This window comes from Rosa chinensis, chromosome 4 (genome assembly GCF_002994745.2).
Source record: "Rosa chinensis cultivar Old Blush chromosome 4, RchiOBHm-V2, whole genome shotgun sequence".
NCBI lineage: Eukaryota > Viridiplantae > Streptophyta > Magnoliopsida > Rosales > Rosaceae > Rosa > Rosa chinensis.
Genome location: NC_037091.1, coordinates 45,755,821 through 45,818,569, shown reverse-complemented (window position 1 = coordinate 45,818,569; position 62,749 = coordinate 45,755,821). Strand labels below are relative to the sequence as shown.

General features: G+C 40.3%; 6 protein-coding genes across 11 annotated transcripts; 1 reads left to right on the top strand and 5 right to left on the bottom strand.

The window, feature by feature from the left end:
• Positions 1-7,088: 7,088 nt before the first annotated feature.
• LOC112199410 (putative disease resistance protein RGA3) lies at positions 7,089-10,088 on the bottom strand. Its single transcript, XM_024340433.1, has one exon. The coding sequence runs from the start codon at positions 10,086-10,088 to the stop codon at positions 7,089-7,091; it is 3,000 nt and encodes a 999-aa protein (XP_024196201.1).
• Positions 10,089-10,828: 740 nt separating this feature from the next.
• LOC112195847 lies at positions 10,829-16,174 on the bottom strand. The gene is made up of 4 exons (XM_024336065.2): positions 16,123-16,174; positions 14,173-15,594; positions 12,059-13,331; positions 10,829-11,412 (listed from the first exon to the last, which is right to left on the bottom strand). The coding sequence occupies exons 1-3, from the start codon at positions 16,172-16,174 to the stop codon at positions 12,496-12,498; spliced, it is 2,310 nt and encodes a 769-aa protein (XP_024191833.2). The 3' UTR covers positions 10,829-11,412; positions 12,059-12,495.
• Positions 16,175-29,299: 13,125 nt separating this feature from the next.
• Positions 29,300-31,981, bottom strand: LOC121052493. Its single transcript, XM_040517677.1, has 5 exons — positions 30,784-31,981; positions 30,582-30,713; positions 30,436-30,510; positions 29,983-30,354; positions 29,300-29,910 (listed from the first exon to the last, which is right to left on the bottom strand). The coding sequence occupies exons 1-3, from the start codon at positions 31,081-31,083 to the stop codon at positions 30,439-30,441; spliced, it is 504 nt and encodes a 167-aa protein (XP_040373611.1). The 5' UTR covers positions 31,084-31,981; the 3' UTR covers positions 29,300-29,910; positions 29,983-30,354; positions 30,436-30,438.
• Positions 31,982-33,432: 1,451 nt separating this feature from the next.
• Positions 33,433-39,802, bottom strand: LOC112200482 (pyruvate, phosphate dikinase 2). 5 transcript variants are annotated; one of them, XM_024341518.2, is made up of 21 exons: positions 39,672-39,802; positions 38,999-39,300; positions 38,758-38,814; positions 38,396-38,629; positions 38,078-38,215; positions 37,813-37,975; positions 37,464-37,699; positions 37,231-37,359; positions 36,961-37,140; positions 36,674-36,811; positions 36,247-36,411; positions 35,990-36,151; positions 35,818-35,907; positions 35,536-35,674; positions 35,192-35,369; positions 34,781-34,910; positions 34,462-34,590; positions 34,205-34,342; positions 34,023-34,100; positions 33,843-33,934; positions 33,433-33,658 (listed from the first exon to the last, which is right to left on the bottom strand). In XM_024341518.2, the coding sequence occupies exons 1-21, from the start codon at positions 39,742-39,744 to the stop codon at positions 33,616-33,618; spliced, it is 2,994 nt and encodes a 997-aa protein (XP_024197286.1). In that variant the 5' UTR covers positions 39,745-39,802; the 3' UTR covers positions 33,433-33,615. The 5 variants fall into 5 exon arrangements, with proteins under 5 accessions (XP_024197286.1, XP_024197287.1, XP_040373341.1 ...); XM_024341519.2 differs by having other exon boundaries at positions 33,616-33,658; positions 38,999-39,342; positions 39,672-39,783; XM_040517407.1 differs by having other exon boundaries at positions 33,616-33,658; positions 38,999-39,330; positions 39,672-39,783.
• A 1,696-nt stretch (positions 39,803-41,498) lies between these two features.
• Positions 41,499-45,893, bottom strand: LOC112197049 (putative E3 ubiquitin-protein ligase RF298). 2 transcript variants are annotated; one of them, XM_024337575.2, is made up of 3 exons: positions 45,736-45,893; positions 43,037-45,163; positions 41,499-42,266 (listed from the first exon to the last, which is right to left on the bottom strand). In XM_024337575.2, the coding sequence occupies exons 2-3, from the start codon at positions 45,158-45,160 to the stop codon at positions 41,730-41,732; spliced, it is 2,661 nt and encodes an 886-aa protein (XP_024193343.1). In that variant the 5' UTR covers positions 45,161-45,163; positions 45,736-45,893; the 3' UTR covers positions 41,499-41,729. The 2 variants fall into 2 exon arrangements, with proteins under 2 accessions (XP_024193343.1, XP_024193344.1); XM_024337576.2 differs by having other exon boundaries at positions 42,191-42,327.
• A 10,407-nt stretch (positions 45,894-56,300) lies between these two features.
• On the top strand, positions 56,301-57,005 carry LOC112200880 (cytochrome c oxidase assembly factor 4 homolog, mitochondrial). The gene is made up of 3 exons (XM_024341888.2): positions 56,301-56,497; positions 56,590-56,635; positions 56,739-57,005. Exons 1-3 carry the CDS (start codon positions 56,327-56,329, stop codon positions 56,798-56,800), a joined length of 279 nt encoding a protein of 92 aa, XP_024197656.1. The 5' UTR covers positions 56,301-56,326; the 3' UTR covers positions 56,801-57,005.
• Positions 57,006-62,749: the final 5,744 nt, after the last annotated feature.

Genomic DNA, 62,749 nt, shown 5'->3' with positions numbered 1-62,749 from the left:
ATGTCGATTTGGTGTTAAACCAATACGTATGAAATGAAACACATTTAGAACAAAATCTTCTACAAAGGTAAACTTAGGGACATGAGGTACACCCCAAACACAAAATTGGCTAAAAGGGTCAAATATATGGACTCTCCATGCACATTACTCAACAACAAAGAACCAGATTGATTAATAAATAGAGATATTTTGATCCAAGTCCTTTTTGTTATATAAAAGTTGGATGTAGTCCGTACATATTTTCTTGTTAATTGCGGTCCATTTATTTTTTTTAATAGTCAATTTTACCCTTAGAACCAAATAAGGTAAATAATTCTAAATTCACTAATTGAATCACAATTTCAGCTCAATGTTAAATTTCAAATTCAAATTCCATAATCTACAATTCATCAATGAATAATTTTCAGATATACACTAAATACATTTCTATGACATTCAATATACCTAAGATGTAGGTATAGAAATATCGAATACTTATATACCTATACTATAGGATGAAAAACATCAGAACAAAAATTCAAACATTATTGCTTCAATTGTATCTGTATAGTAGGTATTTAAAGTTGTATGAGATTTGACCTACCTAGACATACGAAGCAGAATATATATATATATATATATATATATATATATATATATATATAGAATATATTACCAATCTAAGCAAAAGGTACAAATATGTGCATATAGAACCTATACCTAATTAAAAGATAAAAAGTGTGAAAGAGAAAGTGGGAGATAATGAGAGGATCTTAGATATAGAGATATTGAGAAACTTGTGAATTTTTACCTATACATAAGGCATGTAAATGAGAAACAAAAATGTCTAATCAAATTCTAGGACAAATCTTACCTATAACACCATAATTGATTCTATATCAAAAGTAAGCAAAAAATTCTGATCAAGTTTATAATAAAGGTAATTGCGAATTGAAGAAGTCACGTTAATAAGACTTGAAAAAATGAACTAAGAAGGAAGAAGCCAGACAAAAAATATAGATTCGAGCTAGAGAAAAAAAATGAGAATTGTGTGTTGGAAAGAAGATGCATGACAGAAGGAGAGGAAAAAAGAGATGATTAGTAGAAGAAGAAGAACTACCTATATATGAGGTATACTGAAATGATGAACTTTTGAGCTTTTAATACATCTACTACAAAAAATTGCATAATATTTACCTTAGAATAAGGTAACAATAGTGGTTAATCAACCAACAAAATACACACACACACACATGTTCCTTTCTAGGTTAAAGGTAAGTTAAGAAAGAAATGTTAAAAAAAAAAATGAAGAAGAAAAAGAAGAATAGCTACCATCCATGGAATGATTTACATGAAAAGGATCACAATCGTATAGGGCCGATAAGAAAATAGCTTGACCAAGAAAGCTTAATGTTAAAGAAAGAGAACGACGTTCATATAAAACTTGACATTATGAACAAGAGCCATAACCAGAGAAGCTTTGGTGTTGAAGAAAAACATTATCAAAAAATTGCTTTAGAAAAGATTCTTAACTTATAGAAGACATCTTTTAAATTAGAATAATTTTAGGATGATTTACAATAAATATAGTATTCAATGTCATATCAATTCCATGATTTTATACCGGATCAATAAGAATAATTTAAGAAAGATACACATCAAATATGATATTATATTACTAATCAGATTGCTAATTTTAATATGATTAATTCTTTCATTTTATGTGCAAAGACATTCAATATGGGCATATTAGTCATGCAAAAAAAAAATTAATGAGGATTGAGTCAGCAAGATGGAAAAGGAAATAAATCCGAGGTGGCAACTGAGTCATTGGACCGCCATTAACAAGAAAAATCGATGCGGATTACAATTAATATGAGGTCTAAATTTTGGACTTTAATCTAATTAGATATTTTGCTCCAAGTCCTTTTTGTTATATAAAAGTTGGATGTAGTCCGTACATATTTTCTTGTTAATTGCGGTCCATTTATTTTTTTTAATAGTCAATTTTACCCTTAGAACCAAATAAGGTAAATAATTCTAAATTCACTAATTGAATCACAATTTCAGCTCAATGTTAAATTTCAAATTCAAATTCCATAATCTACAATTCATCAATGAATAATTTTCAGATATACACTAAATACATTTCTATGACATTCAATATACCTAAGATGTAGGTATAGAAATATCGAATACTTATATACCTAAGATGTAGGTATTAATATGAGGTCTAAATTTTGGACTTTAATCTAATTAACTCTAATAATAAACACATGGATCTAGGGGTCATCATTTGGCCCTTCGGCCCTAAACCTGCCCTAAGCCCGCCTAGCCCGTAGGGCTAAAGCCTGACTCGGTCCTAGCTTTAAGGCGGGTTAACCCGACTCTTTCTCAAATAGGGTAGGGTATGGGTCATGCAAATGAAACCTGGCTCGGCCCTTTGGCCCGGCCAGTTTGAGCTTGTTAGGGCCAAGCCCTATCTGACCCTATAAACCCGCCCAATTAAGCCCTAATTATTTTCTATTTTTTAAATATATTTCTCTTTTTTCTATAACATGCAACTTATCTCTTTCTTTGTAATTGATTAAAGCTTAGGAATTTTCTTTAGTTTTTTTTTCTTTTGTTAAACAACAATTAATTTTGGGAGATAGTTTTTTTTTTTTGGCCGTGACCACTTACCCAATTTTAGTCTAAAAATTGCCCATTACTCCACTAAGAGTTTTTTTAACCCCATTGACCCAATCTAATATCTATTGACAATATTGTTCTCTCTCTCTCTCTCTCTGAACCACCTTCTGCCGGTCCTTCTCGTCCTCCACCGTCAACTCGCGCCGCTCACACTTCCGCGACTCCGGGGAGGGGCTGCGGTGGTGGTGGCGGCGGTGGATGCGATCGGTGTCGGGGTTGGACCGACTGCGTTCTCTTCACCGGATTCGGATCAGGTCATGGTTGCATCGTCTTCTTCAGCCACCGGTGGTTCTTCTTCTTCTCCGATCTGTGGTTGCGTGTTCTCTTCTTCTGATACGGCTTGGATAGTTGCTATGTCGGATTCGGTTTGGAATGCCTTTTCTTCTTCTGATTCGGGTCGGATCAGGGATGCGTCCTCCTCTTCTTCTTCCCACGGTGGTTGCACGGTTGTTGCCTTATGTTCTTCTTCCATCTGTGGTGGTGTTGTTGCGGCGGTCTCGTCTTCTGTCATTAATGGTTTGCAGGGGGTTGGTCGGCGAACTGGCCAAAGAATGAGAGAAAAAGGGGAAATGATTAGGGTTTTGAAATGGTGGGAAGTAGTCCTCTTTAAGTTTCGTATAGACGACAATGCATTTGGAGAGATGTATTTTTTTGGCTTTGGGTGTTTATACAATTCACTTGAGGGAAATAATATGATTATTAGAGGGTAATAATATGATTATTGGGGGCAATAATATAATTATGAGGAGGCAATAATATGATTATTGGGGGGCAATAATATGGTTACTGGGTATTATTAGGGGGCAATAAATTCAGACACCAGAATCCGATCACCAGTTCGGTAGCCGGATTCGAGATTTTGGTAACCGGTCGCCGGAGTCGGCAGCAGGCCACTGGTCACCGGAGTCCGGCAAGGTCTCCGATGACTTCTCTCTCTAAGTGAGAAAGAAGGAGAGGGCAAAAAAGTCCCAAAAATAATAAAAAATAATTAAAAAAAGAATTAATTAGGTATTAGGGAAATAATCTCTTAAAGTGTTTGAGTAAGTGGACAATCTTTTAGAGTGTTTGAGCAAGTGGGGTTAATTAACTCCAAAATTGGGTAAATGATCATTTCCCTTTTTTTTTTCTTTTTTTTTTTGAGAGAAGGACGTCAAGCCTTTTAATAATCAAAAGTAGGTAATTACAATTCATGACCTGCCCGTAAGGGCCATGTCAAAATCAAGCCATGCTAGGCTACCATACAGCAACCTAAATGTAAATACCCTAGGAATACGTGCTAGTAACCAAAGTAACCAAGACAATATTAGGAGTAAAGAAGAAATCCATCCTAACATATCTAGAGAGTAACCAGAACCCCCCTGCGGAGAGAGGACTCCCCCATGATCCCAAAAGCGAGCCCAATGGTAAATGGGCCTAATAATCACAGCCCGCAACAAGACCATTAGAGACAAAGCAAAGGCCCAAATCACAGTGATCCAAGCCCGGCATAATCTATTCTGGGCACCCAAACCAGTAGGCACCCAAACACGCTGCAACTTGCCGCCACCCATTACTCCGCGGCGCCACATCCTCCAGCATCCAACCACTCGGATCCGCCATTCCACCTCTGTAGGGCATCGCTGCCCCGCCGACTGGAAGTCCTAGTGTTGGAAAGAGAAGAGAACCATCGTGATAGGCCTAAAAACTGCATCATTGCCCATTACAGTCACACCTTAGCCGCGTCCCCGCTCTGCCAAACTGCAACCCCGCGCCGCCGACATAGCATGGCAGATTCTCGATCGGGAATCCCACCGCCAAAGGATCTGATCGTGTTACCTCCAACAAAACCCTACATAGTCCAAACACTGTGCCTTTGCCTCTATCCATCAGAAGCTAAAACGTGGATGCCAGGAAGGGTCTGACCGTTCCATACATCGCCAGAACAACTCAGAGGCAATCTCGCTGCAACCCAAATCTCTTTGCCGACCCAAAGATTGTTGTGGAGTCTACCCCACGGATCCGGGATCCCAAAGTCGATTTGGATCCACCAATACATGAAGTAGCAGCCTCCTTCTGCGACCTGCCGGAGTACAAGCCACATCACGCCAATTAGTGGTGATGAAAACCCATCGATGGATCGACGAGATCTGGTGCAACAACCAAGAGGTTGGACAGAGGAGATCCACGAGTTCGGAGAACTCGACAGCCAGGTACCATGAGCACCATCATTGATCGAAAGACACAACCCTGGGGTTGGCAGCCACCGTAGAGAAGAGAGAGCGAGAGCTCTCATGCTTTTTAACAATAGTAGAAATCTTAATTTTCCTTCCCAATGGAAATACCATTTGTTGCTAATCTATAGAAGCTTTGGTGTTGAAGAAGAAAAGCATTATTTTGGGACATAGTTAATTGAATATAACCATCTTAATTAATATTTATAAATGTTATAAGTTAATTCTAAAATTATATATATATATATATATATATATATATATATATATTGGAATTAACTTATAACATTGAGCTTTGTATATCAACAAAAGAACAATGAGTTTTGTATTACCTATATAACCATTGAGCTACATTTTGAGGAAAAAAAAATAATGTATTTCTTTTTGTTAAACAAAAGGGTTAAATACTATTTTCTCCGTGAACCTTCAGGGAAAAAACAATTCAGTCCCTCCCTTTTTAATTTCAGTATTTCACACGTTTACTCCCTCATCTCTCAATTTTAGACCAATAGGTCTATTCCGTTACCCTCCGTCCAAAAACTCCATTATATTGCTGACGTGGCGATTATTTTGCATCAAAAAGTTTATCATATCCTCGGTTCATCTTTTTTCTTTTTCTTAATTAATATATATATATATATATATATATTTTTTTTTCCCTATTGTTTACCTCTTCTTCCAACTCTCTCTCTCTCTCTCTCTCTCTCTCGAACACAAGTTATCCCTCATCACTCTCCTTCACTTGCTCAATCTTCATCACCTCCTCCCACAAACCCCTCTCCGCCACCCTCAGACCCAATTCCCTCAAATCCCCCAAACCCCTAACCATAAATGTCGACCTCGCCACCCTCCCCGTCTTCTCCTTCACCGGCAATAAGCTCAGCAAATCAGCGATGGTTTTGGCGGCCATGAACAGCTGGTACACCACGGGGCGCAGGTGACCCGGCCCAGGAGCTTGGCGGAGTTGAGGCCGCAGCTAGCGGTGTAGATCGAGATGGAGAGGCTAGGGCGCTTGGAGGCTGGGTTTCGATTTGGGGTTTGGTGAGGTTGAAGCAGGCGTTGAGGGAGTGGGAGTGGGAGCTGGTGGTGTCGTGGTCGATGATGAGAGGGACAGCGGAGAACTGGTGGGGGGATCGAGTTGGTGAGCTTGATTTTGCATAAGCAGGGAGAGGAGGTTTTGAGTTTTTCAAATTTGGGGATTTGGAGAGAGAGAGAGAGAGAGAGAGAGAGAGAGAGAGAGAGATCGCTGGCCACAGGGCTCGAGCCAGGGGAGGGCGAGCACGAAGGCTTCTCCAACGTTCTTTTTTACCTGGGTTTTGCCAAGCTCGCAGTGTTTTTCTATAACGTTCTGTTTTTGTATCTTGGAGTTTTGATATGTTCTTGGATGTGCAGAAATTGTGTGTAGAGGGAGAGTACCTTTGTTGGGGGAAAGGAGAGAAGAGAAGCATAGATTGGGGTTGAAGTGAAGTGGCGGTGGCAGTGGCGAGGATGGGGTTGAAGTGCTGTGGCGATAGGGAGGGGAGGGGAGGAGATAAACAGAAGAAAAAAAAAAAAAGATAAAGAATAAATAAAAACAAAAAAAGAATAAATTGAAAAAAAAAAGAAAAAAAAAAAAAGGTAAGTGAGGGTAGAATAGACATTTTACTGTAGAAGGACTGCCACGTCAGCAATTTAACAGAATTTTTGGACGGAGAATAACGGAATGGACCTATTGGTCCAAAATTGAGAAATGAGGGAGTAAACATGTGAAATTGAAAATTGATGGACTGAACTGTTTTTTCCCTGAAAGTTTAGAGAGTAAACAATATTTAACCCTAAACAAAATAAGGCCATTTTCGGCCCTCTTTCGCCCTATTCAGAAGGCCGACCGACCCAACCCTAGCGGCTCGGCCCTTTCGGACAGGTAAAGGTTAGCATATTGGGTTAGCATATTTAAGCCCCGGTCCGACCCTACCGGCCCTAAGTTTTGTTGACTTTAACTAGGGCCGACCCGACCCTAGCCCAGCCCATGATGACCCTTGCATGGATCTAACCCTCCAGTGTAGTTTTCTTGTCTCCCCGTTTCTATGTTCCCAGAATTCCATTTAAGATTAACTAGGCGGGGTTGTGTTCGTGGCTTTTCGCTTTAGTTTTTCTTTTCTTGTATCAGGATGAAAAAAAAAAGAACTAGGCCGGAGAGAGTTGTAATACAAGCAAAATAATAATACCTTAATTACTAAGTACGTATTCACAGTGCAGATTATGTGGTAGGGATGTGAAGTTTCCACAATCTATAATCTTTAGGAGCTCAAGAGAAGTGAGGTTATTTATCCTATCTTCAGGGAAAGAGACCAGATCATTGCATGATTTGATGATCAGAAATTTCAATCTAGCAAGGGAGGAAGAGCTTGTTTGGCTTTCTGAGGCTGCTGTCATCAACATGGACTGCAACAACTTCTCAGAGACGGTGTCCATAAGCAATTCTTCAACTAGTGGAAGCATCGGCATGGACATTAAGTTAGGGGCGTCCACGATAGTCAATTTGGTGAGGGAAGGAAATGAAAGCTGCTGCTGCTTTGGCATTGTTGTTGTCCCATCTTGATCACTGCAGGTTTGCCACTCCTTCAAGAGTGGCAAGTCATAAAGTGTGAGCTCTTTCAATGATGGAAAAAACAAAGGCTCTCTTCCTCCCCCAACCAAACTACAAGAGGGAGATGAGTAACTGTTGTTAATGTGCTCGAGGCAACTTAGAGAATATAGTTTGAGAAACTTAAGAGAAGGCAGTTGATCCAGTGGTGGAAGATGCTGGCATCTGAGACAGCCCTCAATGGTGAGCTCAACTAGACTTGGAAGAGACGATGCAGCGTTGTTCATCAGCCAGTTGGGGAATTGAACACCGCAATACCCAGCTATATGCAGTACTTTCAAATTTTGATGGGGCTGAAGGCCTTCCAACACCATGTGATCTTCATTACTTTCACTGTCGTCATCTCTGGACCAAATTAGTTTTAAGGATTCAAGATATTGCTTGCTGCTCAAATTTGAACTCCTTGAATCTATTGTGACATTGTCAACATGTTCAAGATGGGCAACATGAAGCACTCCTTTAAGACAGTTCAAGCCACTCAACTCATCTATTCCACCACTCACACCGGAAAAGAGAGCTTTCCTGCCCAAGATGAATAACGGTAATGTCTGAAGAGATACCAACTTTCCCAGCCCAGGTGGCATGTGATTCAATTTGCGGCACCCAGTGATCTCAAGATGTCTAAGGCTGATCATCTTTCCAATATCTCTAGGTAGTTGTTCAAGTCTGTAGCACCTGTTGAGTTTAAGCGTCTGTAGATTCTGCAGATTGCTTATAGAAGCAGGGAGTGCTGTCATACTAACATTACCAGAGAGGTCAAGGTACCTAAGATGGGTCAACTTGCCTATGGAATTTGAAAGCTCATCAATTCTTAGGTTATGCAGATCTAACACACGTAAGCGCCTCAAGTTTGAAATGATTGTATTGTGACTGGAAATTCTATATGCTTGATCCTGAAGTGGTAGAATAAATGTCCTAGTCTTCTTTGCCTTGAGCAACGCTATCGGAACTTCCCATGAAGAAGGCAGATAACAACTAAATGAAACATGATGAACTCTTTCAGATATATCTCCAACATCAACACTGCAAATTGAGCATTCAGATCCTGCAACTGCCCGTGAAAGATCGTGTATAAGATCATGCATATGACAACTAATTACATTTCCATTGGCATCTTTCTTGACCTCTTGAAATAATGATCTCTCTATCAATTCCTTGAAATACAGGTCACCAATTTCTTCTAAGTTCCTCTCTTTACCAGGAAGGTGAATGTAACCCTGAGCTATCCAAAGTTCGACCAACATTTTTTTCTCAACTTCATTTCCCTTGGGGAACAATGCGCAGTAGGAGAAGCATTGTTTCAAATAAATTGGCATGTGATCATAGCTTAACTTCAGTATCTTCAAAACATCATTCTCCTCTTTTGGTAACTCCCAGATCTCTGTATTTTGAATCGAAATCCACTCTCTTTCATTAGGTTTGTATCTCATCATGCTTCCTAGAGTCCTTATTGCAAGAGGAACACCTCGGCATTTCTTCACAATTCTTCTTCCTATTGGCACCAACTCCGGATGCTCCTCCTCCCTTCCATCTTTAAAAGCCAGTTGCTTAAACAATGTCCAACTCTCTTCCTCAGATAGATCTTGCAACACAAAAGGGGAATCAACATCCATAAGCGCGGTAACTTTCGTGCTACGAGTTGTCACAACAATCTTACTCCCCTTGGCACCACCTTTCAACAAATCATTCAGCTGAAGCCAACTTTCGCGCTTCACATTCCACACATCATCCAGAACAAGGAGGTAGCGCTTCCCATCCAATTTCTTCCGAAGCAGAATCTGCAACTCCTCCATAAGAAACTGTTTCTGCAGCACAATACGCTGGTAATAAAACTCCGAATCTTCTAGTTCATTCGTAGCAATAGATCTCAAAATTTTCTCCGCAACTGAATATAAATCAAAACTTCCATACGCCCACACCCACATCTTAATCTCAAAATAGTTCACTACCCTATCATCATTATACAACATTTTAGCAAGGGTGGTCTTCCCAAGTCCCCCAATACCAACAATGGCAGTCACAGACACATTTTCTTGAGTACTTGGTGGGAATATCAAAAACTTAACCATTTCCTCCTTCTCTCTCTTTCTTCCAATTACAGCCGACTCCACCATAAACGAATGCGTCTCTTCTCTCTTATTATTCATCTCAATCCCAATATCTGAGATTGTCAAAGACCTATCCCTGAAGTTGAACTTTGAAATATCCCCTGCAATCTCATCCAATCTCTCTCTAGTTTCTCTCAGTTTTCGACCCATCTTGTATCTAAAAGCAAGTGTCTTTGAAAAGAACTCACGCACCTGATGATTCTCATGCTGCCTAGCTTTGGTTTCGAATGCATCCAACAAATCATCGGCCTCGTACACAACCTCGCTGAGCTTCCTGATCCAGTCCTGCACCAGATGGCTCTTCTCTTGCTTCTCCTCTGCGTCTAAGAGAACAGCTTTGATGGTGGAGAGAGTGTTCTCAAGCTTCTTCATTTCCTTGTTGACGCCGTAGACGAGCCCGAGCTCCCGGAAAGTGGAAGACCCGAGCTTGATGAGTATGTCAGCTGCAGTGCCAAATGGAACTGCTTCAACCATGTTTCAGATGATTGGAGAATGAAGAGAAGTCAAGTAGAGTTGGGAACAATGATGAGTTTCTTTTCAAGAGCAAATTTAGAGGAGTTTCAGAACTCACTGTTCAGGTGAGGTGGGTTGGTCACAGGTGCCGGTTTTAGTAGTTTTACTGCGAGTCTGGGTGTTTGAGAATTGAGACTTTTGGAGTTTTGGTCAAAGATGAGGAGCTAGAGTGGAGTTAAGAGTCATTAATCAGCTTATAAAAGACCGTATAAGAAAAAACAAAGAATTATTTTTTAAAAAATTATGTGTTTCGGGGTTTCAATGTACTTGAGAATTAAAAGTTATTAGATCGTAAATTATGTGTGTTGTGTCTTTTCAGTGAGATAATTTTAGAGTTTTTCCCCTCAGACGGGTCAAAACTTTCATGAACCGGACAGAATGATACCCAATCTTTCAAAGTAACCAAAATGGTACCTGAAGTTTCAAAATGTGACCATATGGATACCTCCGTTAAATTTTCGTCACTTTACCGTTAGTGTAGCCCATGTGACTGAAAATTAAGGTAAAAAGACCATAATACCCCTAAATTTATGATCTGATATATTTCCACCCTCTCTCATAGTCTACCTCTAATTTTCCCTCCAAATATTCCCGCCAAACATATATCTTTTTTTTTTTTCCTCTTCTTCTTCCCTTTTTCCTGAGAATAATCATGTACCTATTTTCTATACAACTGAACATGTTTTATGCAAATAATCAGGTTACGATCAATCAAAGATCAATGTTTCATAATATGATATGAAAGTCTCAAAATTTGTTCAAATGCCATGTGCTTAATCCAAACATTCCGATCACATAATACCTTCTGCTAAAATACTATATCGTAGTTCCATATCCCCAAAAGCATAACATAGTTTAATAAGTACTAAATACCAAATAATATCCAAACATAATTAAGCAAGGCATAATTGTCTGCCACAATAAACATAACAAAATACATTTCAATATGCTGACAACAAAACCAAAAATTAAGCATAAAATGTTTGCTTAATGTCAGCCAACATTAAAACATCAATTCACATAAATTTCATCATCTTCAAACGCTTGCCCATTCTGAGGAAGTTTGACTATGCTCCATAAATTGTGAACTTGGCTGCTGCACATTCTGTGATGATGTACAAGAGGCAATCTCTGTTGCTCGATGCTCTCTTTGTGAAGATGAAGCTTGGGCAATCCTAGTTGACTTGGTTTCCCCAGCTTCTTTCCTCTTCTTCCATGCCCTCCTTGATGTGATAATTTGTTTTAGGACATTCCTAGGTCCTTTTGGAGCAGTCGTTCTCTTTGCCTACATGTGAGCACCACAAAGCATATATACACATGAATTAACTATCTGATGGATAGATACACATGTAATTGATAAGAGTCAATTAATAAACACACATGTATAATACATATATATATATATATATATATATCCAAAATTCAACACTACCAAAGTACCAAGGCTAGATTAATTGACTGTGACGAATTCATCAGTGAAACAGACATATACAGAGCAACCCACTAAAATACACAATCTGAAAATCACAACCCACCAAACCAAAGATGCAAAAGCACACAAAGATCATCAGTTTCACTGTAAAGAACATGACCCATATCAAATAGTGAACATAAAAGGCAGAATACTAAACCAAATGAAGGAAAGATTAGATTTTGAAGTGGTGGGTGCCGTGCGTACCAAAAACATCAGACAAGAACAATGGTAAGCTCAGTTGTACAAAGGGTATATATATATATATATATATATATAAATGTATAAATGTGTGTGTGTGTGTGTATACAAAGGGCAAACATGCTGCTTCTTTGGTGCTTTGTTGCCCTTAGAGCTTCCTTCACCCTGTTGCTGCATATATACAATCAACATAAATTATATATAATTCGTATACTTTAGGTATAGATTTTGAAATTGGAAATAAAACGATTATACTTACAGATTGATTCTTAATGGTTGGGAAACTTCTCTTGTTGTGTCCCTTCTGCTTACATATCATACAAGTCATCTTTGTTCCATAAAGGTTTCTAGACATCTTGCTTGCATCAGGGGCAGGTGGTGCTTTTCCCTCTCCAGGTTCTTTGATTCTCTTCATTTTAGGCCTCCCTGCTTGTTTCTTGTATGGTGGAGGAGCAATTGGGTAGTCCACCGGCTCCCAATCATCATCTCCAGCAATAGGGTAGATGATAGGATTATATGCATCAAGATAAGTAGAGGGTAACAAATAATTGTCCACAAACAGGCTAGGTTCCAGTTTCTTTGCAAATATAGCACATGTTGCATGGACACAAGGAATTCCACTTAATTGCCACCTCCTGCATGTGCATGTGTGCATGCCTAAGTCAACAGCATGCTTGTTCCCATACATGCCTCCAGTCACTTGGTACAAAAATCCCCAGACATGTGTGCTCTATATTCATGAGTTCTTTTGCCAATCTTCTCAATAATTTTTGCAATTCGAGGGCCAACCATATTGGTCCATCTTGTGCTTGCAACCCTTCTGTTAGCCATTCTTGTCATGGAATCCATCCTCATCCCTTCCATCACGGTCAAAATCGGTTTATCCCTATGCCTAACTAGAGAAGCATTCCACGATTCACACAAATTGTTTAGGAGGATATCACATTTAGAAGTGGTTCTAAAATGTGACCTACTCCACTGTTCTGGTGGCTTGTCTTCAAACCATTTCCTAGCCCCATCTGATTGCTTCTCCATTGCTTCCATGTTTCTATTGAACCATATATGTGTGGTGGACCTTGCTGCATTCCATAAAGTCTGCTTGAGTCCTTCACCAGGATGCTTGCACTTGAAATTTTTGTACAAATGTCTAACGCAATGTCTATGCTCTGCTCCCAGCATCAAATCAGCTATGGCAATCCCTAGGCCCTTTTGTTTATCCGTGATAAAAGTATATGACATGGGATTTTCCATCTTCAAATCCCATATGAGATACTCCAAGAACCATTTCCAAGTTTCAGTGTTTTCAACCTCAACCACTGAATAAGCAATCGGAAAAATTCCATTATTTGCATCTATGCCCACTGCACAAAGTATCTGCCCTGGATGTTGGCCTTTGATATGACAGCCATCCAACCCTATTAGAGGCCTACAACCCTTGATCCATCCCTCCTTGCAAGCAGCTAGGCATACGTACATTCTATGAAATCTTCTAACCTCACCATCCATTTGTGTCTTGATTTCAACAGTTGACCCTAGTGTCACGTTGTAAATAAGATTATTTAAAATTATTACTTGTATTAAAGAATAGAAGCATAAATGAAATACAAGAACGTAAAAGTCTGCTGCATTCAGAAAATCATGCAGCAGATCTGTCACTTTGAAAAATTATAACTGGTTCTATAAAAATCATTTTCTGAAGATTCCAACTCTGGAATACCACTTGATATGTCCTCTACATATTCCCAGAAGAAAGCAACTTCAAATTCTGTACAGAAAATGGAAATAAAAAAACGTAAAAGCAATGCTGTACATGATTTCAGAAAATCCTGCAGCAGACATGCAACTTTGAAAAATTATAACTGTTTCTATAAAAATCATTTTCAGAAGATTCCAACTCTGGAATACCACTTGAGATGTCCTCTACATATTCTCAGAAGAAAGCAACTTCAAATTCTGTACAGAAAATAGAAATAAAAAAACGTAAAAGCGATGCTGTACATGATTTTAGAAAATCCTGCAGCAGACATGCAACTTTGAAAAATTATAACTGTTTCTATAAAAATCATTTTCAGAAGATTCCAACTCTGGAATACCACTTGAGATGTCCTCTACATATTCTCAGAAGAAAGCAACTTCAAATTCTGTACAGAAGATGGAAATAAAAAAATGTAAAAGCGATGCTGTACATGTTTTCAGAAAATCCTGCAGCAGACATGCAACTTTGAAAAATTATAACTGTTTCTATAAAAATCATTTTCAGAAGATTCCAACTTTGAAATATCATTTGAGATGATCTCTGCAATTTCTTAGAAGAAAACAACTTCAAATTCTGTACAGAAAAAAGGAAATATAATTTCAGTAATGATGCCATACCTGGATTGCTCCTCAGCAATTCTTTCCTGTACGATGCAAGCTTATTGTATTGCTGCAAGTAGTGGCCTTCATTCATTCTTTTGGCTGCCAGTTTCCCTCTATATATAGTTTTCACAGAGACATCTAGCTTGTACTTCTTCTGAATTCTGTTTTGAATACCGGTCCTTGACCATTCGGTATCAACCATGAGATCTTCTTGAACTTCTCTAGCAACCCTGTTGCAGTTTAGATGATGGCTTTTTTGAATTACATGACACTTATGAGCTTGCCTCAGAGTCTTAATGTACATGGTGGGATCCTCCTTGTTGATTCTTGAAGCATAAAGCCAAAAAGGACACCCCCACTGACATCGTACCTCAATCTTAATCTTGCTGTTCTTTTGGAACCACAATCCTCTCTGATAAACAATACAATACTCTCTCACAGCTTCCTTCAAGACTTCTGAATTCGTAAAAGCTTGTCCGACACAGAAATTTGGAGTATCTAGATCAACAGCTCTATTCCAGGCCTTGGTTTTTGGATTCTTAGATGATATCTTGGGAAGAGGATTACCATCTTCACCCTCTTCTGTTTCAGATCCATCCCAACTAGCAAACTCATCACTATTGTCTTCATCATCAGAGCATACTCCCATAAATCCCATCTCCTCATATTCCTCAATTGTGCTTGGATTTGTGACATTTTCATCAAAATCTATGTCATCGTCACCTTTAGTCTGCTCATAGTCACTATCAATATAGAAATCAGAGTCACCAGAGCTTGAATCATCAACCTTCTCATAGGACTTATGCTCTTTGGTTATGGTATTGTAGGTTTTACCTTGAGGTTTTCTCCCCCTCTTCTTGGTACATTTATGCTCTTTTGGTTCTTCAACGAGCACTGCTTTTCCCTTTTCTTTATAGGTTGCTTTGATGTTTTTAGTAACCCTTTTCTGGAGCATAGAGCTATTAATTCGGTTACCAATCAGATGGGCTGCCTCAACAACAGTTTCTTCATCTCTCGGCCCCACATCATTCAAGGGATTACACCAGTTAGATGACCTTGGGCATTCATCATCCATTTCAGCTTCTTTCTTTTTCCTTTTTCCACCACCAGTGATGTAAATGCTAATTTGTCTCTTTTTTCTTGGAATCATTTTTGTCATCTCAACAGCATCAGCATCATTTTTTATAGGAACCCAACCCTCACAACTTAATGTTCCTGGAAGCTTGTAATGGTATGAGATAGGCTTCTCTCTATAACCTAATTCCCAAGCAATATTATTGAATTCTACCAATGCCAATTCATCAGCATCCAAGCCATCTAAGTAGCATACTCCACCCAATTTGTTCAACCGTGCTATCTTGTATTTCTTTGTCCCATCAGGCATTGAATCAAAGTAACCTCCATGATGAATCTCCATAGTGAAAGACTCATGTTGATCTGCAAATCACAAGCAAATCCAACCAATTTTAGGTTTGTATTCAATGCTCTCACTACTAAAAAAATATTTAAAAAATATAAACCCTTTTGTCTTTAGGCTACGAACTCTAAGGCTGCTGTGATGGTTTTTGCAGTATGTAACTCCAGCCTATATATACTATGGCACATGGTTGCAATTTTTTGTTATTAAATTCCCAGCTTTCTTTAAAAAACAAGAACAAAGAACCTATGATCAATTAATATTCATATCAAGCCATATGTGAGCATTGGAAAGCAGACATCATCCCCACATAAGAATACAAAAATCCCAGTAAACAAACAATTATAGCTATACATGGTGAACCAACTATAATTCAATTACAAAACCAATTTAATAAACCCTAGGACCACTCGATAAATTCAAAAACAAAAACCACTTGATAAACCCTAAAACCACCTCACAAGAAACAATTCTAAAAGCCTCATCCCAAATACATTTGTAGACACCCCATGTGCATTGAAGAAAGTAGAATGGTACACGAGACTTACCCTGAGGAGGTCTTGGTCCAGATTCCCTAAAGAACCTCCACATATTCGCCATCCTTGACAATTTTGAAGACGAATCTACTTCCTTTTCAGTAAAGACAACGAATCTAGTCAGGTTGTGAAGCTTTTTAAGAAAAAAAAAATCCTTGGCTTGGGACCCTTCTTGATCTCACTCTCTGTTTGCGGCTAATGCGTTGTAAAGGGATTGATGCTAATGCGTTGTAATGGGATTGATCACAATGACTAGCATTTTAGGTTACTGATAGATAAAAAGACAAAATAGCCCTCAATTTTAAGTCATGTGTGCGGCACGTGTATGAAAATAACGGTAAAGTGATGAAAATTTAACGGAGGTATCCATTTGGCCACATTTTGAAAGTTCAGGTACCATTTTGGTCACTTTGAAAGATTGGGTATCATTCTGTCCGGTTCATGAAAGTTTTGACCCGTCTGAGGGGAAAAACTCGATAATTTTAATACCTTCAAATTTTGGAATTTCACTTCTCCGAACAAAAATGGAATGCTCCATACTTGTAAAAACAAGAATGAAACACTTTTTACTTGTAAAAGTTATTCCACTTGTGTCGTGTAGATGTAGAACCACACCAATGATTGTGGATTGGCCAATTCACTAGACCAAAAGTTCATGTTGTTGTTACCAACACCCACCAGCACCATCACTAGTTCACCACCATCACCATACTAGCTTTTGAACCCTTCAAACTTGTGGGCAGGCTAAAGCCTTAACCACAAACCTAAAGGGAAAGCCCGAATTTAATATGAATGTTAAACAATATTGTTTGAGCCCAAAATTATTCTTGGCAAGATCCCTTTAAGGGGTTAAGCATAGCGGGCCGATATCTGTAGCCTAAAAATAAGCCTATTTGGATTTGGGTTACAGCTTCATTCATTCCGAAATTCATGAGGAAAACGAGTCCTTATTGGAATCAAGTAGCGGAGATTGAATAGGAAACTTCAATCAATAATCCTTCTATGGTAAGGAACAGTCGAAACCCTAAGATATAAATACCAAGTTTAAAGGGCGAAAAAAGAACAACTCCTCAATCAATCGCACAGATTATCAAAGCCTCTCCGGAGCAAACCTACTTGCAACCTAGTTGCAACCTAGTGAAGCAAGGGTAACGCCCTCGCAACCCAGCGAAGCTAAAGATACGCTTTTGCAAACCCGTGCTTTCTCCAAACTTCCTAGTGATTGCTCTGCTCAACCTACAACGTTGAGTATCGATTCAGTGACGCGAAGAGATCATAACACAAGTTCTTACCAGTAAGGCAAGAAGTCCTTTTCTGGAAGGCAGAGAAAAGAACCTGGTGACGAGGTTGGTGCTCTCCTCGTCCACAGCGTTTGAGAAGAAGTCAAGTCAAGGGATTCCCCGACGACTGCACCCCACGGTGCTGGCACGCCTGCGCACTCAAAAGAGACAGTTTGCACCCAGACTGGTTTTGGAGCCAAACATTTTGGCACGCCTAGTGGGACTTTACATAGCGACGCGATCGCAACCATTGGGAAGTCAAGCGCAAACCCTTACCAAAAGGTTTACGTAAACTGCCCTAAACATAAGACCTCCAGTTACAAGCCGCACTCACGTGCAGACTATCGTGGTCTTTCAGACGAACAGGTGACTGAAAGGTTCTCACTCAATCCGCAATCATCCGACATGTCAACTGAACAAGGCGGAACTCCCCAGCCCGCTACTGAGGGTGATAAAACCCCTGTCGTCCAGCCTAATGAGGCTGGCAACACGTCCAACACCACCCAAGTAGTCGGGGGCGCGGAGATGATTGAGCCCTATGTGCCTATTCTTGTCCCAGAGAATGCTAGCATAGAGGAACGGCTTGCTATCTTTCAGCAGAATTCTACTTCATACAACGAAAGGACAAGAAAGGTCTTGGCGGCACAACAAAAGAACATGGATGAGCTTTAGAAATCAGTCCAACAAGAATCACAGCAGACCCGGGAGCAGTTGGCCGACATGACCAAGCAGAACCAAGAAAACCACAAGGTGCTCGTGGATATGATTAACGATCATAACAAACACATCTCTGCTGACATCGCGACCCAAGCCAAGCATATTACGTCAGAATTGGCGGTTCTTCGCAACGAGGGATCTAATCTCGCGACCCAGGTCGCCATGCAAAGAGCTGAATTGGACCAGGCTAAAGAGGTTCTGAACAAGGCTTTAGGAGATCCTGGTGCCATCCTTGGCTCGCTTGGTCAACCCTCAGGCTCTGGTAAATATATACCACGTAATGCCCGTGAGAAGGCTAGCAGCAGCACCGTTACGCCATCTGCAACGGTCACTGCCTCGTCCACTAAAAACAGGGAAAAAGCTCTGGTGATTGGTGGTAAAGAGAAGTCTACACCTCCGGCAACGCAGAAAAGAAAAACTTTGAAATTAGGCGAAGGCACTCCTGCCGATCCTGTCGTGTTTGCTCAATATGACAGCGATGGGGCAGAGAATGTTTACCAGGAACTTCCAGGAAATTATTGTGGCATTGACCAGGCATGCAATCCAATCAAGATAACTGCTCTAGTAAAGGATGTGCCCACATCGGCGGTGACTCTTCAACAATCTGCTATTCCCCAGACCATTTGTCTGGAGGAAGGAACAGCGACCGCTAGCTAGGCCGCACCTCTCCATACTGCTCGCCAGACTATGGCGATTCCTCCGCCTCCTAGCCCAGATTATGTGAGACGCAAAGAGGTTGAGGAGATGATCAGATTGGCTAACCCTAGGGCCCACCTTGATGGAGTTTATGAGGGGCCTTTTCCGCCGCATATAATGCTCGCTCCTTTCCCCAGAGGCTATAAAAATATCATATTTTCTACTTTTTCAGCAGAGGATACTGAGAATGCGGCAACTCATCTGGTCAGGTTTAGGGTGCAATGTGGCTAGTATCAAAATGATGACATCCTCAAATGCAGGATCTTTGGTACTTCTCTTTCTGGAGCTGCTTTTAGATGGTTTTCTAAGCTCCGACCAAGATCAGTGGCAGATTGCCCAGCAATGGAAAAGCTCTTCCGAGAAACTTTTGGAGCTATCGAGCCTGAGGTTGACTTGGCTTTTCTCACTCAGATGGCCCAACAGCCCACCGAGTCTACTGTTGCTTATCTCCAAAGCTTTCAGATTCAAAAGGCCAAACTAAGTATGATATTGCCTGAGAAAGAACTAGTTAAGTTGGCGATCAAAGGTCTGGAACCACGCCAGCAAAAGAAGCAACATGGCAGCATGATCCAATCAATGGGAGAGCTTATCACAGAGGTGGGAAGCTTTGAGCATAGCCTCAGAGAAACCGACGCGAGAAAGAATGCGTCCAAAGGTACCTACGTGCCCGGAAAACACAGTGGCCCCCCTGAACTGTCAACCGGCCACCTATGATCCCTATTATCAAGGTGAAGAGGTTTTCCAGGATGAAGATGATGAAGAGGACACTGAAGTCTCCGAATTTGAGCTGTGATACGCTCAAAGCAAGCGCATAATTTAACCCTGAAAATGTCATCGTTAGTATATGATAAATAGGGATCGATCTAATCCGGGGATTGAGGGTACACCTGTCAATGTAGGATAATTAAACAATTAATAAAGACACAAAGTATATTATTTACAAAAATAAAATAAAGTATATACATAATTACGAAATTAAAGGGGGATTTAGGTTCTGGTTTTCGGAAATAAATTAAGCAAAGAAAACAAAGAAAACTATACAAACACAAATACAAGGATGAAATGAGAGAAACAAAGACCAAAACCAAAATTATAATCAAATTTGATTCAACCCTAATATTGTTCATCTAAGTCATGAGAAGGGAGTTGATCATGTGAAATATTCAAAGCAAATAATTTCCCATATTTTACTTTTCAATGCTAATTAACCTAAGTGAAAGCACAAAGACTAATCCTATCAAACATGCATTCAAGCTCTAGAAAGCTAGACAATCATAACATGTTTAACGCATGAAACACATAGAAAGGCTATCAACCCAAGTGTGCAACTTAGTATGAAAAAGTCCACCTAATTGCAATCCTCTTCAATTAAATTCGATTTTTGCCCAAAACCTTTACTAGCTTTCGATTCAAGTTACACAAAGCAAAAAGTTGATTCATGTTCTTAAATCTAGCATCATTCATATAAAAACCCTAAGTGTTTCGAACCACATAAGATTAAAATACGAAAGATATCAATTAAGCAAATTTAATCAAACAATTCTCACAAAAGCAACTACGAATTACAATATAGGAGTCGAAATTCTCATTCAATTTTATAAATTTCAGAATTAAAAACCTTGCTCAAACATCAATGTCAACTAAAACAAAACCAACGAAATTCAAACAAAGGTTACAAAGTAGAGGTCGAAGTACACCGTGGATGGAAGATGAGAATGGATGATTTTCGTTGGGATCCTTGAAGCTTGAAAGCAAGTCTTCAATGGTGGATGGTGGAGGAATAGGTCACGGCTCCTTCTTCTCCCTTCGGCCTTGCTTGAATTCCCTGGCTTGCTCTAGAGGATGGGGAGAGGATGAGAGAAGCTCACGGCAACAATGTGTATTTTCTGAATTTTTCTAAAGTGTTTGGAACCCTTCTCAACGTCAAAGAGGGGAGTATATATAGGAGCACGGCTAGGGTTCACAAAGCAATCAGAAATTTCCACATAGCTTCCACCAATGAAAATTCGCCAAGTAAGCTTTGTGACGTAGTCCAACCAATCGTAGAATGCCAAGTAAGCCTTGTGATGTGGTCCAACCAATCAAAACTCTCTAAAATACCTCCCTAATATTTAATTGCCGAAATTCCTTGAAATTATTCTGATTTTCACGTTGGCATCACACAAAATTAACTCTCCAAGAATATTTTCCTTCCTTAAAAGTCTCCCTAGAAAATCTCATGGCTTTGTCTTTTATTTTCCATCACAATTTCCACGTAGCTTTCCTTCTTTTCCTCTTGGATTTCACGGCAACAACTCTTAAGTCTCCCACAAATATCTCCTTTGATTTATTCCACTTGAAATTCTCAATCAATCACCTTAATTCCCAAGTTGTCACCTTGTTTTCCTCTAGGTATTTCACGGCAAATTTAATCCCCAAGGAAAATGTATTTTCCTTTTTTAAAAACTCTTCCTTGAATCTCTCCTTGCTTTGGACAGCAAAATACAATAGGCATCCGAAAATATCACAAAACCCTAGCTTCTTTGGGCCTTCATCCATTTTTGCCGAAAATCCAATTTATTCTAGAGAGTTCTTGGGCTTCTTTCGTCACCTTCTTGCCATGTCATCTTCTAGAGTCTTCATGAAGCTTCTCTCATGCCATGACACTTCATTATTTCGATTTCCATTCTTGGTTGGCTCAAGAGTCCTGTTTTGGCAGGGTTTCCTTTTCTGGATAGGGTTTCCTGGTTGAAACAGGAAAGCCTCATTTCTACTCATTTATGCAGCCCTTTGTATCTCATCTTGTCTCCCTCCCACGTTGACTAGCTCATCTTTCCATTTATGAGCTCATTTCAGCTCATTTATTCCAAGGACCTGAAAATAGAAGCTTTCTAAAATAAGAAATGGAAACTTTCCTAAACTAAAATGGAAACTTTCTAAAAATGGAAAATAGAAACTACAAAACGGAAACTTTCTACAATTAGGAACTTTCCCAATCAAAGAATGGAAACTTCCCTAAACAGAGTTTTATTAAGGAAATAATGCAGAAAATATAGGGAAATAACAGTTAAAACGTCGCATTAAAATGCTCCTATCAAGCTGACGGGGAGGAAGAACTTAGCCTTGAAGCAGTTGAAAATATCTAAGGAACTTGTTAAGCTCAAATCTGTAGCCTTCACCAAACCTGAGTTTGCGGCATATACATATGATGCCAATAAGGCACATGAAATTTTAGATGAGATGATTGCCGCGAAGATGGTGAAGACGGATTTTGGACCCTTCCCTCGTCCAGATCAGCTGAAAGGAAAAAAGTACTGCAAATTCCACAACCTGTAGAATCATAACACGGCTGACTGTGTAAAACTGAAGGATTAGATTCAGGTATGGCTCAATAATGGTAGTCTGCAAGTGGAAACTCCGTCAACAGCGGTAGCGCTAGTAGACTTGAACCATTTTCCCGACACCGGGGTCAATATGGTTGATGTGAATTGGACCAAGAAGAACCAGAGGAAACCAACCCTAGATTTGACTACAAGGGGTCTAGAAGAAGACAAGGATGGGGTCCCAGCAAAGAAGAAGGCTAGACCTGTCGGCAAGGCCTCACCGGTGGTCTAATGTTCACGATGCAAAGAGGAATGTGGCATCCAAGTGTCACATGAAGAGGCTGAACAGATATTTCGTTTTGGCTCTTTCCCGCCAATCAAGTGGGGTTTGCCATCGCAAAATTATCAACCCTCTAGTCCAAGAGCAAGCGACAAGATGGAATCACCACCATCCCTAAAGGATTCCAACTTGTTCAAGAAATTGAAAGCGGCCGCGGCCGAATAGAGCCAAGAGGGAAAGGCTAGGGACAAGCACAAAGATATCCTGACCAAGCCATACATTCCGCCTTCTTCGACCTCCTCCATCAAGGAGGGCAAATGGTACACCAGGGAGAAGGGGAAGGCGGTAGAGATCAGCCCTTCTAAGAAAAGGAAGCTACAGCGCAGGTTTGGGGAGGCCAAACGAACACTAGAGGCTCTGGATCAAGGACTGATCAAGCCTTCGTAATTGGTCAAATCCCCTTAACAATATCAGAAGGAGATGGAGGCGCTAGCGGCTAAGCCACTGATGGCTCCCCACAGCTTTCAAAAGCAAGTAAACTCAGAGACAGGGACACCTAAGCCCAGTGTTTTCTGTAGGATCACTAAGGAAATGACACCACCACCAGCTAAGATGGAGAGCTCGCCCACTAGACGGCCACGTGTCAAGCGTATGTTGTTTCGCGAGGAGCCTGAGACTAAGTTTTCAGTCTTTGAGAGACTGGGGGGCAAGGACAAGCCTTCAAATACCTTGCAGTGGAAACCTAAGAAAGTTCAAAGTCTGGTGGTCGCGCCCTCTAAGCAGGTCCCAACAGATAAACCAGAATAGGACCCACCAAGGCAAGTCACCGCGATAGTGAAACACGGACAAGAGCAAAAGCTGCCCCTCGCGGACGAATCATTGGTAGCTCTGGTGGCTAGGCAGTTCAACACTGACATACCGGTCGATGAACCCAATCTTAACCTTGAAGACGACAAGGATGAGATAGAAGTGGTTGACACCTCCTGCAATATGGTTTACGTACTTCCCACGAAATATGCTCTGCTAGTCGTTGCGCAGAAGTGTGCAGAAATCAAGGAAGATGCTGAACAGCCTTTGCAGATTACCTCAGCGGCAACAACACCTATTGAAAAGGTGGTGTTCCTCGAAACTGAGGACGCCAATAGCAAGAAATTCTTCATAAGCTTTACGAGACCCGCACCTGCTATGGTTCAGCACATGCGGCCTTTGTATATCACGGTGGATATTGGCAGCACCAAAGTTAGCAAAATCATGGTCGACACTGGAGCTGTGGTTAATGTCGTTACTATAACGATCATGCAGCTCCTTAGAATCAAGAAAGAGAAGATACAGTCCACGTCACTCACGCTTAAGAACTTCGCAGGGACGTAACAAAGACGTTAGGCTTACTATTCCAGCGTATCAAGGTCGTTCCCGCAGAAGGGGTTTATGCCTTCTTTATTACAGATTGTTACGCGGCCTACAGCGCCATTCTAGGCCGGGATTAGATTCATCGGAGCTATTGTGTTCCTTCCACTCTCCACCAAGAACTGATTATGTGGAACAAGGTTACTGATAAGGCTGATCCTCGCCCATTTCCTGTGTCCGCGAATTATGTAGATGCTAGGTACTACTTGGAGCCAATTTCTCCATTGCAGATTAGTGGCATTGACAATAAGGGCCGCCCCACAGGGGTGACGACCTTTGAATTGGCACAATGGGAGCTCACACTCGCTAAGGAAGACCTGGAAAGGTCCGGCCATGCTGTGCCTAATACTTTTAGTAATTAATGGATTACGACCTTCCAGAGGAAGGGATAGAAGCCTTCCATTCTTTATACGAAAGGCTATCCTCGTACTTGGTGGTTAAATAGGCCTATGATCAAGTCGCGACCTTAGAAATAATCGATGAGGAATTCTCTGACCATGAAGGGGAAGAAGAAGAAATCCAACTCGCCCCAGCGGCATTGGATGATACACCTCCGAAGGTTAGGGACCCTACCAAAAAGGTCAATCTGGGAACAACTGATGAGCCCATAGAAGTGGCTATCAACACCTATTTAGAGCCTAGCGAGAAACAGAGGCTCATCGACTTATTGCTGGAATACAAGGATTGCTTCGCTAAAAAATACGAAGATATGCCCGGCCTTTCACCAGACTTGGTATGCCATCAGCTGCCAACATTCCCCGACAAGAGGCCTGTGAAGCAAGAGCCGCAAAGAATGAACTCTAATACCCAAGTTCTGGTCAAAGAGGAAGTTGAAAAAATGCACAAGTCAGGCATTATCAGGGTGGCCAAGTACAATCAGTGGCTGTCCAATATAGTTCATGTCCGCAAGAAGAATGGAAAATTGAGGGTCTACGTGGATTATAGAGACCTTAACATGGCTACAGCTAAAGACGTCTATCCCATGACAGTCGCGGATATGTTGGTAGACGCAGCAGTGGGATATGAATTGTTGTCCTTCATGGACGGCACGATAGGGTATCACCAGATTCTGGTCGCAGAGGAAGATAGACACAAGACTGCTTTCCGCTGTCTAGGGCTCGCAGGCATTTTTGAATATGTGATCATGCCCTTTGGACTGAAGAATGCTGGGGCCACATATCAGAGAGCTATGAAGCTGATCTTCCACGACATACTTGGGATGATTTTAGAGGTGTACATTGATGACGTAGTTGTGAAGTCTAAGAAACGAGGGGATCACATCACGGACCTCAGAAAAGTTTTCGAGTGCATGCGGCTACACCAGCTCAAAATGAACCCCGCTAAGTGCGTTTTCGGAGTTCAGGCAGGCGATTTCTTAGGATTCATTGTTCATAAAAGGGTCATTGAGGTCCCTGAGGATAAGGCAAATGCGGTTATCAATGCATCTCCCCCACGAACGAAGAAAGAATTGCAGCGACTGTTGGGTAAGATCAACTTCTTGCAACGATTCATCTCTAGCTCTGCAGGTAAAATCCAACCTTTTTCCCCATTGCTGAAGTTGCAGGGACAAAATGAGTTTGTGTGGGAACCTAAACATCAAGAGGCTTTCGACAAAATCAAGGCCTATCTGGCGAGCCCGCCAGTGCTTGTTCCTCCCAGAGCTGGATTTCTATTAAAGTTGTATATTTCAGCAGCTGAGGCTTCCATTAGTAGCCTCCTCGCTCAGGATGATGAAGAGGGCATAGAACACTCTATCTTTTACCTCAGTAGGGCACTCACAGATTGCGAAACGACGTACACTCCAATGGAAAAGCTGTGTCTTACATTGTACTTCTCGGCATGTAAATTGCAGCACTACATGTTATCCTTTACTACTAGTATCATTGCTCAAACCGATCTCATCAAGTATATGCTATCGCGGCCTATCCTGAGAGGTCACATTGGCAAGTGGGTGCTCGCCTTGTCAGAATTTTCGCTACAATATGTCCCACAAAAAGTAGTAAAGGGGCAAGCCATCGCAGACTTTCTGGCACACCACCTTATGCTGGACGTCCCCGCTGTGAGAGATTTAGAGGTCGTCGTTGAAATTTTAGATTGCCCAGACTTGGCGTACTTACGGAGTACGCCGCGCTATATCAAGCCACTGTCTCACTGCAACCCTGGGTCCTATACTTCGATGGCTCACGAACGGATACACTGGCAGGGGCGGAGTCATCTTGGAGAACGCGGCCGGCGATCGGTTTTCTTACTCATTCCAGTTGGAGTTCTGGTGTACTAATAACTAGGCGGAATATGAGGCCCTCATTGTTGGCCTAGAGGTGTTTGCTGGAACTCGGAGTCAGAGACATCCAAGTACGCGGCGACTCTCTGCTCGTGATCAATCAGCTTCGCGAGAAGTTCAGGTGCACAAGCTACTTGCTCGCACCATATTTGGATCGCGCACTTGAACTTTTGGTCCAATTTGATGACATGGACTTAGAACATATTCCTCGCGAGTGAAACTTCGCTGCCAATGAACTCGCTCAGCTGGCTACAGGCATTACCTTGAAATATGGGGTTCGCGAGCAAATTCTCAAGGTCGAGCGACGCACGCTGCCTTCGTGGCTTGCACGACCTGACCCGCCAGAAGAACCAACCGTAGCAGTTTTAGATCCTATTGACATGGATTGGCGACCCCTTTGATAGCTTACCTCAAGCAGCCAAATCCTACTGCAGACAGGAAGATCCGTTTTCTTGCACTAAATTACTTCCTCAGAGGTGACGAGCTGTGATGACGTGGTGAAGATGGCAGAGACTTCTAATGTGTGTATGGCCGCGAAGCAAAGCGATTAATGCGGGAGGCACATGCAGGTGTTTGTGGAGCCCATCAGGCGGGTCCAAAGATGTGTTGGCTAATCATGAGGCATGGGTATTATTGGCCCAGTATTTTGAAGGATTGTGTCACTTTCGCGAAAGGGTGCCAAGATTGCCAGGCACATGGACCAGTCCAGAACTTTCACAATATCCCCATGTAGCCTATTATAAAGCCTTGGCCTGCGCAAGGCTGGGCGCTGGACTTGATTGGAATGATTCACCCTCATTCTTCTCTCCAGCACAAGTTCATCATCGTCGCTACTGACTTCTTCATGAAGTGGGTAGAGGCTGATCCTTTGAAGGAGGCCTCAGGTGCCAACATTCGACAATTTATCTTTCAAAATATTATTTGCAGGTTTGGCATTCCAGAGGTGTTGGTTTCAGACAGGGGGGCAGCATTTATGGGACGCAATATGTAAGAGCTTGTGGCTGACTTGGTATCTAGTTAATCCATTCTACCCCTTACTATGCTCAATCTAACTGCCAAGCAGAGGCCAGTAACAAGGTTATCATCACTTTGTTGAAAAAGATGCTTATTGAAAATCCTCGCCAGTGACATGACATATTGTATGAGACACTATGGGCTTATCGCACTTCCAAGCGGAACCCTACTGCCACCACACCCTATGCTTTAATGTTTGGTCATAATGAAGTTCTACCTTTGGAGATCAATGTTCAGTCCCTACACGTCCAAGATCAACATCATTTGATTGGTGAGGATTATGTCCAGGCTATGTGGTAGGAGCATGAAGATCTTAGCGAGAAGCGCTTGGAGGCTTTGAACAGCTTAGTGATGGAAAAGCAATGCATTGCTCGCGCCTATGATAAGCGGACACGCGGGCGCAACTACGGGGAGGATGACCTTGTGTGGAAAGCAGTCTTGCCATTCGGCGAGAAGTTGACCGACCGCAGTAAATGGACTGATCCGCGTTGGGAATGACCCTTTGTGATTCACCGAATTCTCGATCGCGGGGCTTTTCACCTTAAGGATTTGGATGGCGAACTCCATCACAACCCAATCAATGGCAGGTTCTTGAAGAAATATTACCCAAGTGTCTGGAAATTTGAAGATCCCCCAGACCCACCTATTCCTGGGTCAAGAGGGCAAACATAGTCTTACTGTGTTCACGTCCTCCCTTACACTTAGGCCTCCTCAGTGGCCCCATTCTCATGTATTCACTTCACCTAGTAAGATTAGGGGGGCAACATTCTATGCCTACAGGCATTGTATCCGCGGCCTTGTTTTCTCTGATTGTTCTTTTGTTTTCTCTAATTGCATTTAAATTTGAGAAATTTCTTCAATTCTTTTAACAATAAGTGTTAAGAGTTTGAGAACGTTTAACATGGCCTATACCAGAGGCCTTACTATATTATAGAAAAGTAGCGAAAGAAGTTTGATTGTATTCATAAAGTGGCTTTGCGGGCAAAAGCAATACAAGTACATTCGCGAAGGTTACATTTGCAAGACTACAAAGCCAAAAGTGGTTGAAACATTATACTTCAGATCTTCTAAGAGCTTCTGGGTTGTCTGTTAAGAGGGCAGTCAGATGGTCACTCTTCCTCTTGCTCTCTTCACCCTCCTCATATCTGAGCTGCAGCTGCTATCGTTTGTACTGCAAAGAGAGGGAAGGAAATAATCCATCGCAATCCTTCCAGTTGGTTATCCTCCGGGATGAAGGTGGTCATCAGAGGAAAGTGCAGCCCACTGCCCCATCTCCCTCCAGGACAAAACGAAAGTTCGATCCGGTAAGTCCAGGAGGTAGGGCATCGAAGAAGAGAGTACAGCCTTGGGTGGCCTCCAACGTACCCTTCTTCGATTTGCTCCGCGCAAGGGAACCTAAGGAGAAGGAATCCTCAGAATGTGGTATCCCGCGTTAGGAGCGTCGCGTGTTCTTCAGCCTAACTAAAACCGGTGAATCCCATCCAGACTTTCTAAGGCCAAAGACATGCGGCTAGACCTGAGATTAGGCCATAAGGCCTACCCAGGACTTGAGATTAAGCCATAAAGCCTAAGATCTAGAGGCTAGAAGTGAGATTGCAAGGAGAGGATTTCATAAATAAAGGAAGAGCAGTAGGGTTTGTAGGGTTATTTCTAGATAAGCCATAGTGGTGTGCATCCTCACTTCCACCAAGCACAGATATTTATAGGGCCAACCTCAGTGGCCTCAGCCCTTTGATTGATGGTTGAAGTAGATTCAACGCCATCAATAAGAATTGAATGATGTGATATCAAAAATGAAGGAAATTGAGGACGCGTGGGAAACGGAACGGTATTCAAGGAGGTAACCGCTACGTTTCGAGATTATCTTTTAAAACCGTTTTAAATGCGCAGTTAAGGCAAAGTTGAACACTGCATTGCCTACAAAATTTAAAGAAGTATTTGGGCCAGCAAAGTGGGCTAAGTAACTAAATAATATTAATATTGTTCATACAAAATAATAGGCCAAATACTAGAGGCCTAAGAGTCCTCGGCCCGCATAAGTTAGACGGAGGAAATGCTCGTCCAGGCGAAAGCCAGCGTCAACGGCGGCTTGTTCGGCTTGTTGTACTTCTCCGAGAGCTTGGGCCAGGTTTTGAGATAGCGTTTCAGAAACGGCTAAGGGTTGCTCCAATTAAGGCTCCTCATGGGCGAGCCTGACCATCACCACGGCTAGTTCAGCCTAGAGTTCCTGGATCTGAGACTGAAGATGGTTCTCCACGAGCCTCAAGTCTCATCTAGAAAGTCGCGCAGGTTGTCCATTTGTTGGGTAAAGGCTTGATAATGGGCTTGGGCCTTCCTGGCTTGCGCCGTCGCAGCCATTTTCTCATTAAGCCACCTAGGGAGGTCATCTAGCAGCTTCTCTATGTCGTGGAACTGGGCCTCAGTGATGGCGCCCTTGCGGAGAAGTACCCGGAGGTACTCTAAAGCTCTAGTGGGCGCGCTAGGTGTCAAAATATCAGGACCCAAGAGACGGCGAAGGCCTTCTCTAGTGTCATCTACAACTCCAGGGGGAGTCACTTCAAGCACGCTAGCCAACCACTCTAATTTAAATGGAGGAGCTATTTGAGGTACAGGAACAGCGATAGGGGCCTCAAGAGGCTCCGCGACATGAGCTACCTCTGGCACTGGCTCAAGGCTCACTCCTTCCCCTGCTTCAAGTACTTAGGGGGCAAGGGGGGTAGGTTCCTGGACAGCTACATTTTCACCAACTAGTTCAGTGGGGTTTTCACCAACTATATCCTCAGCAGCGACAGCCATCTCCTCGTTCTGAGCAGAGTTCTGACCCTAAAAAGCAATGTTAGAATATCAGAGAGTCAGGATGGGGGCCAAATTAAAGGTGGCTATGAGAGGATATACCTGTTCAACAACGGGCTTACGAGGAGTTTCTGAAGCACTAAGAAGGACGGGGGTCTCTGCTGCCATTTGTTCCCGGACAACCTCGACAGTGTCTGGAACTGAGTCAGGGGCTACTTGCTCCATAGTATTAACCACAGCTAGTTGCTCGTGAGGGGTGTTTAGCAGTGGCACTCTTTCCTCAACCTCGGGCGAGCTGTCATCTAAAATCTCCATTGGCACCAGAGCCAACTACGAGTCACTTGCGGCATTGGCAGGAGGTGGAGGGTTGGCTGAATCAGGTGGTGCTTGAGTGTGCGAAGAGGCTTTTCCTCCGCCAACAGTGGATGATCCTTCCCCAATGTGCCTCAAGGGGCCTGTGGATCTGCGACGAACCTGCAAGCGAGGATCGGTATGGAAGGGTTCAAACATAAGGATAAAACGAAGGTTTCGGTGCTTGCTTTCAGTATGTATTACCAGTCAATCAGCGATTGGTTCATCTTGGGCCCAGGGGTCAGAGCTATTGTGCTTGCGGGCTAGAGCGGCGGCAATCTATTCAGATTAGGGGAATTAGATTAGGCTTGAAAGAGAACATTAAGATGGTTCTGTGAGGGAGTCCTTACCGTTTGTGAGTCTTCATCATCAGAGGAGTCTTTGACTTCAGGCTCTGTCGCTATGGCTTTCTGTTTCCCGGCTTGGTCGATGGCTGGAGAAGCGGTGGCTGCTTGACCACAAGAAGATGGTTGACTTCTTCGCTGAAATAAGATAGAGATTAAGAGTAGAAGCGGGGGAAAACAGGATAAGAATATATGCGAAAGAAGTTACCTCTTGTGATGGCTCGCGGATTATGATGCATGCTTGAGCAGGGCGAGGGGCTCGCTCGGGTCGCGGAGCCTGCTCTGTTCGCGGAGGTTGTGCTTCATCCTCAGGGAAGCGAGCGAGCTGTTCAGAATCAGCCTCATAAGGATACCTCAGGTCCTGGAAGAGGGTGGCGAAAAGTTCGTCATCCCTTTGCCTCCAGCAGTTAACAGAAACTTGAGACCACCAGTTGTCATAAGCCTCGGCGACCGCGTTGATGGGGATAATTTCATCAACCCAATCGAGAAGGTGGACAAGGGAAAGCATGCTTTGGGCTGGTGGAGGTCTTGTTGGAGGGCCAATTCTGCGCCAGGAGGTGTAGTAATTCCAAGCATCATAAAGGGAAATGGTACTAACTGGACCGTGCCGAGCTGGCGAGAGAAATGATTGGGAGCGTAAAGCTCGTAACTAATATCATCAGTCGCGAGCCTAATATTTGTACAGGAGATCGCGCGGCGGAAAGTTAAGCGAGCGTGATCGCTGTATTCAGGGGCCCCAGGGAAGAACCCATGCTCAAGTGGAGGCGGGAAAGTTCTACTAAGCACCAAGGCTAAGTCTGGCATCTCATCCAGCAGGTATAAATACGAAAAACACTCAGAGTATGGTGGCAAAGTGTATCGTTCAGCTCTACAGAGCCACTGACCCAAAAGTTCATCGGCCAGAGGAAGTGGTGGGATGTCGTCTCGGCTGAAGTGTGGGAAGTAGATTTGAACCCAGAAGTCGAGGATCCAGAAGGGGCCAGAAATTCCAGTCTCGAAAGGGTGCATTATGGCCTAGTAGAGAGTGCGATACAATGCACCTAATACAGCTTGACCAAGACCCACGCGGCGGCCATTGTAGAGTGTTGTGGCTAGAGAAGTCCAGGGACCAGTGAGCTTGTTAGAGGAGGTACAGAAGATGAACTTACAGAGCCAGTACTCCAGGAAGGAGATACCTCCGGTCACGTTGTGCAATTTGCGATAATGGGTCACCCATCGAGGGTAGGAACCGCTGTGGGCACCGCGACCAGCTTGGACCATCTCTGAGGGGAAGTGAACGCCGTCAAATTAACCATGCACGTATGACTCACCGTCGATTGGCAGACCAGTGATGGTGAGAATATCCAGCAATGTAATGCCTATCTGGCCAAACCGGAAGTCAAAAGTATTGTTGGCGGTGTTCCAGAAACAGAGAATCGCGGCCATCAGTGAGCGAGCGCGGGAGTTGGAAGCATAGATCGATGGTGTGGGTAATACCCGCTGCGTTCCAACTGGCTAGGTCCCTTGCTTTGACTTCGCGGTACCAAGCAAGCTCCGTCGCAAGGATTGTTTGCCAAAACCCTATCTTGGCTCTGTACTGATTGCGCCCCAACTGTTGAAATCTCCAGGAGCCCTTCTGAGGACTGGAATGGGGCGGCAGATGGGTAGGCCGTAGAAGGCGAGAGCGTCCACCGGAATAGGATCTTGAGGAGAAGGGCCCAATCTGGCCTGAGAATCAAGGAGTTCGAGCAGCAAAGGCCTTTGAACGATGGTCTGGGCGAGACAGCGAGCATCGATACTAGTTCCCCAGATATGGGCAGCGGTCTCGTTAATTTCTTCCTCCTGATCGATAACCATTTTCTTTGGTGGAGCCATTTCTGGACTTCTCGGAGAAGATGATGTGAAAGGAAAAGAGTCTAGGTTTAGGAGACTGGAGGAGTTTCTGATATGACATGTCGAAAGTGCCTGCTAGTTTGAATAAGAGATTTTGTGAGGGAAACAATGCGACGAAAAGACGTTTAGCGGGCAAATGGACGCAACCCTTCATTAATGGTCTCGTTTCATAATGAGGCATGTCGTTTAAGTCCCCTTCAATCAGTTGCAATTATGCGGGCCTGGGGGAAATGTTTGAGCCCAAAAGTATTTTTGGCAAGATCCCTTTAGGGGGTTAAGCATAACGGGCAGATATTTGCGGCCCAAAAATAAGCCTACTTGGGTTTGGGTTACAGCTTCACCCATTCTGAAATCCATGAGGAAAACGAGCCCTTATTGGAATCAAGTAGCGGAGATTGAATAGGAAACTTCAATCAATAATCCTTCTATGGTAAGGAATAGTCAAAACCCTAGGATATAAATACTAGGTTTCAAGGACAAAAAAATAACAACTCCTTAATCAATCACACAGATTATCAAAGTCTCTCCGGAACAAACATACCTGCAACCTAGTTGCAACCCAGCGAAGTAAGGGTAATGCCCTCGCAACCTAATAAAGCTAAAGATACGCTTTAGCAAACCCGTGCTTTCTCCAAACTTCCCAGTGATTGCTCTGCTCAACCTACAACGTTGAGTATCGATTCGGTGACGCGAAGAGATCACAACACAAGTCCTTACCAGTAAGGCAAGAAGTCCTTTTCCGGAAGGTAGAGAAAAGAACCTGGTGACGAGGTTGGTGCTCTCCTCGTCCACAGCATTTGAGAAGAAGTCAGGTCAAGGGATTCCCCGACAACTGCACCCCATGGTGCTGGCACGCCTGCACACTCAAAAGAGACAGTTTGCACCCAGACTGGTTTTGGAGCCAAACAAATATAATAAAATTTTCCTAAAACATACGTGCTATATATGATCAATGCAACTCGTAACAAGTCTAACTTGTGTAAACTAAGAAATAATTTTCAAAGATTGAACCCAAGAATTATTCACATGGACTAGTTCTTTTTGAAGTACTATGGAAAATAAAAAAAGATTCTCCCTTTATTTCGGTCTCCATAGTAGATTATGGCATTTTTCCGACTGGAATAAGAAATTATTTACAAATGAAAAGTCGCAAATTATTCAATCTGTGTCAGACGGCAACTTGAGCTGCTGCTAGCCTTGCAATAGGTACCCTGTCAAAGCATTTACAATTACGAATTTGATTAGTTATAAAGCGGACTTTTATTTGAATACTGGATAGTCTACATATTATATAGTCGATTTTTACTCTATGTTTGATAGGGTGTTGGTGTGACGGTATAAAGCAGAGCATTTTCAAATAAGTTACCCAGAAGAAAACTGAGAGAAAAGGAGAACCTGAATGGAGAACATGAAACATAGTCTAGTCCGGCCTCTGCGAAAAATGCAACAGAAGAAGGTTCCCCACCATGCTCACCGCATATTCCAACCTGTTTGTTCAAAATCATCATCATGTTAAGGGAAAAGATGGATGAAACGGGAAACCCTTTGGTGCTATATGGCCATGCTGTCGTTTACCTTTAAACTTGGCTTAGCTGCACGACCCTTTTCTGTGGCCATCTTGACGAGCTGCCCAACTCCTCTTTGATCCAGTACCTAAAAGCAGTGCATTAATTTGGACTGTTAGTGTCAAGAAATCAGTTTTAAGTTACTTTTCATGATGAATTTGTTAGTCTTTAAATCTATATATTATCACTAACCTCAAATGGATCATTTTGAAGAATGCCTTTGGACAAATAAATAGGTAGGAACTTGCCCACATCATCTCTACTGTACCCAAAGGTCATTTGGGTGAGATCATTGGTTCCAAAAGAGAAGAACTCTGCTTCTTTTGCAATCTGTCGTCATTGTTATGATATTAATCAGCATTATAATATGAATAATGTATTCTTCCTTATACGTTGAATATCAAAGACAACCTTACCAGCACAAAGAGATACATATCAACTTAACCTACCTCATCTGCAATCAGAGCAGCTCTGGGAATCTCAATCATGGTTCCAACCTTGAAACTCAAGGTAGTACCCATCTCAGAGAACACTTTCTTTGCAACACTCCGGATTAAAGTCACTTGGTGTCCCAGTTCCTAAGATACGAAAGAAAGAAAAAATGGATGTTACAGGAAAGGGTAACTTTTGGTGCTTTATTTAGTCATAGAAATTTCATCACTATAAACTTTTGTACAAGTAGCAAAGGAGAACCGTATTCTCGCAAATTAGCATTGCGAATAAATGAGGAGAAAAGAGAAACGGATGAACAAGAATGTGGGATCATACCTGAGGTGATCCAACAAGAGGAACCATTATCTCAGGGAAAACTTTGACACCCTGGTTGCTCATCAAGACTGCAGCCTGAAAGACCGCACGTGCTTGCATTTCTGTGAGTTCTGGGTACGAAATCCCTAGCCTGTTGACACACACCAGCAAAGGCCTTTTCATCAACATCAAGTTCTTCACTTTAGATTTGTAAACTAATATACATGAATAACTTTCATCTAAGAGAACAAGGTTTTTAAACTTGTGACATATTTCTAGACAAGGAGTGTTAACTTTCAAATGTTGGATAAGACAAGAAACGATGATTGTGAAACTATTAAGGTGATTACAGTTCATCAAAGAGACGTTTTGAGAACAAAAATTTGAGTTATTATATTAGAGAGCTAATGTTAGATTTAAGAGCCATCATACCTGCAGCCCCGGAAACCAAGCATTGGGTTTACTTCTGTTAATTTATCAACTCTCGAGTAAACATCATCCTCAGTCATGTCAGTCTCTGCAGCTACTTCTTTAACAATCTGTTCTAGGTCACCTTCTGGAAGAAACTCATGAAGTGGAGGGTCTAACAATCGGATGGTTACCGGAAGACCTGGAATGCCACGAATTTATAATTAGATAAGTTACAACTTACAACTACAAGATTATAACAAAAGTGGCCAGTCCTATGTACTTTTGTCACATAGTTGGTCCATTCATGAGTTTTTAAGTAATAAACTTCAAAGATTTATATCAAGTAGTAGAAAAATTAAGAATACCATCCATTGCACGGAAAATTCCTTCAAAGTCAGATCTCTGATATGGTAGTAAGAGATCCAATGCTGCCTTCCTCTGCTCAAGTGTATTTGCCATGATCATCTTTCTTACTGACTTAATTCTTTCCTCTGAAGCAAAGAACTGAAACATTGGAAAGAAGGAAAAAGAAAGAAACATGAGAAATGTTGATAGAGTTTCATAACTCTAACTACTCCAACATTATTTCAAAACTTAATATAGCAAGCAAAACTACAAATATATTTTGTCACAGGCGAAATGCTTACCATGTGCTCTGTCCTGCAAAGTCCAATCCCTTGTGCACCATTGTTTCTTGCTGTTAGTGCATCTTCAGGTGTGTCGGCATTTGCCATAACCTGTTGATCATTTACCCCATTTTAGAGAAACCCAATAGGTGGTGGAACAAATCAAAACCATAGAGCAAGAAAGCTATGGCACCTTGAGACGCCTAAAGCTATCAGCCCAAGACATAAAGGTTTCCAAATCACCGCTTAAAGCTGGAGGAGAAAGTGGCTGTTTTCCTGATATGACTTCACCGGTGTTTCCATTGAGGGAGAGCCATTCTCCTTCTCTAAACAAAGTGTCCCCAATCACAACAACCTGCATATCTCATCAAGACACCCAATTAATACATTTCCACATTTCCCTTCATACTTTACTAAAAGTAGTTGTGAAAGGGAAACTAGAATAATCACCTTCTCATCATCATTTACTCGGATATCAGAGCATCCAGAAACACAACATTTACCCCATCCACGAGCGACAACAGCTGCGTGAGATGTCATGCCACCTCTAGCAGTCAAGATCCCAGCAGATGCATGCATTCCCCCAATATCTTCCGGGCTGGTTTCCGTCCTTACCTAAAGGTATACAACAACCATAGTGAATTGTTATGAAACCAGAATGTGACCACTATAAGTCTTTAGTTACTTCAAGAGTACAGGCAGTCATATCCTAACTAGATATCAATATCTTTTTCAACTGAACTCCCCTATTAGGATATATTAGAAGTCTTTGGGAACTATCAATTTTCAAAAAAAGTAAGAAATCCGTTTTTGTGTTTCTTTGATCTATGTGTGGAAAAGCGAAGAAAAGGGTTAGATGAAAAAGATATTTGTTTACCAAAATGGTCTTCTTTCCTTGTGCATGCCATGCTTCAGCGTCCTCTGCACTGAACACGATTTGCCCTACTGCTGCTCCTGGTGATGCAGGCAAGCCAGTGGCAAGCACTTTGTCTTTGTATGCTGTCGGATCCTCAAACTGGTCAGAAAAAAAATTATACTTAGGAAGTCAGAATATGGCCTACATTAATATATAGCAGATATATTAAACCTATAGGCAGATATATTCACTATTTCTAAGCAATCTAAACTTTCTCTGTTTTCTGTGTTAGAAATGAGCATAAATACCTGAGGGTGTAGAAGTTGGTCAACATGTTGTGGTTCCACCATCTTGATTGCGGAGCGCTTTTCAACAAGCCCTTCATTAACCATGTCTACAGCTATCTTGACCGCACCTTTACCAGTACGCTTTCCAGTACGACATTGCAACATCCATAATCTATTTTCTTGGACAGTGAACTCAATGTCCTGTTCACCAGAATTATCAGGAAAGAAAAGTTTAATAATAATCCCAAAAAAAAAAAGACTAGATGTATACTGATAAACGAGAACTTTTACCATCATATCTTTGTAATGTCTTTCTAGAATTTCACAGTTCTCCACAAGCTCCTTGTAAGCTTCTGGCATGCAATTTTTCATGGTATCCAAAGGTTCTGGTGTCCTAATACCGGCAACCACATCTTCTCCCTGTTCAAATGCCATTCTTGAGCTATTGATCTCATAAAACTATATATAGAGTAAATAGTCTATACTTCTATCGGTTTAGAAAGAGATCATAGAGGTGTAAAAACCTGAGCATTGACTAGAAACTCCCCATAGAGCTTCTTTTCACCAGTGCTTGGATTTCTAGTGAATAGAACACCTGTCCCTGAAGTGATTCCCATGTTCCCAAAAGCCATGCTTTGAATGTTAACTGCAGTTCCCTTTAAACCAGTTATCTGATTGATGCTCCGGTATTTGTTGGCCCTCGGGCTGTCCCAAGAATTAAAAACTGCTTTAATAGCCAACACTAGCTGTTGTTTTGGATCTGCAGATACACATGAGAAAAGCCGACAAGCACAAGTTTACATACAGAATTTTTACTAGGAAAACTAAAGGTGGAAAAAATAGGAAAGACTTTGTTAGCGTTTTACTTGGTACCTGAAGGGAATTTTTGACCCGTAGCTTCAAGATAGACACTTTTGTATTGTTCTACCAGCTCTTTGAGATCAGAGGCTGTTAGCTCTGTATCAAGTTCAACTCCTTTTTGGTGTTTGTAGTTTTCCAACTTCTCCCCAAATGATGAGTGTGGAATTTCCATAACCTTCAAAGGGAAAGGAAAAATGATTACCAATGAGTTCAGAGTGCATGTTGAAGGTTTGTGTCAAATACCGACATCATGAAATGCATAAAGAAAAGCACTTACAACATCTCCAAACATGTCTAGGAAACGTCTGTATGAGTCATATGCAAAGCGCTCCCCACTTTTTACAGCTAAACCAGAAACCACCTCATCATTCAGTCCAAGGTTGAGGACAGTGTCCATCATGCCAGGCATAGAAATCTAGGCACATACATAGCATACAAATCAGTTGGTGTACAAAGTGAGGTTGTATATGCCACTAAAAATATATATTCCATTGGTTCAAAATCTCCAGCATCACGAAGGAGATTAAACATTAGTAATGAATATTATAAGTTGGAAAAAAAAACCCAGAAAAATTGAAATTGGAAGGATTCATACCGCTGCACCAGAGCGAACAGAGACAAGGAGGGGCTTGGAAGGGTCACCAAGAGTAGCTCCCATAGTCTTCTGCACATAATCCAAGCCTTCTAGTATCTCCTCCCACAAACCTTCCGGTAATTCTTTACCATTCTCCTGATACTCTTGGCATGCTTCTGTTGAGATAGTAAGCCCGGGTGGCACGGATAGCCCGATGCTAGCCATTTCAGCCAGGTTTGCACCCTTCCCTCCCAACTACAATGCACAGGCATTGTGATCAAATATAACACACTAAACATAAACTTACTAACATGTGGACTACTCTTGATAACTTTGACTGAACCTCGTGATTTTCTCAAATGGAAAGTATGGTAAAAGCTTACCAGTGACTTCATGCCCTTGTTTCCTTCACTCCTTCCCTTCCCAAAAGTAAAAACCCTCTGCATAAACAAAAAAGAAGCCTTTAGGTCAGCAACACCAAAATCACCATAAACAAAATGGATGCACTAACAGTCCAAATTTAAAATGGGCTGACAAAATGCTTATACTAAACTAAACATAGAGCATCCAACACGAAATCAATTGACAATAAGCGCGAAGTTTAGACTTCAGTACAGGAGTTACCTTGTGCGTTGTTGGAGTTCTCGGGTCCAAAACTGGTGACATCATAGGCTGGGCTCCGATCTGGCTCTGGAGCTCATTTTTCTTAGGACTGGGGTTGGTGATCCCATTTGTTATGGTAGCAACGTGAGGCTGATGCCGGGTCTGGCCGGCTCGGGTGGAGCCACCGTTCACGCCGTTGAGGAAAGAACGATCGTTGAACATTCTGTGTCTATAAGCTACCTCCGGTGAAGTCCTCAAGAGTAAACCTTTCACTGTGGAGGACATTTTCACTGTCTTTGTGTCCCTATTTATAGGCTTCCTCACTGAACTTCAGTCAAACTAATCAGTCAACACTAGTTGGATCACTGAAAGTGGTTAGATCAGGCGGAGAAATTCAAGGAATACTTGGCAAAACAAAAGCTAACAAAGCTGATATTTAGTTGAATTATGACCAAAGCCAAAGCTTAGTCCCCTCCCTAACAAACATTCCTAGCTCCCCGCTTTGCATATAGAATTGGACTGATTCTGTTAGGAAAAAACACTAAAAGCTTGCCGACAGTGAAAAATTATTTGGGTCCAAAAATTGTTTATGATGATCATATATTTTGTATATTACATAATTTCATAGAGTGAAGGACTTTTATTGCAAAGAAAATTAAAGGGTGTGTGAGAATTGGTAGAGGGAATTATTTACCTGGGTGTTTTGAGTTGCAGAGCTTCTTCAGAGAACGAAAAATGGCGGTTTGGGTTGGTTTGATATGTGACATGAGTGGACGAAAGTTATAGCGATATGTCTTGCCTCTTACTTAAACTTTTGAACTGGGTGTTTGACCATTCTGCATCACAATTAAAAATTCTAGAGGAAGGTGCAAGGTGACACGTGGCACAATGCTTCTGACATGTCAGATAAATCAACGATATAATTTCATTTACCAATAACGCGTATCACTAGAATTTATCCAATACAACTCATTAGTACCCCATTTGTTTGGAAATAGGACAAATGAGGATTATTATCTCATTTGACTTGTTAGTGATATTTAATTGATGGAGTTATAAATTCAATCCTTTAGAAAAATTTCATCAAACTAGCTAATATGATAAGGTTGATCAAGTGACTTAACATAGAACCCCTATGTCTAGCGTTCGAGTCTCAACTCTCACTACTTCGTAGCTAGTAGCTTTGAAAGACCTTCAGATTCGTGAGCTTGTAGAAGTAGCTAACCTTTATTTCAAAAATATATATATAAATATATAGTTAACTTAACCGAGGTAGATTGTTACATCACCCCTGATCAAAAGAAAAGGAAAGTTTTATCAAATTCATAAATTTTCATCCAAATGTATTGTAATAAAATTGGCGGTTAAGATTTATCATTTTTTTTATCGAAAAAGATCTATCAGATTTTTTTTTTTTGTAGAAAAGTAGATAATTTCATTAGTCCTTATCCAAGCCAGAAAGCCCTTACATCAATTTTGGTCTTGATCCAAACATAAATGGCTCAAACTCTTGAACAAACTGACAAATACCCACTTTACAAACAGATTTATCATATTTGTTTTTTTTTTTAATTGAAAAAGTTACTACAATTTCATGGGAGGTATTGCAATTTTTTCAAATATAATATAGTTTATTGACTATCTTATCCTCATATAAAAATAATTTATTTATTAATATTTATAGTATGTGAGGGCATATATGGTACTTTAAAAATTTAACCATTCTCTCAAGAATTGGCTTAATTATATAAGATAAATGCTTATAACTTGTAAAGAAAAAGAAATTGGAGTTTATTGTTCTTATTAAATAAAAGTTCATAGGAAGGTTGTAGTAAATTTTATAAAATTAAGAAGAAGTGTTTACTACTTTTATCATAAACGACGGTAAATATGGCACACATCTCAACGACCATATCTTTTAGTAGAAATATTCCCACAACAAAAATAGTATCTTTTAGGAGAAATGAATATGAGGATACTTCAGGTATTTCATGTCAAAACAGGAGGGAAAAATCTGTTATTACCGTTAACGCTGCTGCTGTCAGATGATGACTTGGCAAAAATGGCTTATGGTGGGGTCGTCACCCCTCCTTCGCCACAATAATTAAATATAAGTATTTGAGTCCAAGCATTTCATGCCACGTGGCTCGCTAGGGGATACAAATGACAACGTCACCATGAAATCCTGCTTTTCTATTTTATTATCCACACATATATAGCACTATGGCGGTAACCAAATTTTGGTTGAATGATTGGGTTTTTGGTCTCCATAATTATAACTTATAAGTGAAAACAGAAAGCCAGAAAAAAAATATCATCAAAATTGGTTTTTTCTTTCATTTCTATGATTACAATCAAAGGTGATTCATTTGTTACATCGAATATAAGTACATCAGGTATTTCTTTTACGAAACAGGGTATGGGCGAAAAATAGTTTCATACTGCAACCGAATACGACATTGGTTGTGTGTAAACTCAAATACGTGTATAGAACTCTAGACTAGCCAACGATATTTCTGGATAAGAGATCAAAATTTAAGGCTAACAACATATAGCCGGTATAGATTTCAAACTAGTACATTGTTGAGCAAATGGTGAGGATATCATCAAACCAACAGCATCAACATTGGAATACAAGGCAAACTTATCTGTCAAAACTTAAAAGGAGGTGATCCAAACGTATTTATTGAGTTCATAGGAGTCCCACAATCTTTATTCAGAACACTCACTCGATCCCATAAGAAAGTTAAGATCAAGCATAACGTACAGAAATACGCCATTGTATGGGGCTCCTGCACGACGGACAGTCCTTCATACCCTGTTTTTCATGGAGCTCATTGCAAGTTCTGCAGACCACTTGATGGGCACATGGGAGGAAAACCACAGACATTTCCTCGGAGAGGCACATCACACACTCCCTTTCGCGTTTCACCCCTCCTGTCTCAGAGTAGTCGTGCAAATCCTTCACTACTTCTGAGATATATGGCATCTGGGAGCCCTTCTGATCCAGACTATTTTCAACGTCTGATACCTTGCTGGCATAACTTCCATCTACACCCCTCCGAAGGGCTGCAATCTTCGAAGAATCACTCTTGAGTCTCAACTGGGAGATTTCTTTATCGAGATTCTGAATATCATCTTTGTATTTCTGCAGATTGCTTTCTGCTTTCAGTTTGATCTGATCCTCCTTGGATTTTGCTGAAGCCTCAAGTTGTTCCCTTTCTTTTCTTATTGAACTTGCCTGCTCAAGTAGTTCTTCCTTTGATTTCTCCTCTTGTTGCCATCTAGCCTGCGATATTTTTTTCCCCTTTCAGTGAGAAGAAGCTCAGAAGTAAAACCTATGACAGTAACTAAGAAGGAAACAAATGTAAACTCATCAACAACATCAAAGATTCTATCAAAATGAGTTGTATAGAAGAACTATCAACAATGCATAACTCAATCCCTTAGTTTAGTTATAACTTTCGTACTTCGTAGAACCGCATGATTGACAATTCTAAGTAACAAAATTGTGTGTTTGCATGTCTGCCCACATCGGAGCTAGTGAAAGATAACGACAAGCTCCAATAGTTCAAGTCTCAATAGCATTAGTTTGACAGTACTGTATATTCTTATCACATCATATGCACCGGTACCAAATAAATTTTCAATGGCTGAGTAATCTGCCATCTTAAAGTAGCATGTCATACCTACAAGATGGGTAAATGGCACACTAACTGAAACAGAGCCTGGGCTCAAACAGATGGATTCAATGTTCGGATCCTATGCAACCTCCTGATTTATGAATTTAATAACCCCATCTATGAAATCCATTTCAGGAGCAGTACAATGTCCTGCTTTGAGATCTAAGAGGTAATGGATAATAGTGATTATGCTAATATATCAATCAGGTCTATACCTTGGAAATGAGAACTCTCTTGGTCCTGCATCATATATTGGTTAACATGTCCCTTTACTGACCCCATCCATGTGAAAAAAACAAGTCTATTATAGGTATATTTAATCCTATACATCCATTGTCTATTCGGATATCTTGGAAATAAATTATTTTGAACATACCTCTAATTGTTCCTTGAGATCTCTGGCTTGCTCTATTTCCTGAAGCAGCTGTTTTAACTTGCGTTTTTCTGTCACCAGTTCTTCGCTGAACAAGGCTTTCTGCTTTTCCCACGACTGAAATTTCATGAGTGTCTTCTTCTCCCTCTTTGATACCTCTTGACAGCTTGCAGCTGACTCTGCTGCGCGTAACTTGGCAGCCTCCATCTCCTGCCTTAGTGCAGCATTCTCCACCTCAAGCCTCCGGACGGCAGAATTTGCTTTTTCCACCTGACCGCTAGCCTTGCACAAAGCATTGTCCATCTCAGCAAGTTTCTTCATGGTGTTCTCCTCCAACGTTAGTTTCTCTTTCTTCAGCCGTTCAACTTCTTCTTTCTCTTGCCTTAATGACTTCAGTTCAGCCTTATCCTTACCTAGCCTACGGGCAGCCTGCATAACCTTCTGGTTAGCCCATTCTGTCCACTCTTGCAGCTGATTTTGCAGGTCCCGCACCCTAGGGCCCAACTTCAAAATCATCTCATCTTTTTTGTCCCTGGGTACCCACTGCCCCAAGGACTTATCAAAAGGCATCCCAGCAAAAATAGAATTTGAGTTATCAGAATTAAAGCTAACAGGCACTGGGATAGTGTTGCTTTTTGTAGGCAGTGAAAGGGAAAGCTCAGTATCAGCAGCTGATAATGCAGGTGGGGTAGTGGCTGCTGGCAATGTTTTTGCAGTAATGGGGGCCGGTAATGTTGTTGAATTATTCGCAGAAGGTAACTTGGATGAGACACTGTTCATAGGTAAAACTGAAGCAGCATTCTCAGCATCCACGTTAAAAACTCCAGGGGAAGAAGGTCCAGCATTGGAAGAAAGAATGTGGTTCCCATTGTCTTTAGGCAAATCAACTCCCATTGCCTTGCTTATTTTCAAAGATGCATTCTTTAAATTAAGAGCGGTAGAGTCTGACACAGATTTTAACTTCTTATCCAAAATTAAACCGCCCAAACCACTCAGCTTCCCTGCTCTTGAAGACCCTTTACATCCATATGTACGGTAATTTTTCTCCAAATGAAGTGACTTTTGTCGAAGCATGTATTCTCTTTTAGTACTAATAGAATGGACCTTTCTAGTGCCCACAAGCTTTTCCTCTACAGCAGGAGATGGAGATGTTCCGGTTGTGCCCTCTTTTTCTAAGAGTAATCCATTGTTAACCGAATTTCTTGGTTTAGATGTCTCAGACTGTGAACTAGGAGAACCAGGCATTGATGAGATCGGCTTACCAGCATTCAGAAGACCCAATTCTAAACTCTTGGCTTCTGTTTTGGGCTGAGGTTGATTTGAAATGGGTGAACTTCCATTTGACACGCCATCACTGAGGAAACTGCTTATGGGGTCACCATCCATTGCACAAGCATGAGAGACATTCATGTCACAGATCAATAAGCACCACATTGCATCGCCAGTGCTGAAGAAAGGCCTAATCTCGCGAAGAACACACACCAGTTCCGCCAATATGTACTTCTCTAGCTGCTGTAAATCTTCAAAACAGTGCTCCCTTGAAGGATCAATTTCTTGGCCACTCCTAAGAAAAACTAAAGTATTATCCACTATATTAGACACAGTGTCTTTGGACCCATAACAAAGACCAGACCGCAAAACAGCCTTTGTAGCAACGTCTTCGGTGTAACCACAAGCAACAATCTTTTTAATTGCACTCTTGAAAATTGTGTCCAAATTGCTCATAACAAGTTCTTCAAGCTGGGTTTCTGTGAGATCACTCCAATCAGCATCTTGAAACTCTTCTGCCTCTGATTCCCTTCTAGGCCGGCTTGGACCAACCTCAGATGAACCAACAGCACTAGACAATCCAAGGTCAAGTTTCAACCCATCAGAATGGTCTTGATTAACAAAACACAGGTCACAGACACTGGTTTGTCCATGATTCTGGTGACCGATTTCAAATTTTTCCGCTGAAAATTCGTAACTTGCACATTCAGTTTGAGGTAAAGGCAAAATCTTATTCTGGTCCCCTAAAGGTGGATCAGCCCGGAACTTCCTCTTATTTCTACTACCCTTTTCTTGAACAGTCATAGAGGGAGAGACCTGAGTGGTACAACTACTCCCCTTGGCAACCATTGACGCCATTTTCTACACAAAAACAATATCTTTCAATTCATTAATTCATACGCACAAGTCTTATCTAACCTTCCAATTTATCAATCAATCAAAAAACTGTATCAAACGAAAAACTACTAAAATCAACATTGACAATACAATTCATAATCCAGCTCAACATCATCTACTAGCCAATCGAACAAAAACCAATATAAACCAGATTAAAGTATTGCATTCGACAACGACTGTACCACACACCTCCGAATCTCACTATTCCAATCAATGGTAACCAACAATATAAAACGTTAATCAATCAAGCCATATCAATCAGAGAGATACAAACACTGCCCAGAAGCAAAACCTCAAGAACCAATCCATGCTGAACAAACCCCAGTTTGATTACATACAATCGAATTATGAGCTACCTGTATGAAACTCAATATGAATCTAATAAACAAACAAGTCCATTAGATCACAATTGAATGAAAGCAAAGAAAGAAAACAATCCCAGAATCTTGCAAGTAGCTGTAGATATAATCAGAGATCCCCAATACAGATACAAGAATCTAAGGTTTGATAATCGAATACAGATAATCGAGACGCACCCGATTTGAGCTATTGTTCGAGCAATCAGAGGGGTATGACCAGTCTCAGAAGATCAGCGAATGAGAAACAGAATTTATACTTGTTTATTTTTTCTTATTTTCTTCTTAATTATAAGAGAAACAGAGAGAACGTCTTTGCTCTTAAAGCTCTTCATGTGTGGGCCATTTTTATTTTTCATTTTATTTTATTTTACTTTTTGTTTGTGGTTTTGTAATAACCAGACCAGGTAACCATGGTTAGCTGAATATGCCTTTCTGTGGTTAACAAAAATTTGCCACCTAACCCATATTTTTTGTTTTGGTCATAGGCTCATAGCCACCTACTCATATAGATGGATTTTTCTCCAACATAACAAGAAAATAGGTATATATAACTTTGGGTTTAGAACTTGGAACAAGTTGTTCCAAGCAATTTGGGATCCAACAAAAACAAATTCTCGGAGTATTGTTAGTTGCAAAATCGATATTTTATCACAATGCTCGAAAATATAGATGCAATCAATCAGTTTAATAACATCTAAATAGAGAATTACTAGAAAAATATTACTAGTGTGCAATAATTCTCGAATCGTGTTTGGCAAGCAACATTAATGAAAAGGAACATTGCTTGAAAACGTGTTTGGCAAGTAAATTTTCGCGCGCTTCTTGATATGTGACCTTAGTTAATATGTTGTGAGTGAATTAATTATTAGATCTTATATCGTATGGTTTATTAAGATTCTTCCTTTTCACAATTAGCGAATTGAGAGAAAAGATTACTAGCATTTATGATATAAAAAAAAAAAAAACAAAAACAAAAAAAAAACAACCTAATAAGGTATGTAAATCATACTTAGAGAGAAAGTCGATGTAAAACTAGGTTTCTCTTCCCTATTCTCAACACCATCGTTGTCATTTTGAAGATGGTTGACCAAGTCTCCGTTCGTCTCGCAGCAGCGCTTGCTAGTTCTGACAACATGAAAGTCTTGTTTAGGGTCGTTGGCAAGGCGGCAATTTCAGATCATTCATATGCAGTTAAAAGGTTGTTGTCAATTAAGAAGAAGCTTGATCTCAATGGCCTTCATGAGGACCATGGCTTTCGTATGGGCCTTAAGAATAGACTTTCGATCTGGGGACAAGGAGCCTATTATGTGCTCAAGTTTGTGAAGGAGTCAAAAAGGCAGTAGATTGTCCAAGGTGGGCCGTGGTTTTATGGAAAATTCATCTTTGCACTGGCTAAGTTCCACAGGCTCAGTGATGTTGAGCAAACTTTGATTCTCCTATTCACAGTTTGCATATGAATGATCAGAAATCACTGAAGTCTCGGCTCAAGAATTGGTTACGCAGCTCGAAAAGTTTTGTTCTCCGCTACCGGTAATGACAGCTCTTCCACCTGGAAGCACCATAGTGGAGGCACCGGCTATTCCTGGTGTAAAGCGAATTGCCTCCATGGCGCTGGTAACTTACAACAAGAGTTTTAAATCGGTAGTGGAACACTCATCAGCTGTGACAGTGCCAGTGTCTTTGGACTTTGAACCCGCATTGGTATTGCCACAAAAGGCAAACTCTTTGATAATATATCATTTAAAGAAGTGTACGGATAATCGTTCGGTTGAAGCTTGTAACAAACCCAGAAGATGTTAAACCGTGGAAGCTAACTGTTAGAGCAAGTTCACCCGTTGGGTTACCAGGTCACCTACTATTCGCTGCTTTTTAGTGTTTATTTCCGCTCTCTAGGTCACGGACACAGTTTTCAATAAGACCTGGGTCACCAAGTCAGCTTGCAGGTCACCCTGAAAGTGACCCAAGGTAACACAAGGCGACCCAGGGCACGAAATACACTATGCCCGTGACCCAGAGAGTGAAAATACACAAAAAGCATGGAACAGTAGGTGACCTGGTGACCTACAGGTGAACTTGCTCTTACGACAATAGCTGCAGAGTTTAAGAAAACCAGGAAGAAGAGTCTTGTGAAGTCCACTAGTGGTGGGGCCCAATGTGAGTTGCAGCTCATTGGCGATGAGGCTATTGTGGTGCTCGATGATAACTCTGAAGAGGCCCCCTCTCCATTCGATGGTCCTAGGATTCATGAACAAGTTGGGGTTGGGACTATGGTATCTAACCCTAGCATTGTCAATTTTTTGGTTGCTCTAGTACTTCATACTATAATAATTGAGTAATGCTAGGTGAACCACCTAGAGCCCACCTTAGGTGACAGCTTATGTGACATATCCATATCATCAAACCATAATTTCTTATTTTTATATTTTTATTTTTTCTTAATAACGAAAATTCCTTTTTTTTCTCTTGATTTTTTCTTTTTTTTCTTTCTGATCTGGTATGCGAGACGTCTGCATTAGACGTTGTTATCTTCTCACCTCCTCTCACCCCTCCTCAACCCTCTCACCTCCTCTTCAATTGATCAATGCCTTCTCAATCTGATTTTGGTTTCCTCTCAAGCATTGTCAACAAACGCTCTTCCTAAACGTGGTTGATTTTTTTTTCCTGAGTATAAAACACGAATTTCATAGCTTATTTGGAATTAGGGTTTAGGGGAAAGTGGATTTGAATTAGGGTTTAGCATGTTTCTTGTGTTCTTTTTGTATCCTGAATCTCTTTTTTTCTAACTATTTCTGTACAGGGATTCTATAGATTGCTGCTGTAGAGGTCTTTCCCCTTTGCTTACTATCGTCATGTTTCTTAATATGTCAATAGAAATTAATATCTTCTTTGCATTCCCTATGTGCTTCAATGCATGTGTTTATGGAAAGAAGAATGATTGATGATTAGCAAAGAACATTGTGCTTTTGTAGTTTTGTACGATAGTAGGGAGGTTGATCATACCCCATTGGTGTTGTTCTCTTTGGACACTATAAATAGAAAAATAATAAACAAATGGTGATTGCTAATTAAGTAAATGAATATTATACAAGATTAAAGTGTGTTATAAGGATATTATGCATTTGACTACTGACCACTGATGACAGAACACTATGTCCAGGTTGTGTTAGAACAATAAGTTTGAATCTTTTTTTTTCATTGATAAAGAAAATGTAAGAGGTTTGGCTTTGATAACTAAACAACATGGTCATGCCTTTATTTTAACCTTTTTGTTGTGTTTGGAGTTTAGGATTGTTGTATTCACTATCTCATTATTTTGTTCAGGTGCTTGAGGAATGGAACAATCGTCCAACGAATCGGAGAACATTGTTCTCAAATATGTCAAGGTATGTTGTTTATATTAAGGTATGAACACATTCAATTATCAAGGGTTCTGTGTGAAGTGGTCAGGCTCATGGTTTGAGCCCCGTAATATATTGAACCCCTTAAGATCTTTACTTACTTTTTTAAAGCTTCTTGCCTTCTATAGGTTGTAGGGTTTGGCAAAGGTTCCAGTTTTGAACCTGGGACTACAAAGCTATTGGGAGATTTTTGGGAATGATCGAAGGCATGTATTCAAACTCTATGTATTAAGTTATTTTTTGTAAATATTTTTTTTTTTTTTTGATACTCTTAATTGATGTGATGCAGGTAAAGCAAGTAATGTAGTTCGACTGCAAATGGTGACCAAGAGCAGAGCTAACTAGTGACTGAAGCTTGATTTCACTTGAACTTGTTGGAACTGATATTTGTTTTTTTTTTTTTTCCATATGTAACCCATATTTCAGTTAAAAAAATTTTACGTCACATTTTAGTAGAGAACGATCATTCAGTACAAGCAGGTCTCAATTATTTCAACATTTTGTTTACCGTACCTAATGCAATGTTCTTATGACCTATTCGTATGACCTTTTCTTCTGTAACATGATGACTTTACTTCTTCTTTTTTCTCTCCAATGACTTGAATGCTCAAAGGAATATTAAAAATACAACCTTTTCTTCTGTAACATAATGACTTTACTTCTTTTTTTTTTCTCTCCAATGACTTGAATGCTCAAAGGAATATAAAAAAGATTGACGCAAATATTGAATTAATAGTTCTCGTTAAAGAGAAATTGTTATGATAATTTAGGATCAATGAGTCGATCACATATTATTTGGCCAAACTATTTATTATGATTACAAGCAGTAGAGTCAAGTACACTCAAACAACTTGATCTCTTACTATAATTGTTACAAAGTTTTGGAAAAGAAAAGATCAATACAACTCTTGCTTAGCATTAGTAGTAAACGAGACACCGATCAAATCTTTGTCTTTAAAAGACATTTTGCAAGAGCTCTAACAACAACTTTTCAACTCTTGCAAAATCAGATCGAGAAGGTTTCTGAGGTCTACGAAACCCAGCTTTCTAACTCTCACTGTCAATCAGCTTTTGGTCAATTTGGCAAACTGGCAGAAAATCATTGAATCAGTGATTCTCAAGTGTTATAATTATCAGGACATAGATATATAACCAGTATAAAGCAGGGGATATTCAATGTCATATAAAGCAAAACTAATTCTGGTTCCATGAGACTATCAAAAGTAATTCCAGGAGCAAACCATATCAGATACAAAGTAAATTACATAAATAAACAAGTTTTCACCGGAATTTTTGTTTTCATACCAATACATGTAACTGCATTGTGCTCAGACCTAGTCAATTGTGTTCAAGTTTCCTGAGGCGTATGCCTCATTGCATAATCAGACAGTACCACCCATCTTGGTATGACTATGATCTAGTGCTGGATCTATTTATGTATACATATATATTGACCAATCATAATGACTGATATTATACCCCCTTGACAGGAGCTGGATCACTCATATTGGATTCAAAATTTCTAGTGAAATGTATACTACCAAAAGTTGTTTGCCATGTTTTTGATAGAGATGCTAACATTGCTGTCCCATAACCCTTTCTATTAGTTTAAAGGAACAAGACAAAACTACAAAAGCACAATGCTCTTTGCTAATCATCAATCATTCTTCTTTCTATAAACATATGCATTGAAGCACGTAAGGAATGCAGAGCACATATTAATTTCTATTGACATATTAGGAAACATGATGATAGTAAACAAAGGGGAAAGACCTCTAGTGCAGCAATCTATAGAATACCTATACAGTAGTAGTTAGAAAAAAGAGTTTCATCTAGAAATAATTCAGGATAAAAAAAACACACAAAGAAACATGTTAAATCCTAATTCAAATTCACTTCTCCCTAAACCCTAATTCCAAATAGGCTATGCTATTCGTGTTTCATACTCAGGGAAAAAAAAACTAACCATTTTTAGGAAGAGCATTTGTTGACAATGCTTGCAAGAAAACCGAAATCAGATTGAGAAGGCGTTGATCAATTGAAGAGGAGGTGAGAGGGTTGAGGAGGGGTGAGAGGAGGTGAGAAGATAACAAAGTCTAATGCAGACGTCTCGCATACCAGATCAGAAAGAAAAAAAAATCAGCAAATTAACAATAGCTACAACCCCAGCCCTTATATTACCAACAACAAGCCTGTTTTTCTTTAAATCCCTTACAGTACTGTAGCTGATCCATCCGAAAGGCCCAAGCATGTGCGGCCATTTTCCTTCCATCTTTTAATTGATTATGTTAATGAGTATATTACCAAAATAACCTTTTGCAGACTTCTAGACAAATACCACTATATCTACTAACAGTTATCGTGATTTTCAGAGCTCAGGTTGAAGCATTGCGTTATTGAAGCCGCCGAAGCACATCGGATCTCTGATTTCAATGGAGGTCTGAGTGCTTTGTGTGTCTAAATGTAATCGAAAGGCTTTTCTTCATGGAGAATTCGAAAGCAAACAACAGCTCAGGTTCTAGCTAAATTGTGATTTTCTACCTTGTTGATTCTTCCTTCTTCTTTGATTCGTGTTTTGCATTTGCTTCAATTACTTGTATATGTTTCAATTCGAGGAGTTTCCTTCAATCTGATCAGTTTGATTTGTTTATTGTGTATTTGATTTTATTTTTTCAAGTTTTGATTTAGTTGTTCATAGCTTTGTTCTTCGACGAATCTGGTGCGGGCAGGTGCAGAGTGTGTAGGTCGTCTGCGGATTTGGTGGACTACGAGAAGGTGCTGAAGCTTTTCTTCATCCCCATGTGGCAGTGGCTCGGGCAAGAGCCTCTGGTGCACTATAACAACTACAAGCTCTTCTTTCCTCAGAAGTATTCTCTCTAGCCACCCAAGGCTGATTCTATGGCGTAGGAGCTACTTCAGTGTAATTTTTGTGATCGAAGGGTGGAGTCTGAGTTCAGACTCTTCCCATAATGTGGCTCAGCTCTGTGAGACTGAATGTAGTTTCACCAATTAAGGTCTTGTTAGGGTTTTCAAGTGGATTGTAGACTATAATACTCTGTTCTTGTAAATTGAATTGTGAAACCAGTTTGCTATATTGCTTAGAAGTTTGAATTTTCGAGATTCTTGCGATTTTGGATAGTTGTTTCAACAAGAATTGGAAAAGGTATGAAATAATTGGATTTCATTGAAGAGAGATGTTATGATACAAGTGCAACACACATTACATGTCTTGTAAGACTGGGAAACAATCAAAGGCATGTATGAAAAAGCAGGTATATGAACACTGTACACATAAGAAAAAGAAAAAAAATGGAAATGGCCGGTGTACAAATTGTTCTACTTTACAAGGGGTTTCTATGCAGATACCATTTCTCTTGTCTCTGATCAATTAATAGTTGCCACTGAGTCGCTCTGGGACTAGATTGTTCAAGGCTTCATCAATCCCAGGTATGCCAAACAACATGCCCTTGTTAGTTATTGGTGGATTTTAAACTCGCTGTCCCAAATCGAAAAACCATATTTTTGGTATCATAAAACTGCAGCAAACATTTTGTTAGGTCATCTGATTTGCAGACCTAGTCTGGTCCTTCTTGATCTCCTCTTCATAAAAATTCTTAATGAACCCCCAAAACGGCGTCTTCTTTAGCTTCCCCCAAGCCTCTTTTCCAATCATTGTTCGATGGGTGTTGATAGTAGTCCAGAATGCATGCAGATTACATTTATACTGTTTGTAATCTGGTCTCTGTGCTCTTATCTTCTTTGTTCCAATATGTACATCCTCTTTGCCTATTGCAGCAGCCTCCCTCTTTGCCACTGTGATTAATCTGTGTTTATGATAAATGCAAATATATGAGTATTGACCGTCAATAGTTTATTAACCCTCAATAGTTTACTGACCATCAATTTGATTAAGAAACCATTATAGCTTATAAGAATGCAAAAGACCTAATCAAAAGATCCTCACAGTTGCAGCAGATCAATGACCAGAATTTCAAGCAGAAAATAAAGACTAACAACAATAATAAGATCAAATATCCACAGAGCCTATAGGTAGACATAATTGCAATGACCCTCCCATAAAGTAAAGCTAAGAAATCTGTCTAAATATGCAAGCTCAACTGAACCGATAATAGATTTGAGTTGAATACCTCATGCAATCATGAGGTTGCAATACACATAGAGTTATTGACCCGTAATAGCATACTGACCCTCAATAGGTTAGTGACCCTGAATAGGATACTGATCTTCAATAGTTTACTGACATTCTATGGGATTAATTAACCATTATAGCTTATAAGAATGACTTCTATACTGGAAAGTGGTAGCTTAAAGAGAATTGATATTTTTCACCTAATTTCATTACCAACCACTAGTTTTGTGACTATCAGGCTGAATATCATTTTTTGCCAATCATATTGCAAAAGAGTACAAGCTCTTCACCTAACTAAAGATGCAACGATTGAGAAGTCAAAACTAAGAAAATAGAGCACCCAAAAGCCGTGTAAGCAACTAAAAAGAACAAGAAAGCATAGAATTAGAATCACATTTAGTATAGCACATTTAATATAGCAAAAGAGAACTGGATAACAATAGAATTTGCAAATTAGAATGGCAAGGGTTAACATGGAGGAAAGTAATTACTGTCTGTGAAGAAGCATATCCAACAAAAAGTGGTTCACTATGTAAAGAAAAAGTTGTTCAGTAACAGATAGAACATAGCATTCATAAAGAGCAGCAAGCAACAAAAACATGTTTCTTCATATTTATGACATTTACTCAAAAGCCCATTGGTTAAGGCTACTGACCCTCAATATATACCCTACTTACAAAGGCAAATAAAATCAAATGATATAGAAAGGATTTGTAGAATTTTTCAAGCAAAAATTTGCAGAACTCTCAATTTCACCATCAAATTAAGTAGACAAGAATCAAACAAAGGATTTCCAAATAGGATCAAACAGAGAATTCACATTAAGAAAAATAGTAATAGAATTCACAACCAAACTGAGCATAATCAAATTTCTCAACCAAAACCCTTTTCCTGAGGGAGAGATTGTGACAAGACGAGGTTGAAGGAAATTGGAGGATCTGAAGGATTCGAAAGTATTGAATGCAAAGCCATTGATTTTGACGGAGGTGGAGAATCGATAGTCATGATCGAGGCCCTACTTCGTGCTTCTATACTCACCTATACAAAATTGAACAAAAAAAGCACAAAAATCATACTATAGCTACTGACCCTCAGTAACTATAAATTTATCCTCTAAAAAAAAAAAAAAACTAGAAATTTCTCTACTGACCTTCAAGCCCTAGCTTCGAAGGAGCCTTGCTTTTCTTCTTCACCGCTGCAGTCTCGCTATGTTGTTTCGCCGCTGCAGTCTCTCTCTGTTGCTTTGCTGTTGGATTTTCTCTCTGTTGCTTCGCCGACGGAGCCTTGCTCTATTGCTTCGCCACCATGACCAAACCCTAGCTTCCTTCTTATTGAAATTGAAATGAGGCAGTGAACTGAAATGAAATGGGTCGAATCAGTGTCGATGGCATTTGACGTAATTTGTTGAAAACTATATTTGCCCTTTCTGTAACTTGGCCTTATAGTGGTTGACGACCCGTTAGTTTTAATAGACCGCATGGGCTAAACGTTTTAGATCTTGCGCATGGTAAAAACTCAGTAACTATTGTAGTTATTGGTGTTTGCCTAGGAAAAAAAAGGGATTAAAAGATAAAATCAAGGAAAAAAAGAAGAAGGAATTTTCGTTATTTAGAAAAAATATAAATATAAATTATGGTTTGATGATATGGATATGCTATATGAGCTGCCACTTAAGGTGGGCTCTAGGTGGTTTCTCAAAAGGTGGTTCACCTATCATTACTCATAATAATTTCATCTAAATTTTTTTTTTTAAAGTTCATCTAAAATTACTTTAAGTATGACTCAATATTGACATACCTCGCATATAAGAGTAGTGCTAGGGATCCCAAAACTTTGTGCCAAAATTACTTACCAAATGACATGGCACATGCCATATCATCAGTTTCTTTGGGATTTCTGTTGATATGGATTTCCTTGTTGGATATAAAATAAATTTCATGTTTTTTCAAGAATTAAGAAAACTTATATTAAATAAAAGTCACAATTAAACAAAATACCGAATTAATTTAGAAAAGGAATAGATGCAGTTGTTCTAGCAATCTGGCTCTCTGCAACCTTGATACCCATATCAAAATATATATTAGAAAAAAAGCAATTCCCACATGAAAGATTATAACTGGGTCTTTGATGTTTGAGTTTTGAATTGATCTATGCGAGCTTTCTTAATGTCTTTCTTTATTTCTTTCTTACCTAAAGCTTTTGCAAGGTTGCTGAGGCCTTGAAATCATGGCTTATTCCGATCGTCATTGGATAAATAGAACTGGGAGGGATGAGGTCAACTAGCTTGTCTGTAAATTAAAAATGCTGATGGATAATAGACTTTAAATAAAGAATTGGATAAGAATCAATGGTCTCCCTATCTGTTTTATTCTCCATCCTTTTCCCCATTTGAGCAAGATGAAGCCAATGAATAATATTGGTTGCTCTTCACGAGAAGCAGTGTAATTATATTTGTAATTGCTTTGATTTTTGTAAAACGTTAGGTTTTGATAACATACAAAATATTTTCTCAAAAACATTCTATTTTTAAATTGAAAATAAATAAATCAATGTAATTGAAATTTATGGAATGATATTGATGAAGTGGTGTATGCCACATCATTTGGTACTCAATTTTGATATAAATATTTGGTGTCTCAAGCATTTTCTTTTGGGTGGTTCTAGTTGGACCTCCAAATTTGATATTTGGACCTCCAATTTTTTTAGGTTATTAATTGACTTTGTCAACTTATATGAAAAGACAAATAAGGACAACAACATTCTTTTAGCAAATTCAAAGGGGTTCCAATAACATATCAAGATCGAGAACCAACCGTCTGATTAATTTTGATAGAGGAGAGACCTACTAATAAATAATAATAGAGCAATGTTATGTGATTTTGATTCATTTTTCTTCTCGTGGTTGAAGATAGAGATAAAAAGTAGAATAACAGATTGTTGTATCTCATGTTCAAGGGCATTTTGGTAAAAATAAGGAGGTCTACTTAGCTTTTCAAGTATTCTAAAAAGTAAATTAGAGGTGTATTAAGTATGGGAGGTCCAAATAGCAAATTTGGAGGTCCAACTAGAACCACTCTTTTCTTTTCCGAAAAACAGAAGAAAAAAAAATATGAGAAAAGGTACGTGTGAAACATGAATACGAATGCAACCTAAATTTAGCTCTTAATGTATTTTTACGGGTCGTAATGTCTGAATCTGAACAACTACAACGAACCCAAAAATGGGAGAGAAACTCAGCAAGATGACCCGACCCGAAACCAAGGCAGAACCAAAACCCAAACCCAGTGACCAGTCGCAGCCGCCACCACCGCCTCTCCATTCGGAGGTAGAAGACGACGATGAGAACGTGAAGCAGCTCAAGGAGTGTTCTGCTCTCTATCTTTCCTTACAGGTAATGTTTCTCACCTTGAATTTACATTCTAAAATCCTAAAACCCTAAACCCTGAAATCATGTGAAAACCCCCCTTTGTTTGTGGCTTGCAGGATTGCCTTATCAAGAACGATAGGAATTGGAAATCTTGTCAATTGGGTGTGCATCCTGTTCCCTCACTTCTTCCTTCTTTCAATTTTCTGGGTTTTGATCCTGCTTTGATGATGTTTCTTGTTTACTGGGAACAAATGTTTTTCTTCAGAAGTTCAAGCCTTGAAGCAATGCAATGAGAGGAAGCAGAAGAAGAATGACAAAGAAAAGTGAGATCATAGCAAAGATGAGCTGCTGACATCAAATTCCCTATTACGTACGATTTTCGGATTTTGTTGTTTAAATGGATCTATAAATGAAATTGTTAACAACTCTGAAATATCTCTGCATTTCCAGATTTCTGATTCAGCTTCAATAATTTCTTGTGAACATAGATTGCTAACTATATTCATGTGAATATAAGTCATTCCACTGATAATCTTGAAAGGAGCCAAAGGTTTTAGATTTTGGAGAGGAAGTTGCTTTGATTTGGCTGTTCGCTAACTTTTGCTAGACATCATCCATTGTAACTGACTTGTAATCATTCAGAATGTAAGTAATAGCAATCCTACTTAGAGCACTAATCATGTTCATATGCATAAAGACATTCAGGAAGGTCGGAACAATTGCATGTTAAAGAGATGAGCAGAAAAGCCCCTGGTCAAATACTTGGATAAATACGCACTTAGATATTGATAAAAAGGTACTTTGATATTGATAAAAAGGTCTTGCAAAAAGATCAACTTTTACTAGTTAAGCCCTGCATTTAGTCTATAGAAGCAGAGGGCCAAATAACAAAACGAAGCTTTGTTCGGTCTTCACTGAGAAACTGATGCAGAGTTGCTTTGGCATTACAGAAACCATTTACACAAAACAATGTTGAGACATTGGTGAGAAGAAACCCAAGTGATGCATGTAGCTGATGCAATCTCAATCCTGCGAGTTAAATAGAAAACCTTAACTACAACCATGAGATAGAGTAAAGAAAGCAATAACTGAAACAGCAACCAACAGATGGCACAAGAAAATCATCTGATCTGAACTATGATAACTCACACCGGAATTTATGGATCTAGGAAAACCCTCTTAAGCTTGAGTTAAGTTTTTTGGACTTCTGGGGGTTGCCAGAAATGGCACAGCCACTACTCCATTCACCAAAGGGCTTCTTAGAGTTCTTTTTGTCTCGTACCCTGCGTATCAGAGACATAAACCAGGATTAGTATCTTAATCCCATTTTTAAGACATCCATGTATTTACAAATTCATAGTTGACCAATAGTTTGAGCAAGGAGCTCTAGCCAAGGTCCAAGCATTAGCAAGCGACAAGCATATTTTCAGAATAATTTCACACCTACTATCCATAAAACTTATGCACTGAAGTTGTCATCTGTTGTGTATCTCAGATGAACGAGCCTGGTAAGTCTTCCTTTCGGATTACATGCGGTTTTATTATATCATTGAAACCCTTCTAAGTATCAAGAAGTGTTTTGAGTATGTCTATAGCATCAATGTTAGTCGAAACTCAATCAACTTTTAATGCTCTACCATTCAGCAAGACTCACAGACGAGATAATATACTGATAAGCTGGATTATACTCGGCGAAAGGAAATCTGTTACCACCTGAGCTTACTGAAAGTACTGTAACAAAACCAAATTTTTTTTTTTTTTTATTGTAACAAAACCAAATTTAACAAACCTACAAATAGAAGCAAGACCTGCATTTTCCATAATGATAAGCAAGAGTGTATGACACACAACTGCTTCTTCAGTTAGACATATATAGACACCATATATCATGGCTCAGAGCACACATATGCTTGTGATACAACCTATTTCTGTAGAGTTAAGATACAAATGATTTCTGTAGGTGTAAAAAAATGCAATGCATTTGCCTACAGAAGCATCAGCTTTCAAAAATAAAAAGCAGAACAAAATTGTAGCAGAGAACTGTTTATGCTTATATTTGAGTACATCTATCAAATATAATCTTAGTACCTTTTCACCTCCTCTCCTTTTGCAACATCATGGAGAGAAAAAAAGCATGGGCTGTAACCGATTGCACGAAAATGTGACTAAGTCCGAGCAACTCTAGTTTCCCTGAGACTCTTTGTTCCTTGGTTATAACAAACCACAATCCAGTCATTGTAGCACAACAGGATGTCCCCATTTCTCAAAAACACCAGTGCTTCATAAACATCATTGGCAAGTTCCGTTGGTAGATAAAAGCCTTCAACAACCAGAGTTTTCGTCCAAGACTCTTGGACACCATAATCCTTCATAATCCACATGTCAAATTTTCTAGGATCATCACCACACACAAATAAAAACAGATAACCATCTAACACTCCCAATTTCAGACATTCTTTAAATAGCTTCTCAAATGGTTCAAAGTAACCAGGTGGGGGTAGTGTGCGGAACTGTTCTTGACAGGACCCGCCCCAGTTTTCACCCTGAAATCCGAAGAGGCCCTGCGGGGCCCACTTTAGAAGAAATTCTACCAAAAATTTGACAGAACTTCCCCTAAAAATGGACAACCCAAAACTTGTAGAAAAACATCCACACTTCTAAATCATCCATCCTTATTCTCCTGGAGCCACCCTGCTCCCTATATCACAACATCTCACATAACTCATTTCATAAACAATTCTGAATTTAAGAATATTGATCTCATAGGTTATCAGAGCAATCTAATATACAGGCGAACAAGAGAATAGAAAGCAAGATAAATGACCGATGCTTTTATAATGCGGAAGCTATGACAGCTATGCCTCAACCCCAAGTACGCTCGACCTCAAGCTAAACTGGCCTGCAAACTGGGCATTTAAAACCGAAGGGCCCAGGGGAAAAACATTTAAAATCCGTTAGAGTGAGTGGACGAAAAATAAGTGATTTCAAATGAATAAATAAAACTTAATACTTTCCCAAGTTATTCTCTAAAACCTCGCATGCAGTAACAATCTTGGAAATACTTTTAATCATCCTCTTTACTGAAATCTCAATCACGTAACAAGAACATCTTGAAATCTCTTAAAATCTCATCCTCAATCCTTATAAAAACATCCCTTTTCATGAGGCTCGTTTGATGACTAGAAAGGACTGCTGTCTAGTCATCTCATGCCATCTAGGAGGGACTGCCACCCAGATGACGCATCGGAAGGGACTGCCAACCGGAATAGGAGGCGGTGGATAGATGGGACTGCCAACTAGCCACATGTAGTAGACGGGATTGCCGACTAACCACAGGTAGTAGACGAGACTGCCGACTAACTACCTCATGTCATCTGGAAGGGACTGCCAACCAGGTGAGGCATCGGATGGGACTGCCAACCGAGCTGTAGTCTGGAAGGGACTGCCAACCAGACTATTACCTAGAAGGGACTGCCAACTAGGTAAGATACACATGCGCCAAAACTGGCCTCCTTAATAAACTGAATAGCCTCCTCAAGAACTGAATATAACCTCTTTCAATCACTTGCTTTCGGAAAGAAACTCGATATTACCTCAATAAATCAATAATAATTCACCGAAAGCATAACTCAGTAATAACTCACTAACTCAATCCTTGATATCTCAATAAATCCTCGAAAGCATAATCACATACTCTATAATTCAATAATTGCTTTCGGAAAGAAAACTCCATCTAACCCAAGTCTGATAAGTGCGGAATTCAAAACCCAATAAATCTCGATAAATCAATCATGCTCAAATATTTGCTAAATCCCTCGCACTCGTATATCTTCATAAAAACTGATATTCGAAAACAATAATTCTCATAATATTTTTCCGAATCAGTCACTTCCTGAAAATCATTTCCCAACTCAATAACTCATAAATAATTAGCTTGAAAATCTATTGAAAGCCCTCGGGAAGGAAATCCACTAAAAATCCCGTGACTCATAGAGCATAATAAATCTCAAGAAATCAAGCTCATAAACTCATAATACTCAATAATTCAAATAATAAATTAAACCACAATCGGAAATTAATAATATACTGCATGCACATTTAATTTAAAATAAATGTCCACTCACAGTACTATTTAGGCGACCATGCATACGAGTTCCTTCGTCGAGCAATAGCTCGGTACATCGCCCTATACACAATTATATTCCGTGAATAGTTATTCGACAAATTAATACGATTCCTAAAATCAATTCCTCATAATTACATCTCCACTTCTCCTTGGATGCAACCCAAATTATACCACTAATACCAATTCGTTAATTTAAAGGTTCCAAGGCAGAACCGAGAGATATCCGACGGTCGGATTCTCGTAATTCGATAATCGAAACCCTAAACTTCAAAAATTCATAATTAATTCCAAGCTTCTCCAAAATTCACCAAACTTCACATACAAGCTCTATGATAATTATAGAATTTAACTAGTCAGAAATTGAAATTAAAAAGCTACCCTAACCACCGCTACCGCCGCCCATAGTGGCGGCACCGCCGCCACCGCCACCAGCTCCGATGGCCACCAAACTTTGGCAGCAGCACCTACTCAACGGACCCAATAATTCTTTCAACTGTAACCAAGTTAGAAAATGAGCGGAAGCACCTCAACAATTAAGGAGAAGCTTGAACTCAAACTGTGAATAGTGACCGTAATCTTCCAATCGTCGATTCTTCCTCTACACTGCAAATCGTGGCTCAAGGCTAGGGGGAAAATGATCCTTGGCAAAAACCGAACCTTCGACGCCGGTTTGGTGGCCGGAGATGGCCGGAATCGAGAGAAATCGGCGTTGACTCAAACTGCTACAGTAAAGTTTCCGGGCTTGATTCTTCGTTTTCCGTCCAAACCGCCGTGAGTTATCGCCTTGGGGAGGTTGGGTAGGAGTAGAGGAGTCCAGCAGTGGCACTTGTTCGTTCCCAGGTGGCCGGAATCAAGAGGTGGCCGGAGTTGCAGAGAAGAGGGAGAGAGACGCGGGGAGGAGGAGAGAGAGAGAAAAGAAAAATTACCGGCCCCAACAGTAAAAATTCAAATTTATACTTTCTACTAATAAACAGTAACTTTACTATTTTGCTTGTAACTTTCACATACGAACTCCGATTTTTACGCACCACATATGCACGCGCTCAGTTTAACATCCTCTACGACTTCCATGAAGAACATTTTCCCAAATTTTGACCCGAACAAAAAGTCAACTTTTAGGGCCCCCTAAAATGTCGAAACGGAGCAAAAAAGTAAATGTAAATGTCATTTACCCATCGAAAAACTTGTAAACTGGTAAATTCGGGTTCGGGACGTCACAGTTCTGTTCCAAAGTTAAATGCATGTATGAACTCAAATGTTCTTCCACCAAAGGAAAGCCAATGAAGAGCTCCATGCAGATCAGCATTGAATGGTGCTAACTGGGCAGAGTCCTGAGGAGTTTTCCCAATGCTTTTCCAAACTCCCGAACCAATTGTGTATATCTGAGCCTCATTCTCATCGGTGCGGTCGTCGCCGCTGCATGTTTGCAGCACCTTGTATTCCTTGGTTGCGACACTATAACCAAGTCCGAAAAAGCTATAGCATATAGCCTCCTCCCATCAGTAGGTGGAAGAGTGATGAATTCACCTAAAATTGGATTGCACACATGCAATGGGCCATCTCTTATTGGACCAGCGCCGGACAAAAGAAGCAAACCATTGCATTTCGGGTCTCGTCTTGATCAGTATCCCAATGGGTAACTTCGAAAGGCGCATGTGGGAAAAATGAGGGTCGGAAATAATGGAAAGCCAAGATTTGCATATGCACCTGCAGTTGAAGAGGGTCTTGACCAAGAGCCTTGAGAGAATGTCTATGACTAAAGCCTGTGGAAGCTGTTGGAATCTGCAGGGACCTTTGGGTTGCCATTCTTCTTGTTCTTCCGTGTTGATAGGTGAAATGTTCGCTACTCTTTTCCTTCGTCTCATTGAGGGTCTCCTTAGTTTTCTCTATAAGTCAGATAGATTTGAAGGAACTGGATTACCCGAGAGGATGAGAGAGGGGCCAAAGTTGCGCGCTTTATGATGAAAACCCTGATTTGGGCAATGCGTATAAGGACTTTGGCGGGTAATTTTGCCGCGCGAAACAATGAGAGAGAGTGAAATGGGCGGAGTAGCTGGGGCCCGGGGCTTTTGTTTTCGCTTTTCGGGCTTTCCACTTTCACTCTAAATGGAATTATTGTTTTTTTAGCAAATAATAATAATAATAAGACT

Coding starts and splice junctions, on each gene's coding strand:
- LOC112199410 (XM_024340433.1), bottom strand. CDS start 10,088: ATGGTTGAAGCAGTTCCATTTGGCACTGCAGCTGACATACTCATCAAG.
- LOC112195847 (XM_024336065.2), bottom strand. CDS start 16,174: ATGGCGAATATGTGGAGGTTCTTTAGGGAATCTGGACCAAGACCTCCT. Junction 15,595..16,122: donor TGGACCAAGACCTCCTCAGG/GTAAGTCTCGTG, acceptor TGTGATTTGCAG/ATCAACATGAGTCTTTCACT. Junction 13,332..14,172: donor ATTGCTGAGGAGCAATCCAG/GTATGGCATCAT, acceptor ACGTGACACTAG/GGTCAACTGTTGAAATCAAG.
- LOC121052493 (XM_040517677.1), bottom strand. CDS start 31,083: ATGCTTTCCCTTGTCCACCTTCTCGATTGGGTTGATGAAATTATCCCC. Junction 30,714..30,783: donor TCCGCGAGCCATCACAAGAG/GTAACTTCTTTC, acceptor ATCTTATTTCAG/CGAAGAAGTCAACCATCTTC. Junction 30,511..30,581: donor ATGATGAAGACTCACAAACG/GTAAGGACTCCC, acceptor TAATCTGAATAG/ATTGCCGCCGCTCTAGCCCG.
- LOC112200482 (XM_024341518.2), bottom strand. CDS start 39,744: ATGTCACATATCAAACCAACCCAAACCGCCATTTTTCGTTCTCTGAAG. Junction 38,815..38,998: donor GAACTCCAACAACGCACAAG/GTAACTCCTGTA, acceptor TTGTTTATGCAG/AGGGTTTTTACTTTTGGGAA. Junction 34,591..34,780: donor CTCTTGTTGGATCACCTCAG/GTATGATCCCAC, acceptor TTCGTATCTTAG/GAACTGGGACACCAAGTGAC.
- LOC112197049 (XM_024337575.2), bottom strand. CDS start 45,160: ATGGCGTCAATGGTTGCCAAGGGGAGTAGTTGTACCACTCAGGTCTCT. Junction 42,267..43,036: donor ATCTCAAGGAACAATTAGAG/GTATGTTCAAAA, acceptor AAAATATCGCAG/GCTAGATGGCAACAAGAGGA.
- LOC112200880 (XM_024341888.2), top strand. CDS start 56,327: ATGGGAGAGAAACTCAGCAAGATGACCCGACCCGAAACCAAGGCAGAA. Junction 56,498..56,589: donor CTCTCTATCTTTCCTTACAG/GTAATGTTTCTC, acceptor TGTGGCTTGCAG/GATTGCCTTATCAAGAACGA. Junction 56,636..56,738: donor TTGGAAATCTTGTCAATTGG/GTGTGCATCCTG, acceptor GTTTTTCTTCAG/AAGTTCAAGCCTTGAAGCAA.